General features: G+C 36.1%; 1 pseudogene; it reads left to right on the top strand.

The window, feature by feature from the left end:
- Positions 1–58,222: 58,222 nt before the first annotated feature.
- On the top strand, positions 58,223–63,443 carry LOC123836071 (heterogeneous nuclear ribonucleoprotein A1-like; annotated as a pseudogene).
- The last annotated feature ends 8,646 nt before the right edge of the window (positions 63,444–72,089 follow it).

Genomic DNA, 72,089 nt, shown 5'->3' with positions numbered 1-72,089 from the left:
AATCACTGGAAGCCCTAAACTCCAGTGTGACTGTATTTGCAGATAGGGCTTTTAAGGAGATAATAATGGTTAAATGAGGTCATAAGGGTGAGGCCCTAATCTGATAGGACTTGTACCCTTCAAGAAGGGAGACCAAAGCTTGCACTCATACCCCCCTACTCCCATCTATGTCTCGCTCTCTCTCCTCTGCACACACAGAGGAAAGGCCATGTGGAAAAACAGCAAGAAGTTGGCCATTGAAAAGACAAGAAGAGACACATCACCAGGAACCAATCCTGACGGCATTTAGATCTCTTTGACTTCCAGCCTCTAAAACTGAAAAGATTTCTCTTGTTTAAGTCACCCAGTTTGTGGTACTTTATTATTGCAGCCCCAGCATATTAATGCAACTGCTAGCATACCACTGGAACAGGGATCTTCAAACTTTTTTCTACAAAATGATAAATAGTAAATATTTTCAGCTTTGTGAATAAGAAAATGTGTCAACTATTCAAGTCTGCCATTATATTGTGAAAGCAGCCATATATAGTATGTAAATAACCAGGTAGAGTTGTGTTTCAATAAAACTTTATTTAGAAAAAAACGTGAGGGGTCCCTGGGTGGTTCAGTCGGTTAAGCATCTGACTCTTGATTTCACTCAGGTCATGATCTCAGGGTCCTGGGATTGAGCCGCATGCTAGGCTCTGGACCTTCTCTCTCTTCCTCTCCCTCTGCCCTTCCCACCCTACAGTTTGCCAAACCCTGCTCAAAAAAAAAAAAAAAAAAGAAAAAGAAAAAAAATCTTTTAGTAACAATACCTTGAATCAATAAATCCCAAGCATTTGCTTCTGGGAGACACGTGAAATCCCATTACCAGTATTACCAAGGGAACTTGAGTATTTTCTTTCCAGTGAAGTATGTAAAACACTGAGGGACTGAGAACGTTTTTACTCTGGTCCTCCTGTGTTCTTATTTGCACCATGTTTTCTTCATACCTGCTTTTCCTCATGTCTTTAACCTCTAATTGTTCTCTACCCCAACAATGGCTGCTTATCAGCAAGTATAATTTCTCTCCGTCTTGAGAAACATCCTTGGCCAGCTATATGCAAAACAAACTAAATTTTGCCTGAATCCCTACTTCTATTGCTCTATAAAATATTTTGCTTGCCTTCCAAGTTAGAATGCTCCTTCAGAGGCTTCTCATGCCCAGAATTCTCAAAAAAGGTTTAGGCTGACTATCTTCTGATAACAGGGACCCATAGGTGTTTTTGCAGTAATGTTAGGCCCAAACATCTTCAAGTACATTTTTTAAGTTGACTTAATTTTCTTTAAAATAATTTCTTCTCAAAGACTTCTCATTTCCGGTGTCAAAAACCTAATCTTCTTTCAACACCCTCAAATTCCTGTACCTATAACCTGAGCTAGGACAGAGCGGCAGAGGCAGACTGGTAGAAAAATCTGGGATTGAGAGATAGTAAATTTGTGTTTTCTATAGGTTAATTATGCTTATCATACATACCAATCCACCAGATTTCCTCAACATAAATCAGCCTGAACCACACCAAGCCCTCAATAAATATTTACTGAATGAATGAACTGGAGACACAATTTCATGTTTTAAATGATGGAAGATCTGTAGTCCAGGAAAGATCACTTTGCGCTTTGAAATAACTCAAGCACAATTGCTGCTGGAAAGAGGCATTCTTAACACAGACAGCATTACTGTCAACCATGCATTCTTCTGAGAGACAGGATAGATATATAGAGAGGGAGAGACTGTCAGATACCTTTCCACAAATGTTTACAAATCAATGCTTTTATTATTACTAACAATGCTGCCATGAATAACCTTGTATATATTTCTTATCATCAATGGGCAGGCAGGCATAATCTCCAATGCTTTGCTTTCTCCCCATAATAGGATTAGACACCCAGACCTTTACCCACGTGACTTTGTAGTGCTTCCCTGGTGGGTAGAGTATATTTCACTGCCCTGATGACTTTTGTCTTAGTCGTATGACTTCTTCATGGGCAGGAGTAACTGTGCTAATGTCAAGAAAAGACTTTTTTTTAAAAAAAGATTTTATTTATCTATTTGACAGAGAGAGAGACAGCGAGAGAGGGAACACAAGCAAGGGGAGTGTGAGAGGCAGAAGCAGGCTTCCCGCGGAGCAGGGAGCCAGATGCGGGGCTCGATCCCAGGACCCTGGGATCATGACCAGAGCCGAAGGCAGACACTTAACGACTGAGCCACCCAGACACCCCAAGAAAAGACCTTAAGAAGTCTGCATTTCCACTACGCCCCTTTAGTTTTGCGTAGCAGTAAGAACAAAATGTGCCAGAGAGTGGGAGCTCTTTCAGCCTGGTCCAGGAATGAGAATCCACCAGACAGAACAGAAGCTGACCTGCGGCCTCAGTGTAATATAGGCAATAAACATATGTTTTTGTTGTAAGCTACTGAGACTTCCGAGTTGTTTATTGCTGCTACGAAAACTGACTTGGCGGAGTTAGGCTAATTCCCAGAACTGAGATTTCTGGGTCAAAGGGTAAATGCAATTTTTATTTTGATAAATATTGCCAAATTTCATTTCATAGAAATAGTACCATTTTACAGTCCAGGAACATAGTATGTCTATTTCCCACCACCCTATGTAACCACTAATGTTAAATTTTTGGATTTTTGCCAATCTGCTAAGTGAGAAATTATACTTTAGTCTCATTTATATTTGCATTTCTCCAGTTAAGAGTGAGATTATTCTTCCTCGTATTTTGAGGCCCCTACACTTCAGAGAATTCTCTTTTAATAACTTTGCCCATTTTTCTGTTGGCTTAATAGTATTTTCTTCTCAATTTCTAGATGCTTTGTGTGTAGTAAGATTAGTACTTTGCAGTATGTATGATTTACATGTTTTCTTTATTTGTCTCTTGTCATTTGACTTAGCTTAGAGGTTTTTTTTTTTAGCTTAAAGGTTTATATATATACATATATATGTATATATTCAACTATGTCTTATTTTACTTTAAATACCTAAATCTGTGTTATCTTCTTATGGATCAAAGGAGCAGAAGTCAGTTGGATCTATCCAAGATGTCACCAAGTGGTAGAGGAAGCAAATGCAGTAAAGTATATCTTATAGAACTATTTGCTGGGTATATTCTACTAAGGCTAGCCCATTTTATATATGAGTTACATATTTCACAATATAGCAATATTGGGGTTTGGTAAGTCCTAATTGACTATTATGATCAAGATTCTCTGTCTCAGGATAGTCAAACCTAGGTTAAAAGCAAAAAACATTGAACACATTTCTTATAGAGTGCTAAAAAAAACATGGTCCTAGTCGATTCTAAAAAGAATTAAGTGGAATAAGAGTCATTTTATAGGGAGAAACAAGAACAAAAATAGCCAACAAGTCACAAAAAATGCTCCAAGTAACACAGTGTAACTGAATAATCTGATTAATAGATATGTACACCTAATTGTTTGCTATTGGTTCATCATAGAAGAATGAGAAGAATATTAATTTCCCTGTACCTCTTTCCTGCTCCACATTTGCATTTATAGATAATAATCCAGTTTCTGTTTTCCAGAATAGTGGTTTTGCAAAATTTTTGCTAGTTTGTACTTTAAAAAATTGCACTGTGTGTCTTCTTTAAGTTGGAATCTAAACTTATTCATCATCAGTTTAAATAGTTGTAATATATTTTTAGTTTTTAATAAACAAATAGTTTAAATAACCTTGTACAGAGAGTTTTATGGACAAGTTTAAATTATGTTGGACATAATTTGTAGAAACTTCTACTTTATCCATAAATGATTTATTACTTTGCAGTCATCCTGTTTTCATTTCTTAAGACTATGCAAAAAAAAAAAAAAAACCCTCACAAACAAAAACTTTACTGAGACTTACCAAATGCCTCTTAATTATATGTTAATCTTTAACACTGACACTCCTCAGCCCAATATACTCAGAAATATTTGGGAAGATTGAAATATTATTCATTTTAATATGTCTTTGCCAATAAATGTTTTGGATAAAATGTTTTAATCTTATCACACTCTTTATTATACATGTTTGTCAAAACCTGGACCTACAGATTTACCTTATTCAATGTGGAAAATATCAGCCATATAACCTAATTGGCAAAGCCAGTCAATATTTTCAAACTAATCAGCCAGATCAGAATTCTTTCTCTCAGAAAAACTGACTCTATTTTTCAATTCAAATAAACATATTAATATGCGTTTCTATGACAACCACCTAATTTCTGAATTTAGGTCTAAGATAGATAAGACAGTCTCTCCATGAATATCTTGGATGGATGAAACATCGTGCTACCGTCTTCAGTATTTTTTACTGAAGCTCCCTTGCTTTTCTTCATGGGATTCTCCCAGGAGCAACTAATTTTTTCACAATAGCTGGTGAATGGAAGAGGCAAGTTTTCCAAATTAAAATTGTCATTGTTTCTCCATGGTCCTGCTCTAAAATATATACAAATCCAACAAAATACTCTGTTCCGAAGGCCACTTTAGACACAGAGATGTACAGAAGACAGGGAAAAAAAAAATCATGCCTTAATTAAAGGAATCTTCCTGAAAAATAATTCCTATTTCAAACTATTGCTTTGTTTTACATTCTAGCAAATCCTTTCTTTTTTCAAGTAGGAAGAGAGAAAGGAAATCAGCATTACATCTCTTTGGGTGGTACAATCTCAGGCTGATGAATTTTAGGAAAGAAAAGGTAGGGAATTTGAATTTCTGGAATGTGATTTACTTAAAATACTCTTTTCTCTAGACCCCTTGGAATGTTTTTGTGTGCTACAAAATGGTACTTCAAAAATCAGAGCCCTAGTTTGCAGTCTATTATCCCAAAGGGTGATATTTCCTTTACTCTAGCAGAAATATAGCAGAACTTTTTTGAAAACTAACCTTTTCAGACAAACAAGATCATCCAAGAAGGGGAAAATTTCCCATCTTGAGCAGACAGAGACTGGGCAGCGCAAACCTACAGAGTAGTTGGATTTCCTGTATACTGGTTTGAATAGTGCCTCTTCAAAATTCATGTCTATGCAGATCGTATGAATGTGACCAGTGTGAGTTGGAAATGGGGTCATTTCAGATCATATCGGGTTAAAATGAGGTTACATTGGAGTAGGGTGGGCTCTAAATCCAGTATAACTGTTTTCGTTATAAGAAGAGGGAATTTTGGGCGCCAAGACACAGGCGCCCAGGAGAAGGTGGCCATGTGAAGATGCAGGCAGAGACTGAAGCCTGCTGCTACAAACCAGGGAATGCCAGCAACCACAAGAGCTAGAAAAGGCAAGGATGCTTTCACTAGACCCTTGAGACAGCGCAGCCAGGCCCACACCTCGATTTCAGATTTCTGGTCTCCAGAGGTGTGAGACAGTAAATTTCCATCAATTTAAGTCATCCAGTTTTGGGAACTTTTATTATTATAGCCCTAGATAACTAGTGCAAATGAAGATTAGGATCTCTTATAAGTTATTAAATTTTAAAACGCGTGGATATGTACACATTTCAAGTGGCAGGATTTCTGATAAGCTTGTTGGCCTTGAAAAGCAGCAAATATCCAGTGATTGGACAACAAGCACGCAATGTGTATTCTGATCAATATAGTTTGGTTTTAAATAGACCTTGAGGATGTAGACAATAAATGCTTTAATGGCAATCACAGTTGACCTAAAACCAAAGGCCGATTCTCAAAATTGGGGGAATATTTAATGCTGTAGGAATAATAGAAAAGTAGAGCCCCCACTTTTATGACTGAATTTAAGTCTCCTCCCATCCCCACCAGGTGAACTTCCCAGTCACAAAGGTTGATAGTGAATCAAGTTATTTGTTTTAGAAAATAAATAAGGAAATATTTCTTACCCATTTGTTTTGTGGAGGAGATCTATAGTATTTACATTAAGGGAGGGGAATTTTTGTCCTAGATTGTGGACAATCCCTGAAGAGGAAGTATCTGGCATATTTACTAATGCCCAAAACTTAATCCAAGTGAGTTTTTGATATAGTAGATTTAAGGTGCATGGAAATTAAATTCAGGAAAAATACAAAGGTCTCAAAATCTCATGTTTGGAGAAAACAGTGGGCTCAAATAAAACTGAATTTGAAAATACACTAACATATGCTTCAAAAATCTTAGGAAATTCAGAATAATTGGTATGCATTTAAAGACATAAGCAAGGGCTAGTGCAGTCATAGTGAAATTTGCAAAATTAATTTCTCAGGGATTCCTAGAAATTGAGAAATGATAGGAATTGAAAGTGATTCCAAGACCCTTATCTCAGCCTCTGATTTTCTAAAATAAATAAAATTTCTCCTTATAGAGAAAAGTACGCAGTAGCTAATGATATCCAATCTGACTCAGTCTGATTACAGACAGCCTATAATATTGAGTCAAGTTGTGGGAAATGTTGTGTACCTTCCAGAAAATGAAACAATGAATTGCCAGATACAGAAGATGCTTTCCAGAAATTAGATATGCAAGTCAGAGGCTTTTGAGTGCCAGGTAAGACACAATACCAAGAGGCCTTAATATTAATACTGTTTTGATGTTCAGAGGGTTAAAACCTGAAGAAATAGCCAACTGGCCCCTTTAAGGTCCTGTGTTCACTCTAGGTGAATTACATCTCCCTGTGACTGCACATCTGAGACATTTAGAAAAGCTTTTGGGAAGAATTTTTTTCTTTTTCAATCAAAGTGGAAGGTTTACAGATCAGCCTTGGGAATTCCTTTCAGGGGGTTGAATTTATACTCATCCTGGAAAATTGTTACAGAATGTGCTGTTTTGGAGATATTTAAATCCAAGGAGGGTGGATCTAAACTATTAAAGCAGGAATATGGAGAGTAAATGCAGAATGACCCTCTACTCTAAGCCCATCCTGACTACATATGATTCTTTTTTTCACTTTTGCCATCTTCTGAAGCTGGCAAAGACAGAAGAGAAGGAGTGAGTCACAGGAGCCAGCAGCAAGAATGGGTTCAACCCTGGTGCTAAAAGATAAAAGAGATTGGGGATTATCCTAATAGTCAAGACTAGTTTTGACTTTATAGCATTTCCACAGGGTTAGTATAAGCATCTGCCCTTGGGGCATGTGAGAGACACCATACAGGTGAATGAATCCACTTAATAACAATAGCCATATATTAAAGATAATAATAGCAAATGCTTATATGGAGTTTATACTGCACCAGGCACTCTCTAGCAATTTTGCATAAATTACCTCATTTAATCCATACAACAACCCTGTGATGTAGGTGCAAACATGGGCAATGTGGGCATGTTTCTCATCTTCTGACAATGTGATGGCCTCAGGCAAAGGCAGAGAAACTGTAACATGAATTAGATGATTTGCATCTGTTGCAAAATTTGGAATACCTCTGTCAAGTTAATGAGAGGAAAGATTTCAAAAACAATCATGCTCAGTTTAGGGAAGTGCAAGTGCTTTTTCCTCCTCTTTGCTTATGAGGAAAATGCACATCTTATGGCTGCCACTCCAAAGAAAACCTATTATTAGGCAAAAGGAAGGGCTGTTTGGAGCTCTTAATAAAATGGAACAGGATGGAGGCTACCCTGTTTCCATGGGAGCCTAGGCTTAGGAAGAATTTTTAAACCTTTTGTGGGACATGCTGGCTTGGATCTTAGGAGTGAAAGAGAATGATTTCAGAAAGATCATGAGAGTACCTGGAAGAGCCTCTGCTCTGTTGGCCAACCTCAAGGGAACCCTTGCACCACCTGTATGGCTGCTGAGCAGATTCCACCCTATCCTATTTTAAGAGAAAAAGTTCACAAATATGAGCAGGAAAATCCTCTGACCCAAACTGTAGAGCCCAGATAATTAGGAGACAGTGATGACTATCTCGGGCGCCTGGGTGGCTCTGTTGGTTAAGGAGACAGTGATGACTATGGACTGAGAAGTCAGATCACACTAATGTCTAAATTAAACACACATGTTCTTGTATTGAGTCAAATATAGCTGTTCTCCTTCAGGAGTTCTGTCTTGTTCCTCCACGGTTCCCTTTCACATGGCAGAATTCCTGATAGAGTTATTTACTATGTGTGATTAAGCCTTCAGTGTCACAGAATTTGGAGCCTTGGTGATGGTCCTGTTACAGAGTTGAGCTCATATGGACAACTTTGCCTTGGGCAATCAGCACCTCACTGACAAGCAGACTGAGCTAAGGGACAGAGACTAATTTGCTTTTTTTCTAGCCACTTCCACCTCTTCAAGACTCTTTAAGATTCAAAGGCTAATATTATTTTTAATTATTCAGGGGAAATTTATAAAATTTGATCAGATACTAGCCAAGGAAAACAAATTAATTGTAAAAAGTTTAAATTATTCAGATCATAAGCTTTGAGGAAAACGCAAAAAAAAAAGCACACATTAAACTACTGCTAAAGATATTACTGCTGAAAGAAGTTTAACTGCAAACTATCAAAGAACAGTATTTCTCTCTAAAATTCAAATACTGAATTCTCTCAAATTGAACTGATGGAATTTTAAAGTAAATTAATTTAACAGAATCATATTCATATGTGATAAATTAATACCCCAAATCCAGTCAATAAAATCCAGTGGAGCATGCAATTAATACCATTTGAAACTTACAAAAAGGTATTCTGTTAATAATATAGGAGAGTACAAGAGTATTCACATAGTGTTTCACTGAGAATGAAAGAAATAAAACTCTTTTCTTATTACACACACTTCAATATAGGCATCAATATTTCAACAACTATGAATTCTCTTCCCACTATTTTATAGTCAATTTGAGATATAGGGAGTCTCCCCTAAATCACAGAAGAAGACAGTAATAGTCCGAAGGCTAGAATTCTGTTTCTACTCTGTTGATTAAATACTGTATTTCTCCAATTCCCTCACTGGACAATGTCAATTTTAACATGACTAAATAATCAGTAAAGGAATTAAGACAACATTCAATAGAGAGAAAACACAGGAGGATAAAACATTGAGGAGTCTAACATGTGTAAATAAGAGTAGTGGAAAATAAATTGAGGATGGGGGAATATAGGGAATGTCATTTCACTAGTTTAGTGGGTGCTCCCTAGTTTCATAATAATCTTGAAAATAGCTCAAGAATTCCCCAAAGCATTTTAACTTCCTCATAAAAACTGAAGATCCTTGTTTTCTTAGTTCCAGATATCAAAAGTAAAATAAAAAGCAGCAGCATAGGGAAGAAATTGACTACCATATAACAGATGGAATATTGCAAATATTTCATTGAAAGTATTAAGGATACTAGCCCTTTATCTGATATGTCATTTGCAAATATCTTCTCCCATTCTGTCAGTTGTCTTTTGATTTTGTTGACTGTTTCTTTTGCTGTGCAAAGGCTTTTTATCTTGATGAAGTCCCAATAGTTCATTTTTGCCCTTGCTTCCCTTGCCTTTGGCAATGTTTCTAGGAAGAAGTTGCTGCAGCTGAGGTCGAAGAGATTGCTGCCTGTGTTCTCCTGTAGGATTTGGAGGACTCCTGTCTCACATTTAGGTCTTTCAACCATTTGGAGTCTATTTTTGTGTGTGGTGTAAGGAAATGGTCCAGTTTCATTCTTCTGCATGTGGCTAATTTTCCCAACACTATTTGTTGAAGAGACTGTCTTTTTTCCATTGGACATTCTTTCCTGCTTTGTCGAAGATAAGTTGACCAGAGTTGAGGGTCCATTTCTGGGCTCTCTATTCTGTTCCATTGATCCATGTGTCTGTTTTTGTGCCAGTACCATACTGTCTTGATGATGACAGCTTTGTAATAGAGCTGGAAGTCTGGAATTGTGATGCCACTAGCTTTGCTTTTCTTTTTCAACATTCTTCTGGCTATTCGGGGTCTTTTCCAAAGAACAAATGATCCAATCAAGAAATGGGTAGAAGACATGAACGGACATTTTTCCAAAGAAGACATCCAAATGGCCAACAGACACATGAAAAGGTGCTCAACATCGCTCGGCATCAGGGAAATCCAAAGCAAAACCTCAATGAGATACCACCTCACACCAGTCAGAATGGCTAAAATTAACAAGTCAGGAAACGACAGATGTTGGTGGGAATGTGGAGAAAGGGGAACCCTCCTACACTGTTGGTGGGAATGCAAGCTGGTGCAGCCACTCTGGAAAACAGTATGGAGGTTCCTCAAGAAGTTGAAAATAGAGCTACCATACGATCCAGCAATTGCACTACTGGGTATTTACCCCAAAGATACAAATGTAGGGATTCAAAGGGGTACGTGCACCCCAATGTTTATAGCAGCAATGTCCACAATAGCCAAACTATGGAAAGAGCCAAGATGTCCATCGACAGATGAATGGATAAAGAAGTAGTGGTATATATATATACAATGGAATATTATGCAACCATCAAAAGGAATGAAATCTTACCATTTGCAGCAACGTGGATGGAACTGGAGGGTATTATGCTGCGCGAAATAAGTCAATCAGAGAAAGACATGTATCATATGACCTCACTGATATGAGGAATTCTTAATCTCAGGAAACAAACTGAGGGTTGCTGGAGTGGTGGGGGGTGGCTGGGTGATAGACATTGGGGAGGGTATGTGCTATGGTGAGCGCTATGAATTGTGTAAGACTGTTGAATCACAGACCTCTGAAACAAATAATACATTATATGTTTAAAAAAAAAGAAGAAGAAGATAGCAGGAAGGGAAGAATGAAGGGGGGTAAATCAGAGGGGGAGATGAACCATGAGAGACTATGGACTCTGAAAAACTCAGGGTTCTAGAGGGGAGGGGGGATGGGAAGATGGTTAGCCTGGTGATGGGTATTAAAGAGGGCACGTACTGCATGGAGCACTGGGTGTTAAATGCAAACAATTAATCATGGAACACTACATCCAAAACTAATGATGTAATGTATGGTGATTAACATAACATAATAAAAAAAAGAAAGTTAAGGAGGGCACATAATGCAGGGAGCACTGGGTGTTATATGAAAACAATGAATCGTGGATCACTACATCAAAAACTAATGATTTATTGTATGGTGACTAACATAACATTTAAAAAAAAAAAAAGTATACTGATTCTTTCCCACCAAGCATGTTAGTGTGCTATTTTTTTCAAATCTCCGTGAGTTTTCCAAACAAGATTTCCTAATTTGTTTTTAACTGATTCTCGTTTTATTTTTAAACACTTTCCATAGATTCATGACTACAAGTATGAGAACATATGTGTATTTTTTTACTTAACATACATAGAAAAATCAAAATAGTAAAATTAATAAGATTCCATATATTTTTAAAGCACACTAAGTCTTTACTTTCATAGCTTTTTCATTTTAGCATTTTGATCATTGCAATATCTGTCATTGAACAAAATAAAGACTATTGCTGGAGTCAGCCCAGATCATTTGGGGCATGACCATTACTCTCATTTACTCTTTGCAATATTTTAAAGTATTCCATCCATATTTCATATCAATTTAAAAAAAATTTTTTAACTATGCCAGCAATGGCCCATTTGGCCATTTAATGAGACTAGTCGTATCTTTTTGAAACCAGTGAAAAATTGTTATTCTGACTACTATATACTATATCTCTATCCCCACTCCAAAAAATACAGTCAGGTTTAATTGACACCTATGATAGGCAGTCTTTATTCTTAAATAGTAATCATCTGAGGTTGTCCTGAGAGCAACTCATTATGATATATTTCACTAGTAATAGATAGTGTTGAAAAACAAGCCTTTGAATAGTTTACCCTAAACTTTTGATTGTTAATATCTGGCATGGGGAAAACAAACCAGTAAAAATATTGTTCCCTTTGGAATAGATAAAAGGATTGTATGTCTTTATTACTGAATTGAGTATTCAGCATTAAAGAGATACAATTAAAGAGCCTTTATATATGAATATGCATCATGAATCTCCAATATGGAGCTATAATGTGAAAGCATTTTCCAAACTCAAGTTTTTGGGTATTGCTGTTTTTATTTACATCTATATATGCCTTTAAGTGTATATAGTTTTAAGGGACTAATGTTCAAAGAACTATACTTTGGAAAACCTAACCTGAAATTTTAGAACAAGGATTTTGACCTTGATTAATGAACTCCATCCACAGATGGTATTTAAAGGATCGGTAATTCTCCATATTGTGACATTACCATGCAGTTTTTGTTCTTTTCTTTTTCTTGGATATTTGATATAATTACTATAGCTACTGAACCACAAACAACAAGCAGAACGTAAAATGTACATACTGCACCAAAGGAAGATAATAGTTGAAGTATACAAAATTTCTTTGAGTATTCTCCCTATGTCAAAAAATGGTCATGTATTTTTTAACTTCTACTAGAGAAAACAGAAGAATCTCACTCATTTCTTCAGCTGAGATAAGGCACTTATCATCAATTGGAATTAATGAATCAGCCTCAAATAATCGTAATAATGATTGGCATATTATTTTTAACTGGAAGAAGTGATAGATGCAGACAAAACATTTCTTCCCGTTGGTTCTTTCTCAAGATCTTGTCTCAAGGTCTTGGCTGTGGCTATCTTTAATTCCATGACAGCCTTGGATCCTGAAATTTTTGATCACAGAAAACTTATTTTTAATGGCAGACTGGAAGAATTCCAGGTAATATGTGAATGCTGTTTATCAAGGGACAATTGAACTTGGATTAATTTCCTTCTACTAGTGTTTTTAAACTTCCACTTACTGCAATTAAAAGAATACCCAATAATAGAAACAACTCCATATTTGCAAATCCTAAAATCCTTAACAGTGTATGCATAATTTTATTTTAATGTGCTTTTTTTGGCAAGAGGGTAATGATACTCAACAGATAATCAGTCTCAGAGACTCAGGAAAGGCTCAGTGAAGATGAAACAATTAAGAATGAACAGATTATAATTCAAAGAAATACAACAGGTCATTAAGGCAATTAGTTGACGTCAGTTCAGCTGAGCTGTCAGAGAGAGCTGGACTGTCAGGTGTCAGAGTACTCAATTAAAGCAACAGCCAAAAATGAAAGAGTTAAGCCTCTAATCACTTATTGCAATGGTTGTAGGCAAGAGTCTAAAACCAGAGAAGGTGCTAAAGCTTCCAGTTCAGTTTCCCCAATGCACCGGTGCACTGATCTAGGGTCAGGTAGATCAACAAAGACACAGAGGTCATCTTCCTGTTACAGAAGCCCCAGACAAGAGAATCTGGCAGGTTTTGGATCCTGGGGTCAAAGGGAAAGGGCAAGAGGAGGGTGTTAGGAATAGAAAAGTATTGGGAACTGAGTCAGAGTAGGGAAAAGTGTCATCAGAGTTTCCCCTCCTCCTCTCATAAAGAGTTCCTCTGCACAAGACCTCAGATAAAGAGTCCTAAGGATAAAGTCTCAGGGCTGAGAATGCAAATTTGTGACAGAGCATGACCAGGCAGGGATGCCTGAGTCCTTGACTGCAACTCCCTTCAGAAACTGCAGTGCACTGGTGTGCACCACGTGTGGTGTGGGAGTGCAGCTTTCCTGCCATGAGGCCCACCATGTAAAGCTTTTGAAATTGCCTGTGATCAGGCATGAAAAGCCACACATAGGCTTTTAGCCAGGAGCTGGGCTCCTCAGTTGATTTATACATTGGGTAATACTCAGTCACGTGCAAATCTACCATTTATTTTTATTGATATAAAGGCTCCATAGCTTATCTTTAAAATATGCTGAACTGATAGAGACAGACTGATGGTTACCAGAGTGGGGGGGTCATCTGGAGTGATGGGTGAGACAGGTGATGAGGATGAAGAGCACACTTAACATGATGAGCACTGAGTAATGTATAGAATTGTTGAATCACTATATTGTACACCTGAAACTCATACAGCACTGTATGTTAAATATACCGGGATTAAAATAATCTTAATAATTATTTAAATTACATAATAAGCTATTAATGATTTATATGCTATCATTGAAAGAGTAGTTATTTTGACTTGAATTTTTAATGAAGAGTATAAAAATATGCTAATTGTTACTAAAATTCAAGTCTACTATAAATTTTAAGATGTATAACTTTCTAAACTTCATTTCCTTTCTATTTTCATCTATATGTTGTAGAAAATAAAAAAATTATTAAGATCAGTACATGCTTACCTATTACATTGTTTCAAATAAAATATGTCATAAGCCATTTTAAGATGACTTTTTATATAACAACTGTGAGATCTAATTCACATAGTATACAATTCACCTGTTTAAAGTGTACAACTTAATGTTTTTAGTATGTTCACAAAATTGGGCCACCATCACCACAATCTATTTTAGAATAATTTCATCATTCCAAAAGGAAACCATTAATCTACTTTCTCTCTGTATAGATTTGTCTATTCCATAAATTTCATAGATAGAGAATCATACAATATGCACTATCATGTAATCGGCTTCTTTCACTTAAGATAATATTTTCAAGGTTCATCCATATTGTGCCATGTATCAATATTGCACCACTGTTCCAGAGCTGGAGTGGGGAAGAATGGTCTGCTTTTCCAGAGTGACAGCCTCTGGCCTCCTTGATTTGTCTCTCCTAGATTAGAACATCCATCTCATGAGTGAACTAGGGCAAGGGCAATCAGGGCCCCAATATTCTTGGCCTACCATCTCCCCAAAATGATGGTTGGGTGGAGGAAGGGCTCCCCACACCTCTCAGTTGTACTCACTGGATATTTAGCCTCTAAAACATGGAAGTGGGGGAAGAGAAAGAAAAATGTTGGCCACCTAGATATTCTAGGGTGATCCTATAGCCCTTGATGGGATCTTTGGGGAGAGGGAGCTCCATCTCCTCAGTCATACTCAGAGTAGAGCCTTCTGTCATACTGAGATGGGTTGGATGGGAAGGAGTAGGTCATGGTTCAAGCACTATAGTCTCACTATTCTTCTGAGATTTCATAGATTTTCTTGAGTAAATGTTTTGTCATTTGCTATATGCCCCTTGGACAATTTCCACAGACTTTAAATGGTTGATTTTTTAAAATAAATTTCACCAGTAATAATTGTTTGTGAGGAGAGGATCCATGAAGTTTCTCACACTGTTCTGGAAATTGTCAAGTTTACATTTTTAACCACTAACAAAGTGTTCACAATATATATTTTTAAAGATTTTATTTAATTATTCATGAGAGACAGAGAGAGAGAGAGGCAGAGGCAGAGGGAGAAGCAGGCTCCCCGCAGAGCAGGGAGCCTGATGTGGGACTCGATCCCAGGACCCTGGGATCATGACCTGAGCCGAAGGCAGACACTTAACCGACTGAGCCACCCAGGCGTCTCCACAATATTTTTTATGTAAGGCAAAATTGACCACTCTTTGGGCATACTGGAATAATTCATTGAGTGCATTGAGTTTTATTTCATTAATGCCTTATCATTTCTCTCACAATGTCTCACAATACCACTAAACAAAATCAATTGCTTTAGGACAGAAAAAATAAATGTAAAAATAGTTCAAACTTTTGAATTTATAGCTATTATATTTTCCTTGGATTCAAAAGGTAATCATAATAGCCACAAATTGCAAGAATTCCAAATTCATCATTCTATATTAATGTATATATACCCTTTTAGATTAACAGCATTTATCTTTCAGTATAGATTTTTTCCTTAATGAAAATATAGTACTGACATATATAGGATTTTATAGTCCATACCAAAATATAGCAATTCATTATCAATCAGTTTTATTAGAAAATCAACAAGTATCTATTAGTATCTGTCATTACTCAGTAACACGCCATAGGAAAAAAAAAAGTGAGATTTATTAAGTATAAGTCTACTTTCAGGGAGATAAGCTAACAGGAGAAAATATAAATGTGTATTTTAGAAAAATATTGCATTTATTTCTATTATGTTTTTCTGTACAATTCAGTTTTCCCTATTTTCCCTATCTCAAACCTCTGACTATAGTACACCCTTCTCATTTTCAGAAAGAGAACCTGCTTACGGTCTTAGCCTGGGTTTTCCTCAAACAAAGTTGTAGACAAAGTCATGTGGGCACACAGTTCATTTAAAGATAACAGAGAGGGAACAGAAAAATGAGGAAATTAGGAAAAACCAAAACAGGAGTATATTATAAAGTTCAAAGCTGTGGGCAACTGAGACTTGACCAGGTCTATGATCGTCTAGAAATTGTCCACCCTATAATTGAATAGGAAATTTGGTTTTTTGTTTTCTTTCACTTTTTTTTGTTGTTGTTGTTCTTAATACATTGATGAAGAGGTTATTGTTAGGGTTGTTAACTCTTCTGCCTTTCAAGATGGGTCAATGTGCTTGTCCTACAGACTCGAGCCTATGCCCATGGCCATCACAGAGTCCTGGAGGAAAGTAGAGTGCATGTTTGGGACACTGTCAGTGTAATTGAACCCAAGGCCACACATGACTGTGCCAAAGCTATGGCTGTGTTGGAGGTCATGACTACCTGATGACAACTGGGGGCAGCAGAGGCATATGACATGCCTTGTATTTAAAAAATAAAAGTTAAGCCATCAGATAGGAACTCCCTCTACTGAGTTACAGCAAGATTTCCTCCTTTTATTCCCACCTTTTTCCTATTCTCTCCTAAGTAAATATAGGCACTGTTCTTCTGGACTTTGAATGCTTAGCATTCCATCTTCATCATGTTTCCCATTCCCATCCATCCTTACTTAGGCAACTAAGTAAAATTGCTCACACACTGATTACAACAAGTATGACCCCTCTGATTAGTGCCCTAATCCACACCTCTAGTGGCCTTTCAAAATAATGTAACATTATTTCTCTATGTGAATCACCCAGTGTTTCCCCATTTCTATTAGACCAAAATTTTTAACATTGTCTAAATAACCCTACTGAACAAAATCTTGCCTCTCACTCCAGCCTCACCTCAGAATATCATCCTACTCCTTGTATATTGAAGTCACATTGATCACACACGTTGAGTTTCTTTATTCTTCCCTTCTCACCACAGAGACTTGCCCACTGTTCTCTATTCTTCTATATCTCTTTTACTTTCCTCTTCACTTAATTACCTTTTGGCTGTAACTAATCTTTCACATATCAACTAACATTTCCTCAGGGAACATTCCCTAACTCAAAGATGAGGTCAGTTCCATATTAAAGTGCATTTATAGCATTGTACAATCTTTTTGAAAGAAATTATCCACTTATGATTATATATTTATGTGATTATGTTATTAATATATCCCCACTCTACTAAATTATGAGATACAAAAGAGTACTGTCAATTTTTTGTGTGTGTTTATGCCCATCTTTGTATACCAGATCCATATCTAAATGCCTGTCACATAGTGATAACTGGGTAAACATTGGCTAAATGGAAAGAAAACACACAACTATGAAAACTTAGCATTAAACTGCATTCTTCTAAGTATAAATAAACTGAGACTTTAAGAAAGGTATATATCTGTTTTAGTTTGAATAGTAGGCGAAAGCTTAGAGGAGTTACTCTACTTAAATTGGGTATTGATTCTATATTCATATATGCAAACAAATGAAAAAACATTCATGTATGGGATTAAAAGAATAGCAAATATAAAGAATCAGAAATGAATACACCATATATAAAAAATACAAAGTAATAAAACTTGGGCATAAAGATACATACTGATTAATAGTAAGATTGGATAAGGTAGAACCACATCATTAAAAAAAATCTAAAAAGCTGGAAATCCTTAGAATATCTAGCAGTATGAATAAAAACAGATCAAGTATTCTGATCAAGAGAAAGGGATAATTGAAGTATCAGTGGATTAGGATGTTTAATCAAATAATCAAGTAAAATTGAAAGAACCTAGTAAAAGAAAAGCCAGATATCAAAGTCTTATGTTAATGTACATACAGCTGTGATGATGGTGAAGCAAGGTGATTAAAATAGTAGAGGGGTTTAAGAGTTATTTCAAATGGACTTGCCACATTAAATATAGAAAATAAAGGATAAAGATGAATTAAATATGATTTCAAGAATGATTACTCTAGGAGATAAATTAAAAATGTTAATTTTAGGAATTATTAAAATGAAAGAAATTTTGAAAAGAGTAAGAATAAAAATAAGTTGTTACAAAACAGGTTAAGAGCAACTAATGAAATTAATATCAAACATAAACAGGATTTGAATATTCCCTATGAATTCATATCCCTGTGGATATGGAGTTCTGAGTGTAAGATCACCTAATGTAAATGGGACATAGATAGATTAAAAATTGCCACAAATTCTTTAAACCTCCTCTCTTCAATAGAGGGGCTTTGATTTACCCACACTTAAATCTTGACTGGCCTTGTGACTAGTTTTGACTAATTGAGCAAGGTAAAATTGTGCAGTTTCTAAGCCTAAACCTTAAAATGTTTGCAACTTGCACCATTACCATGACTCAGTATTACCATGATGTAGCTCAGCCAACACCCACTGTCACATATGTGAATGAGGCCATCACCGACAACCCAGCCCTGTGGATGAGCTAGATGTCCACACATCCTTTTAGTGAAACAAGGTAAGACTTGCAGGTGGACAAACTATCATGAGCAAAAAATAAAATAGTGCTTATTAAGGCACTAAGTTTGAGCATTAGAAAACTGGCTATATATCCCCAAAGGTGGAAAGACACAATAGAAACCAAAAATGCGTGGCATTGGCTTTGGATCCAAGCAGTTAGAGGTGTGGAAAGTGGCAAACTTCTGGTGGAGGCTGAAAATCAGAAAGGATATTAAAATTGTGGCTTAGATGATTGCTTTGTTCACTTCTGCCTATTTTTCATAGGCATCAAAGAACTGCTAATTTAATAATTAGGGAAAATGGCATTCTTCTAGGGGTTCTTAAAAGAGATCAAACTTTTTTTCCAACTAGCATTGTTCTCTATGTCCTCCAGGCAAAGTGAAAAATGGGGGAATGACTAGGTGGCATGGAGGAAATGTCTTGCATCTGAGAACAAGTTAATTATCACCACAATTTGACCTTCTTTTGAAGCCTGATGATTTCAGAGATTGGAGTTGCCCTTAGTATTTAATTATGAGATGTGCCATAATTAATAAATAGAATTTTTAAATGTCAATATATATGAAGAGAGATATTAGTTTACTTATGAGCCTTTGGTACTTTATTCCATATTTCTCTGGATATAAAGTTCTTGAAATGCTAGCTCACAGCAGAGGTGAAGCTAGGAAACAATTGATCATAATGAAAAAGGTTGTGGCTGCCTCCTGTGATGGTAATTGATTATTCCCACTTGGAAATGATTTTGTATAAAGAGAATTGTTTATAACATGAGGGCTGTGGTTTACCATAGATCTTATCTTATCATTATGGTGGTATTAATATGGCAATAAGGGAAAGGATGATTCTAAAAACAAATTTAGGAGAGAAGAAACTTTTACTGACAACCACAACAACCCCCAATTTGCAAAAACTAAAAGTAAATGTAGCATTTTGGTGACAGCAGATTATCAGTACATCAGACCAACCTCTCTCCTCCTTGCTTTGAGGGCAAATAGAAAAGCTACACAAAATGTAAAATGAATTCATTAAAAAGGTAAACTGATGATGAGGGCTTACCAGCCTAGAATTAGGAAAGGAAAATGACTCAGGTGAGCCCGGAACTAAGGGATTCATTTTTATGAGTGCATTCACTCTCTCCCTCTCTCTCTCACTGTGTGTGTGTGTGTGTGTGTGTGTGTTTTAACCTCATTTTATTGTGGTAAGAACACTCAACATGAGATCTACCCTCTTAAATTTTTTAAGTGTACAATACAACATCATTAACTATAGGCATAATGTTGTACATAAGATCTCTAGAACTTACTCATCTTGTTTGACTGGAACTTTATGCACCTTCATTAGCAACTCCTCATTTCCTTCTCCTTCCAGTACTGGCAATCACCATTCCATTCTCTGACTCTATGAATTTGACTATTTTAGATACAACATCTAAGTTTAATCATGCATTATTTGCCTTTTGTGACTGGATTGTTTCACTTAGTATAATGTCCTCCAGGTTCATCTATGTTGTCATATATTACAGATTTCTTTTAAAGTTGAATAATATTCCAATGCATGTATGTGCCACATTTCCTTCATTTGTTCCCCACTCGATAGACACTGAGGTTGCTTCAATGCCTTAGTTATTGTTCAAGTAATGAAATGGTAGTGTTAATAGCTCTTCAAAATTCTGATTCCAGGGGTGCCTGGGTGGCTCAGCCAGTTAAGCATCTGACTCTTGGTTTCAGCTCAGGTCATGATTTCAGAGTCCTGAGATTGAGCCTCCTCAGGGCTGGGGCTCCCTGCTCACTGGAGAGTCTGTTTCCCTTCTCCCTCCTCCCCTCTCCCTCTCACATACACACACTATGTCTCTCTAAAATAAATAAATAAATAAATAAATCTTCTTTTAAAAATTCTAATTTCAATTCTTTTTCAAAAAATACCCAGAAGTGGGATTGCTGGATCATAGGATAGTCCAATTTTTGTTTTTTTGAGAAACTTTCACACAGTCTTCACCAATTTGCAGCTACACTATTTTGCAACCCCACCAGCAGTCTACAGGGTTCCAATTTTTCCACAACCCCTCAATACTTGCCTCTTGTTTTGTTTTCATAATAGCCATCCTGAGTGGTGTAATGTGATAACTTATCGTGCTTTTAATTCACATTGCTCTATTACTAGTGACATTGAATATCTTTGCATATACTTGGCCATTTGTGTGTGTTCTTTGAGAAATGTTTATTTGCGACTTTAGCCCATTTTTTAATGGGTTATTAGATTTTTGGTTTTGCTTTTATTGCTATGAAATTGTAGGAGTTTCTTATATATTTTGGAAATTAACATCTTATCATGGAATCATGACCTGAGCAGAAGGCAGACCTTTAACCGACTGAGCCACCCAGGTGCCCCGCCCTTAGAATTTTAAAAGCATTACATTGAATTTACAGATTGATTTAGGTAGTATGGATATTTTAACAATATTGTCTTCCAGTCCATGAACACAGGATGCCTTTCCATTTGTTTGTGTCTTAACTTCTTTCATCAATGTATTGTGGTTTTCACTGTAAGTCTTTTGCCTGTTTAGTGAAGTTTATTATTAAGTATTTTATTATTTTTAGTGCTATTATAGATGGTAAAAAAGGTCAATTCACCAGAAAGATATAATTATAATGATATATGCACTCAACATCACAGTAATTGCCCAATATCTAGTAATTTTACTATTACCATAAAATATTGGGTGCCCTGAAACATTTTAGTTAATAAATAGGAAATGTAATAGGATGAGGCATTAAAAAGAGAAGTGAGGTACCTTAATGTTTTTCTCACTTTATGAATTCTAAGCAAAACAATAAACATATGCTTTTATAAGAAATTATTTCTTTTAAAAAATGAGGTGGCAATGCTTTTTTAATATACCATGATCTTCTTTCCTGCCTTGGGTTTTGGATCTGTGTGAAATCATTCCTCTATCTTCTTCAAACCCCAAGGGGTTCAGTTATTATATATTGTTATAAACTTTATGGTGCAAAGTTGTTAGAGACTTGGGAACCCTGGGCTTTAGACAAAGCCATGGATAAGAAGTCCCTTCCAAGGAATAGGTATGGAATTTCCATGTTGAACAGAATGTATTGACTACTTAACCCAGAGGACAAAAAGGCATGAGAAGAGACAGTAAAGAGCTACCTAAAAACATATCTAAGATAAATTAACAACAGGACAGGAGAATGAGAAAAATTGAAAGAGTAATTTAAAAAGCAAGAGGACAAATTTAATGGATTTAAGGATTTAATGAACACCTGTGATTTAGGGGAAAGATGCTACACATGAGAAAGAAAGAACTCTATGAATTATATAACCTAGTTCCCAACACTGCAATCTTTATCCTGAGCTACCTTTAAAGTAATTTTTGCTGTTAGCCCAATTCATCACATGGTAGCCAACATTAAGGCAATTATTTTCAATGTATCACATTTAAACTCTTAAGGCACCAGAAGGTTATTGCACACCTGTGTAATGTAATCATAGAGATAAATTTTAAAGTGCCTCTCAGCCTTTCACACTTCTCTGTTTTATCTATCTGTATGTCTGTCTATCATGTTATCTCATTTCAACCCAGTGAATTATTTTGAGCCTGGAAAGTTAATTAATTTGAGCATATCTGTAATAGTGCAATACTGGAAAGGAAGGGGGAGGTGCATCATACCCTATCAGCTACCAGAGGTTAAAAAAGAAGAGGAAAGAGGGAGGAATAAAGAAATGAGAGACAGAGGGGAAGAAGGACAGAAGGAAGGAAGGAGGAAAAGGAGGGAGAAAACCAAGAGGACATAAAACTAATAGATACTTTAAAAATACAGGTTAAATTTTATTATAGCCATTCCTAAGACTTTGGTTTAAATCTCCAAGTTGTAGACTCTCTGTTGGATTCTATAACATTTGGAGACAAGGTTTTTATCTTTTTCACCTAGGATAACATTTGCAACTATTAAAACATAAATATTTGCTGGCTAATTCATTATGCGCCTCTAGTCCTGCTTGGAATAAATGGTGGCATAACTCTAATTAGTGCTGGTTTATTTTATGTCTGAGTTGGCAGCATTTTAAAAGTAAATTTTATGAAATGACTCAGTGTGGTCTTCCCTGCAGTGGAGCTTAAACTTATAACAAAATCCAGCTTACCCTTTACAACTCGCTGTTGATTTATTTTATTTTATTTTATTTTATTTTATTTTATTTTATTTTATTTTATTTTATTTCTCCTTTAAATTCCTTGACCCAAAGTTTGTTGCCAGAGGCAACTCTCTTGGCTCTGGTTTTCATCACAGGGTTTTTTGTTCATTTGTCGTATCACAAAAACAAAAGATTATTCCCCAGGAAATGGAAAATTTATGAAAGAGGCAAGTTGGGATTGGCTAAGTATCTCCTACCTTTCAGGTAAACTCTCTTCAAAACCTGTCTTGTGGGTACTTTGAGCTCCATTAACAGTCAAAACATACTTTTTTTTTTTTTTTTTTTTTAATTTTTTTATTCTTATGTTAATCCCCTTACATTACAACATTAGTTTTAGATGAAGTGTTCCATGATTCATTGTTTGTGCACAACACCCAGTGCTCCATGCAGAATGTGCCCTCCTAAATACCCACCACCAGGCTAACCCATCCTCCCACCCCCCTCCCCTCTAGAACCCTGTTTGTTTTTCAGAGTCCATCGTCTCTCATGGTTCGTCTACCCCTCCGATTTCCCCCGCTTCATTCTTCCCCTCCTGCTACCTTCTTCTTCTTCTTCTTCTTTTTTTTTTTTCTTAACATATATTGCATTATTTGTTTCAGAGGTACAGATCTGAGATTCAACAGTCTTGCACAATTCACAGCGCTTACCAGAGCACATACACTCCCCAGTGTCTATCACCCAGTCACCCCATCCCTCCCACCCCACCCCCCACTCCAACAACACTCAGTTTGTTTCCTGCGATTAAGAATTCCTCATATCAGTGAGATCATATGATACATGTCTTTCTCTGTTTGACTTATTTCACTCAACATAATACCCTCCAGTTCCATCCACGTTGTTGCAAATGGCAATATCTCATTCCTTTTGATGGCTGCATAATATTCCATTGTATATATATACCACATCTTCTTTATCCATTCATCTGTCGATGGACATCTTGGCTCTTTCCACAGTTTGGCTATTGTGGACATTGCTGCTATAAACATCGGGGTGCACGTACCCCTTCGGATCCCTACTTTTGTATCTTTGGGGTAAATACCCAGTAGTGCAATTGCTGGATCATATGGTAGCTCTATTTTCAACTTTTTGAGGAACCTCCATACAGTTTTCCAGAGTGGCTGCACCAGTTTGCATTCCCACCAACAGTGTAGGAGGGTTCCCCTTTCTCCGCATCCCCGCCAACATCTGTCGTTTCCTGACTTGTTAATTTTAGCCATTCTGACTGGTGTGAGGTGATACCTCATTGAGGTTTTGATTTGGATTTCCCTGATGCCGAGCGATATTGAGCACTTTTTCATGTGTCTGTTGGCCATTTGGATGTCTTCTTTGGAAAAATGTCTGTTCATGTCTTCTGCCCATTTCTTAATTGGATTCTTTGTTCTTTGGGTGTTGAGTTTGATGAGTTCTTTATAGATTTTGGATACTAGCCCTTTATCTGATATGTCATTTGCAAATATCTTCTCCCATTCTGTCGGTTGTCTTTTGGTTTTCTTAACTGTTTCCTTTGCTTTGCAAAAGCTTTTTATCTTGATGAAGTCCCAATAGTTCATTTTTGCCCTTGCTTCCCTTGCCTTTGGCGATGTTTCTAGGAAGAAGTTGCTTCGGCTGAGGTCAAAGAGGTTGTTGCCTGTGTTCTCCTTTAGGATTTTGATGGACTCCTGTCTCACATTGAGGTCTTTCAGCCATTTGGAGTCTATTTTTGTGTGTGGTGTAAGGAAGTGGTCCAGTTTCATTCTTCTGCATGTGTCTATCCAATTTTCCCAACACCATTTGTTGAAGAGACTGTCTTTGTTCCATTGGACATTCTTTCCTGCTTTGTCGAAGATTAGTTGACCATAGAGTTGAGGGTCCATTTCTGGGCTCTCTATTCTGTTCCATTGATCTATGTGTCTGTTTTTGTGCCAGTACCATGCTGTCTTGATGATGACAGCTTTGTAATAGAGCTTGAAGTCCGGAATTGTGATGCCACCGGCTTTGCTTTTCTTTTTCAATATTCCTCTGGCTATGCGGGGTCTTTTCTGGTTCCATACAAATTTTAGGATTATTTGTTCCATTTCTTTGAAAAAAGTGGATGGTATTTTGATGGGGATTGCATTGAATGTGTAGATTGCTCTAGGTAGCATTGACATCTTCACAATATTTGTTCTTCCAATCCATGAGCATGGAACGTTTTTCCATTTCTTTGTGTCTTCCTCAATTTCTTTCATGAGTATTTTATAGTTTTCTGAGTAAAGATCCTTTGTCTCTTTGGTTAGATTTATTCCTAGGTATCTTATGGTTTTGGGTGCAATTGTAAATGGGATCGACTCCTTAATTTCTCTTTCTTCTGTCTTGTTGTTGGTGTATAGGAATGCCACTGACTTCTGTGCATTGATTTTATATCCTGCCACTTTACTGAATTCCTGTATGAGTTCTAGCAGTTTTGGGGTGGAGTCTTTTGGGTTTTCCACATAAAGTATCATATCATCTGCAAAGAGTGAGAGTTTGACTTCTTCTTTGCCAACTTGGATGCCTTTGATTTCTTTTTGTTGTCTGATTGCTGTGGCTAGGACTTCCAATACTATGTTGAATACAAAACATACTTTTATTCTCCATGATACATGGAACCATGACAGTAATTTCTGTTGCTGGGCAATCAGTAGACAAACACTTACCTGCTAGGCCTGAAAGATGTTTGAAGAAATGAGCATATGTGTGTTGCTAAAACTAGAAAAAGGAATTGGCCAAACTCTTTAAGGGTTCATTGCTAAGCACGGCCTACTCTTTCTTCCTACTGTTTTCTGGTAGCTCCTGGGCTGAACTTGATTTTATTTCAAAAACTGTCTATGAGGAATAACTGGAAATGAAATATCATTCCTCAAGGTTGGATTGGTTTACCTAAAATTCTTCTCTTCAATTTCTACCTCCACAAAGAACCACAAGGCAATGTTGAAATCCTTAAGATAAATCTTTCAATCATTACTACTTACAAATAGATAAATGTTGATGATCAGCCTGAGGCAAAATCAAGAAGTAGGTGATCTCGGGGGCTTTTATTTCCCTCTGTAAAGTCAATGCATGGTCTCTGTGGTTGCTGCCAGTGCCTGAGGCAGGGCTCAGATTCTAGCAGTGGAAGCATCCTGTGGTCTCCTCTGAATACAGTGCATATGCCTTCCAATGTAGAGAATATCCTTCCCTTGATTCACTGGGATGCCTCGGAGTCCATAGAATGGGAAGTTGAAAGAGTGGTGCCAAGACTCTGGATTTCTCAATATCCTGAATTCAGCGAGCTAAATTTGTATGGTGGACTTGCACTTTCCCGATCCTACATCACTCACTTCTTACTTAATCTCTCCAAAGAAGATGACCAAACAGAGTGTTCCCCTACAAATCATTTTCCTGCTAGGCAATCTTTGTTGCTTTTTTCATAACTTCCACCAGTGGGGAAAATAGGATAGATTTTAAGAAGCTCTCAAAGGGATATGCTGGACCTCAATTTTTTGTCAAGTCTTACATGCAGTGTTTGAAGCAACTAGCCTGCCACTGACACAGTCTCTGCTCCAGATGTTTTAAGAAAAATGTAAGCACTGTGTTGTAAAATATAAGCTATGTGCTTTGAGAGAAAAACCCTGGTAAGGAAAGTTTTCATGGAGGAGAGAGCATTTGAACTGGGCATCTTAAGATATTTTAGATTTTAATTGACAATGGGTGCTACTGAAGACAGAGAAAATGAGTGGTTTTCAATGAAAGATAATTTTAGATTTTGACATATGATAGGCATGGTTAAGTTTTTCATGTAGAAATAACCACTAAAAAATAAAAGAAGAAGAAGAAAAAAATAGCCATTAAAGCAACTGGAATTATGGAACCATAATGCTACTATGTGGGTCTCATAATTTTGAATTATAATCATTCAATAAAACAAATCAACAAACTATAAAAAGCTGAAATATCAGAATATAGACAAAAAGTCACAGTATAATGAATAATGGATTTCAATGAAAATTAGTTAACTAAGGAATTTAAGAGTCACCGTGAATAAATACTTCTATCTGGGCACAAACACTGCCATAGAATCATAGATTCTGTTCCATTCCTGCCTTCAGAATCTCATGCAATTTCCTCTCATTCTCAGATTTTAACATTAAGGAAAAAGGATACTGAGATGCCCGTTGTCAGATTTCCCTTGAAATTGTCCCTAGCAAGAATATTTCTTCCTAGGGAACTAAGACCTCTAAACCATCAGAGGCCAAAGTTGTATTTTATTATGTGTAATGATAAGAGGGATGACTCCTCTGTTTTTATTTTTTAGAACCTAAACCCATAAATTCTAGCTATAAAAAAATGGAAATGTGTATTAATATAGAAGATTCAGAAATAAACCCTAAAATACAATCTGAGATATTTGCAAAGTGTTCTAAATAAGTCTTCAGAAGCCCATTCCACCATTCTTTTGGGCTACTAGGTCATTCCCACCATTCTATCAGGCAGGGGATGGGTATATGGGAGGAACCATGAATTGCATGGCCATTGGTCTTTTGTTATACTTTATTCGCTCTAAAAGTAGTTTCTGGTTCACAAGAAATGCTGTGGAGAATTTCTTGACAGTGATGTAAAGCAACCTCCAAAATCATGAAAGGTAGTTTTGGCAGGGTAACTATTGGCAGTGAAGGCAAATCTATCTCCAGAATGTGTCTATTCCAAAAAGAACAAATTGCTTTCCCTTCTGTGATGGAAGTAATTGAATATAATCAAATTGTCACCAGGTGGCTGGCTTGCTCATTGGGAAAATCACCATATTGTTGACTCAGTGTCACTTTCCGTTGTTGACACGTTGTGTACTCACCAATAGTTACAGCCACATCATCTGTAGTGAGTACATGCCATGTTGTTCAGTCCATGCATGACTGCCATGCCTGCTTCCATGGCCAATTGGTTCATCAACCCTTTTAGCAATGATTGGAATGGCTGAGCAAAGAGATTTACTGACATCCACATAAGGGGCCATCTTGTTCACATGATTATTGGGAGCCTTGTCTGCTGTGTTTGCTGTTTGGTGGACATTTACACAAGACAAAAATATCCTCACACTTTGGGCCCATTCCATGAAGTCTGCTCAAGTTGCTTTATCACCAAATTTCCAATATTTTTCTAAGTTCATAACCACTCAGCTAAATCATTAGCCACTGCTCAAAAAAATCATTGTGAATCTGGTATTTCTCTAACCTCTTTTTCCAGAAAAAGTAAACAACCAGGTACACTCCTCTAAGTTCTGCTCTCTAGAAAATTTCCCTTCACTTATGTTCTTATGTACCCACTTTTAAAATGTTCCTAGTATATCCTATGGAACCATCTATAAACTAAATATAAATTTTTCTTCATCAGACAACTTGTCATAGTTGTTGACATGAAAACTCATAAAACCACACATGTGGGTTCATAGGAAGGAGGTAGTGCTTTCAAAGTAGATGCATGAAAGTCTAAGCCTCTTGCTCATGTAACTTAATTGTACCTTCAGAATCTGTTCAAGCCCAATATAATCTATATTTCTTCCACTTAATGATGGAAGGCTACTGAAAATGTCAAATTTTGTGGCTTCTGTGGTAAAAAAAAAAAAAAACATCCAGGTTATGATAGGCAGCTCAGGTGGAAGATACCTTAGGGGCCCTGGTCAAATTTTCCTTATTTAGTAGGACCTAATATTAAGCCATCAGTTATTTTGCTACTTTTGTTATTTTCAAACAAAGAATCATCTTCAAAATATGGAGTGGCTTTGCTTCAAAATTATGAGTATGTGCTATAGTTTCCTAAAGAGTGCTTGTTTCTATAAAATAACCTAACTGCCACAGACACTGTAAGTGCACCTAAATATCCTGGTTTGTATTGCTTACTGCTGGTGCAAATTTTTTCAGAATTTAAGAACCTTCTATTGTTCTGATCCCAGTCAAAACAGTAAGTTTTAGGGTTATTTGGTAAATGTATTGCAGCAGCATGCTATTATATATTTGTATTATATGTTGCCTTTAAAATACAAAAGGCATTATGCTATTTTCTTGGTGGCAGGAGATTCCAGCTAAGTCTCTTGCCATTTGCTTATTGTAGATATCTTTTCATGGTTCAGATCAAGGAAAACCCTGAAACTTAATCAAAGGGTCAGAGCCTGAATTTTCATGGGAGTTTTATTTTGCATCCTTATGCAGGCATGTATCTTACCAAGGCTTCTGGGGCATTCAATGCAGCAGAATGGTATCCTTAATAGAATGGGCCATCATGACGTCTTGTGAAATGGTAAAATCATAGAACTCCCTATATGCTACATTTTAAGAAAGAGATGGAGAGTTGATCCCTAAAGAAAGTGAACACAACTTTTTTTTTTTTTTCCTTTCTAAGTGAAATCAAATAGGTCTGGTTGTCTATATTTACAGGAAAAGAGTTACAAGCATTCATTGGACCATTAGTTGCCTGCCAGGTACCAGGGGCTATCTATATCCTCTAGAAAAGTGACTGTTTATGGGACAATGACTGATTAGAGTCTCCAGCTGTATACATTTATGATAATACATGGTTATTTCAAAATCCATCTGTTACTTTATCCTTAGACTAGGTTAGTTCCTGCCTCTTAGTCTGTGATATCGTCACTTTGTATTCCTGTCATATCATTTACTCCATCTTATTGTCTCTCTCACCAGACCATGAACTCCTTGACACAAGAACATATGTCTTATCTGCATTTTCCATGTTCCCAAAACATAGTAAGCATTTAAAATCATTGGTGGATTTTAGGTTAATTAAAAGCTTGTCAAATGCATTTTACTAGTAAAAATGTCTGTTTTAAATTTTTTCCTTTACCTGAAATATTTAAATATATAAAATGTTTTCTAAAATATTTCCAATATGTCAGAATCTTTAACTATATTATGGCCTTTAAACATTCTATGATTTTATAGTATGAGTATACATAAGATTGAAACACATGTTTCCTTGCTTGCTTTGGGTTTTCCAAATAACTGCTTAACTATAAAAAATCATGATGTGTTAAGATACAGGTCTATTAGACAGATTCCATAAACTAATGTAACACATTTTTAAACAAATTTGAAAACTGAGAAAAGAAATGTTTAGGTCTTTAGAAAGCTCTCAAGCTTCTAAGAGTCAAGTGATGCATTACTATTCCTGCAATTTTAATTCTATTTTAGATATATTCAGGTAATAATGCCCATATCAAAGCATCTAATTTTTATCTAGGTAGTATTTTTGTATTAGTAGCTTCCGGCCCACTAATTTTTATGACTTCAACCATGAATATAATGTCCTAAACATTAGTATAGGAAAAGGAACTATATCTCAAAATATTCAAATTATGATATTCACCAAAAATACCCAAAATTTTTGTGACATTTTGATATATATTCAAAGCTATTTGAATGGTCCTTATGCTTCTCCCAATTTTTTTTAGAAAATGATGAATATGGCTTTGATTCATAGAAATCTACCTTCTAAACATTAATACAAAATCTACTTTTAATATCAAGATTGAAACTTAGTAAGAATGTTGACATAAACTTTGGTTTGTGTTAATTTACTTGAATTATATACAAATATAATGTTAGATTTTAAAAGTATATTATATATAAGTATATATGTATTCTGTTTATCCATCTAGTACTTTTCAATCTCTCTACTACACAAAAGATAACCCTTTTTGAAGCATAATAAGTGAGACATTGTTAAATTGAAAATAACAGTAAATAGTTCTCAGTGAGCCAATGCTGACTCTTCCCTGTCAGGTGCTATACACGGAGTGACCTCATGGAAGTCATAAACATTATGGCAGTTTTTTAAAGTATAGCATGCACAATTAATCATTTATTAAATATTTTTAACAACTTTTATACCACTGCATTTAAACTAACATGTACAATCTTGGGCTCTGTCATTACTAACATTTGTCAATAATAGTTGTTATAATGTTATAACAATTTAGATATATATAAATATCTAACTTATATTTTAGAATAAATTGTTATATGTAACCCTCATGGTAACCACAAAGCAAAAACCTACAGTAAATACACAAAAGATAAAAACAAAGGAATATAAGCATACTACTAAAGAAAGTCATCAAACCACAAAGGAAGAGAGCTAGATAAGAACAAAAGAACCACAAAAACACCCAGAAAACAATTAACAAAATGGCAATAAGTACATATCTATCAATAATTATTTTAAATGTAAATGAGCTAAATTCTTCAATCAAAAGATGTGGATTGGCTAAGTGGATAAAAAAACAAGACCCAGCTAAATGTTGCCTATAAGAAATGTAAGGACCTTTAAATGCAAGGACACATACAGACTGAAAGAGAAGGGTTGGAAAAATATATTCCATGCAAAATGGAAACAAAAAGAAATTTGGAGGAGCTGCCCTCCAAGTACCCTCCAAACCTCAAAGGTTTAGAGTTCGGGTAATTGTCTTTTTTGGGAGGGTAAGTCACTGGGATCTCTTTCGGAATGATTTGTGTCCTTATTTTTTACCATGCAAAGTGGTGATGATTACATACACTCCTTCCTTACAAGGGTGTTACACGCCAGAGGCGACAGTGTATGCGTGTGTGGTTTTAACTCCTGAAGCATTGTGCAAATGATAGCAACAATTGCCATTGGAAACAAAATTTTGATGATTTTTAAAAATGTTGTGAACAGAGCTTCTTGTCACAAGGTGCTAGGAACCATTAAAGTGAGAAGACTACTCAGCACAGAGATTATGGGTGGTAAGTTTCTTGACATTGTCTTAGCAATGATTTTTTTTTTTTATTTGACACCAAGGTTAAAGCAACAAAAGCAAAAATAAACTAGTGGGGCTACATCAAACTAAAAAGCTTCTGCACAGCAAAGAAAACCATGAACAGGTACATGAAAAGATGCTCAACATCACTGATCATCAGGCAAACACAAAACTGCAGTGAGTTATTACCTCACACCTGTTATCAAAAAGACAAGAAATAAGAAATAGCAAGTGCTGGCGAGGATGTGGGGAAAAGGAGACCCTTATCCACTGTTGGCAGGAATACAAAATGATACACCCACTATGGAAAACAGTATGGAGTTTCCTCAAAAATTAAAAACAGAACTACTTTATAATCTAGCAATTCTACTTCTGAGTATTTACCTGAAGAAAACAAAAACACTAACTCAAAAAGATAAATGCACCTCCATGTTTATTGCAGCACTATTCACAATAGCCAAAATATGGAAACAACCTAACTGTTCACAGTGACTGACAGATAAATGGATAAAAAAATTGTGGTATACACATACAATAGAATATTATTTGAAATATTGTTTCAGCCATAACACAGAAGACAATCCTCCCATTTGCAGCAACATGGATGGAACTTGAGGACATTATGTTAAGTGAAATAAGCCAGACAGAAAAAGAATATATTGCATGGTATCATTTACATGAGGAATGTGAAAAAAGTCAGACTCATTGAAACAAAGTAGAAAAGTGGCTTCCAGGGGCTGGTGAATGGGCAAAATAGGGAGAGGTTAGTAAAAGGGTATAAACTTCCAGCTATTAAAAAAAAGGTCAGTAATAGTTATATATACAAACTTCTAATTATATACATAGCATCTCAAAAACCTTGTGTCACTTTTAAGCATATAGATTCTAGACACTTGGAAAAGATGGCAGAGGAGTAGGGGACCCTATTTCAACTGGTCCCTGGAATTGAGCTGGATATCTACCAGACCACTCTGAGCACCCACGAAACCAGCCTGAGATGTAAGAAGATCTGGATCTCTACAAACAGAATATCGCACGCAGTTAGTTTTGAGGTACAAAGCGGAGAGCTGTGATTCTGCGGGCAGATATCGGAGGATAAACGGCAGTGGGAAGGTGTCTGGCCGTGGGGATCCTACACCGCCGGTGAGTGACAGTCTTGCGTGCTGTGGATGGGCACAGACTCGCGGACCGGTAGTGGCGGGGAAAGGACTTTAGGGCAGCCCCCGGGGTGGAAACCTGGAGCAGTGGGGTCGTGCCTGTGAACTGCAGCCCCCTGGGATGGAAACCTGGAGCGGCGGGGTCGAGCACGCGTGCGCGAACTGGGAGCGGCTGGGGGTTTTAAAAGCACAAAGGGCAGGGCGCCTGGGTGGCTCAGATGGTTAAGCGTCTGCCTTCGGCTCAGGTCATGATCTCAGGGTCCGGGGATCGAGTCCCGCATTGGGCTCCCTGCTCCTTGGGAGCCTGCTTCTCCCTCTGCCTCTCTCTCTCTCTGTCTCTCATGAATAAATAAATAAAATCTTAAAAAAACCAAAAACAACAAAAAAATAAAAGCACAAAGGGCAGAGACGTGCCCCAACTTGGAGGCAGGACTGGGGGAGCTGCGGAGGGGCGCACAACCCAGGACACTGCAGTTTACAGCAGCATGGACAGAAACGGAGACAGTGTGGCTTGGAGAGCTCACTGAAGAACAGACTGCAATCTCTCTGCTCTGAGGCAAAGGGTTGGAAATGGTCTCTTCTGCTCTGACTCACTGAAGAGACGCGGAAAGCCACCAGGGAAAGCCGCCAGAGAACAAAAGCCCCCCAAACTGATTCCCACTGAGCCCATCCCCTGCCATAGGGGTGCAGGGCAACTCCGCCCAAACAGGGTTGCCTGAGTAACAGTGCGGCAGGCCCCTCCCGCAGAAGACAGGCTGGGAAAACAAGAGGCCAGCAACCCTCAGGTCCCAAGAACACAGGTGCATCTTGCTTGGGTTCTGGTCAATAATTTGGACTCTATACATTCCCCCAAACACCCATCAACAGAATGACTAGGAGGAGGAGCCCCCAAAATAGAAAAGACTCAGAGATTATGACTTATGCTGCAGATTTACAAATGGATGCAGATATAACCAAGATGTCGGAGATGGAATTCAGGCTAGCAATTGTGAAGACAATGGCTAGAATGGAGAAATCAATTAATGGCAACATAGAGTCTCTAAGGGCAGAAATGAAAGCTGAACTGGCAGAACTTAAAAATGCTATCAATGAGATCCAATCCAATCTAGATAATCTAACAGCTAGGGTAACTGAGGCAGAAGAGAGAATAAGCGACCTGGAAGACAATATAATAGATAAAAAGGGAAAAGAGGAGGCCAGGAAAAAACAACTCAGAATCCATGAAAATAGAATCAGAGAAATAAGTGACACCATGAAGCGTTCCAATGTCAGAATAATTGGAATCCCGGAGGGAGTGGAGAGAGAGAGAGGACTAGAAGATATATTTGAGCAAATCGTAGCTGCGAACTTCCCTAATCTGGGGAATGAAACAAACATTCACATCCTAGAGGCAGAGAGGACCCCTCCCAAGATCGAGGAAAACAGGCCAACACCCCGGCATGTAATAGTAAAACTTGCAAATCTTAGAACCAAGGAAACCATCTTAAGGGCAGTTAGAGGGAAGAGATTCCTTACATACAAAGGGAGGAACATCAGAATAACGTCAGACCTATCCACAGAGACCTGGCAAGCCAGAAAGGCCTGGCAAGACCTATTCAGGGTACTAAATGAGAAGAACATGCAGCCAAGAATACTTTATCCGACAAGGCTGTCATTTAGAATGGATGGAGAGATGCAGAGCTTCCACAACTGGCAGAAACTGAAAGAATATGTGACCACTAAGCCGGCCCTGAAAGAAATATTAAGGGGGGTTCTATAAAAGGAGAAAGACCCCAAGAGTCATATACAACAGAAAGTTACAGGGACAATCTATAAAAACAACGTCTTCACAGGCAACATGATAACAATTAATTCATATCTTTCAATAATCACTCTCAATGTGAATGGCCTAAATGCTCCCATAAAACGGCACAGGGTTGCAGATTGGATAAAAAGACAGGACCCATCCATAGGCTGCCTACAAGAGACTCATTTTGAACCTAAAGATACATCCAGACCGAAAGTGAATGGATGGAGATCCATCTTCCATGCCAGCGGACCTCAAAAGAAAGCTGGGGTAGCAATTCTTATATCAGACAAATTAGATTTTAAACTAAAGTCTGTAATTAGAGACACAGAAGGACACTATATCATTCTTAAAGGGTCTATCCAACAAGAAGATCCCTAACAATTGTAAATATCTATGCCCCCAACATGGGACCAACCATCTACATAAGCCAACTGTTAACCAAAATAAAGAGTCATATTAATAACAATACGTTAATTGTAGGAGACCTCAATACTCCACTCTCAGCAATGGACAGATCATCTAAGCAGAAAATCAACAAGGAAACAAGAGCTTTGAATGATACACTGGACCAGATGGACCTCATAGACATTTACAGAATATTCCACCCTAAAACAACAGAATACTCATTCTTCTCGAGCGCACATGGAACTTTCTCCAGAATAGACCACATACTGGGTCACAAATCAGGTCTCAACCGATACCAAAAGATTGAGATTATTCCCTGCATATTCTCATACCACAATGCTTTAAAACTGGAACTTAATCACAAGAAAAAATTTGGCAGAAATTCAAACACTTGGAAGCTAAAGACCACTCGGCTCAAGAATGTTTGGGTCAACCAGGAAATCAAGGAAGAACTTAAACAATTCATGGAAATCAATGAGAATGAAAACACATCTGTCCAAAACCTATGGGATACTGCAAAGGCGGTCCTAAGGGGGAAATACATAGCCATCCAAGCCTCACTCAAAAAATAGAAAAATCCTGAATTCACCAACTAACTCTACACATTAAAGAACTAGAGAAAAAGCAACAAATGATGCCTAAGCCACGCATTAGAGGAGAAATAATTAAAATTAGAGCAGAAATCAATGAATTAGAAACCAGAAACACAGTAGATCAGATCAACGAAACTAGAAGTCAGTTCTTTGAAAGAATTAATAAAATCAATAAACCACTGGCTAGATTTATCCAAAAGAAAAGAGAAAGGACCCAAATTAATAAAATTATGAATGAAAGGGGAGAGATCACGACTAACACCAAGGAAATAGAAACAATTATTAAAAATTATTATCAACAACTATATGCCAATAAACTGAGCAATCTGGATGAAATGGAGGCCTTCCTGGAAACCTATAAACCGCCAAGACTGAAACAGGAAGAGATTGACAACCTGAATAGGCCAATAACCAGTAACGAGATTGAAGCAGTGATCAAAAACCTCCCCAAAAACAAGAGTCCAGGGCCTGATGGATTCCCTGGGGAATTCTACCAAACATTCAAAGAAGAAATAATACCTATTCTCCTGAACCTGTTTCAAAAAATAGAAACAGAAGGAAAACTTCCAAACTCATTCTATGGGGCCAGCATTACCTTAATCCACAAACCAGGCAAAGACCCCATCAAAAAGGAGAATTTCAGACCGATATCCCTGATGAATATGGATTCCAAAATCCTCAACAAAATCCTAGCTAATAGGATCCAAAATTACATTAAAAGGATCATCCACCATGACCAAGTGGTTTATTTATCCCCGGGATGCAAGGGTGGTTCAACATTCTCAAATCAATCAATGTGATAGAACACATTAATAAGAGGAGGGAGAAGAACCAATGCGTCCTCTCAATTGATGCAGAAAAAGCATTCAACAAAATACAACATCCTTTCCTGATTAAAACTCTTCAGAGTATAGGGATAAAGGGAATATTCCTCAAGTTCATAAAATCCATCTATGAAAAACCCACAGCGAATATCATACTCAATGGGGAAAAGCTGAGAGCCTTTCCCTTAAGATCAGGAACACATCAAGGAGGCTCACTCTTGCCACTATTGTTCAACATAGTACTAGAAGTCCTAGCAACAGCAATCAGACAACAAAAAGAAATAAAAGGTATTCAAATTGGCAAAGAAGTCAAACTCTCTCTTTTTGCAGACGACATGATACTTTATGTGGAAAACCCAAAAGACTCCACCCCCAAATTACTAGAACTCATACAGCAATTCAGTAATGTGGCAGGATACAAAATCAATGCACAGAAATCAGGTGCTTTCTTATACACTAACAATGAAACTGTAGAAAGAGAAATTAGAGAAACAATTCCATTTACAATAGCACCAAAAACCATAAGATACCTCGGAATAAACCTAACCAAAGAGGTAAAGGATCTATATTCTAGGAACTACAGAACACTCATGAAAGAAATTGAAGAAGACACAAAAAGATGGAAAAACATTCCATGCTCATGGATCAGAAGAATAAACATTGTTAAAATGTCTATGCTACCCAGAGCTATCTATACCTTCAACGCCATCCCGATCAAAATTCCAATGACATTTTTCAAAGTGTTGGAACAAACAATCCTAAAATTTGTATGGAATCAGAAAAGACTCTGAATCGCCAAGGAAATGTTGAAAAAGAAAAACAAAGCTGGAGGCATCACGTTGCCCGATTTCAAGCTATATTACAAAGCTGTGATCACCAAGACAGCCTGGTACTGGCACAAAAACAGACATATAGACCAATGGAAAAGAATAGAGAACGCAGATATGGACCCTCAACTCTATGGTCAAATAATCTTTGACAAAGCAGGAAAAAGCATGCAATGGAAAAAAGACAGTCTCTTCAATAAATGGTGCTGGGAAAATTGGACAGCCACATGCAGAAGAATGAAACTCGACCATTCTCTAACACCATTCACAAAGATAAACTCAAAATGGATGAAAGACCTCAATGTGAGACAGGAATCCATCAAAATCCTAGAGGAGAACATAGGCAGTAACCTCTTTGACATCGCCCACAGCAACTTCTTTCAAGTTACATGTCCAAAAGCTAGTGAAACAAAAGCAAAAATGAACTTTTGGGACTTCATCAAGATAAAAAGCTTCTGCACAGCAAAGGAAACAGTCAAAACAAAGAGGCAACCCACAGAATGGGAGAAGATATTTGCAAATGACACTACAGATAAAGGGCTGGTATCCAAGATCTATAAAGAACTTCTCAAACTCAACACCCTAAAAACAAATAATCAAGTCAAAAAGTGGGCAGAAGATATGAAAAGACACTTCTCTGAAGAAGACATACAAATGGCTAACAGACACATGAAAAAATGTTCATCATCATTAGCCATCAGGGAAATTCAAATCAAAACCACATTGAGATACCACCTTACACCAGTTAGAATGGCAAAAATGGACAGGGAAAGAAACAACAAATGTTGGAGAGGTTGTGGAGAAAGGGGAACCCTCTTACACTGTTGGTGGGAATGCAAGTTGGTACAGCCACTTGGGAAAACAGTGTGGAGGTTCCTCAAAAATTTAAAAATAGAGCTACCCTATGACCCAGCAATTGCACTTCTAGGTATTTACCCCGAAGACACAGATGTAGTGAAAAGAGGGCCATATGCACCTAATGTTCATAGCAGCAATCCGCAATAGCCAAACCGTGGAAAGAGCCAAGATGCCCTTCAACAGATGAATGGATAAAGAAGATGTGGTCCATATATACAATGAAATATTACTCAGCCATCAGAAAGGATGAATACCCAACTTTTACATCAACATGGATGGGACTGGAGGAGATTATGCTAAGTGAAATGAGTCAAGCAGAGAAAGTCAATTATCATATGGTTTCACTTATTTGTGGAACATAAGGAATAGCATGGAGGACATTAGGAGAAGGAAGGGAAAAATGAAGGGGGGCGGAATTGGAGGGAGAGATGAACCATGAGAGAATATGGACTCTGAGAGACAAACAGGGTTCTAGCGGGGGAGGGGGGACTGGTTAGCCCGGTGATGGGTATTAAGGAGGGCATGTACTGCATGGAGCACCGGGTGTTATATGAAAACAATGGATCGTGGATCACCACATCAAAAACTAATGATGTATTGTATGGTGACTAACATAATAAATTTTTTAAAAAATAAAATAAAATAAACATATAGATTCTAATTAAGTTAGTTAAATTCAGAGATTATGACCTAAATCGTTTTATTCATTTATCAGCTATATTATTTTATTAATGGAAACTAGCATTTTAAAATCAAAATTCAAATTTAAATATTTTGAATAGCATATCCAAGCAACATAGGGAGCTGTTAGCAGCATATGAATAAATTGTTGATGATTATCCCAATTTTTTTAGAATTTTTTTGCATATTTGGGTTCCCATAGTCTCATAAAGATCATATTTACTGTTGGTTCTAAAGGTTTCTGAATGACCTACTGGTCAAACAAAACAAATTTGGAATTTGGGTTTAGACAAATCTGAGCATAAAGTCTGACTTTATTTAAAAGTGATGTGACTCTGGACAGCATATTCGATTTCTATGGACCTCATATTATATTTGTTAAAATGAAGATAAATATTATGTTGCTCCAAATTGGATCAAGTAGAGTTACACATGTAAAGCACTTAGCACAGTATTCACATGATAAATGCTTAATAAATTTAGCTTTTATTATATCCTTTATGAGGCACTGCTTTAGGCACATTCACATACTTACAAAATACCTCAGCATTATTAATATCAAAAGAAATAAAATCCATATTAATGTAACATCCATATTTCAAGCATATTATACTTACATGAGGTCAAATAAACCTCAGGAGAAAAAAAAAAAACCTAAATCAGTTACATGTAATCTGGAGGTGGGGGTGACCCATTGCAAGGAATGAAGTATTAATAGAAGGGAAGAGGGTCCATCTCAATCCCATGGCTTGGTGGTAATTGAGAGACATATAGGCTGGTCCTCTTATTAGCACCAGGGTAAACCAACTGCTCTTTTCCCATGAGAAGTCTCTGTGGTACATGTCAACTAGCTGACTCTTAGAATTCCCCTGTGAGTTGAAAGATTCAAGACTTGCATTAAGTACCCAATTTGTACCATATAAAGTAGACTACTTCCCCCTGAATGGTATCCATGATATATTGTTTCAGGCAGCCAACCACTTTACCAAGGAAGTTCCCATTGTGCATGCAAATTTGGGTAATTACTCTTTCTGTTGTATACACTTGTTATTGTGTTATGCTTATTTAAAGGATATAGGTTCTATATAGAAATACATATCTCTAGCATTTAATTAAGGGCAGGTAATATTATCCTCAGTCTATAGAGTAGATACGTGAGTTTTAGAACCATTAAAGGCCTTTTAGAAAAAATAAGTAATGTATCTAGACCAATGCTGGTACAAAAATGCCTTTAATATGATCTACTTTAAATAGGGTGCAATTGAACTACTTTTATTGTAGAGCACTTTTAAGAACCAATGCATAAATGATACAAATATATCTTTTTAATCACTGTTTGTTCTAATAATACAAAAACTTAAAAGCTTAAATTTTGTTCAATTCTCTGCTTAATACTTCTTGGTGACATAAATTGTTACACACTTATATGACTTTAGTAATCTTTTTATTTTCAGACCAGAAATGGATCTAGACATAAAGCCAAAAATATATCCTGTCTTATGATCTTATTGTGAAAAAATGTAAGATTCTTGTCTTGATTCTGTTTTTTCCAGACCAGGGTCCAGCCTTATCTTTTAAACTGTTCTTGTAAACTTATTTTAGTTCATAATCATTGTCCATTAACTACCAGGATTGACCTTTGCTAATTTGATAAGAAAGCAGAGGACCCAAAGTAGTCTTTCCTAAAGGGAATTTTTTTTCCCAATGTATCAAACACACACACACTTTAGAGTTAAATAAGTTTGAGAAACTTTCGATTAAATTAAGTTCAGTAAATTTTGCCTACATCAAAAAAATGAAGTTCCTCTATTATAACTATGTAAGTTCCCATATTCCTTCTAGATTATTTGTTGTTTTGCCTCTCACATTTAGATGTACCATTGACCTGAAATTGTGTATAGTAGTTTTACATATGGTACAAATACCATTTTCCCCCAAAACTTTTCCCACAACTGTACGGGACTACAATTATTATAAATCATGTGTCCATATGTGCTAGATTCTAGTTGTAGGCCCTCTATTATGTTCTTTTTGTTTTTCCTTGTACTACTGCCTTATTATCTTAATTACTGTAACTTCATTATAGTTAGAGCAAGGCCTCCCACCTTTAAGATACTTGGTTATCATTGGCCATTGACAATTACACTTAAAATTTAGAATAAGCTTATCAATTTCCACTAATATTCAAATCCTCAAATAGACTTACATTACTGGGGAAATAGTGATTGGGGGGGCGCCTGGGGGGCTCAGTTGGTTAAGCGACTGCCTTCGGCTCAGGTTATGATCCTGGAGTCCCGGGATCGAGTCCCGCATGGGGCTCCCTGCTCGGCAGGGAGTCTGCTTCTCTCTCTGACCCTCCCCCCTCTCATGTGCTCTCTCTCTCTCTCTCATTCTCTCTCTCAAATAAAATTTAAAAAAAAAAGAAATAGTGATTGGATTTGAATTGAATTTATTAATCAGTTTAGGAAGAATTGCTATCTTTAAAATATTATCTTCTAATCTCTTGGACATATTTTCCATTTATTTAGTTCCTTAAATTTGTTTTACAATTTTCTGTAAAGAGATATTTAACAATTTTAGGATCAGTCCGTATTTAATAACGCTATGGTTATATTAACTTTCATAATCTTTTGACTTGAAGGTGGTATACAGAAATTTTGTGGTTATTTCTGTGTTTTGTTTTGTTTTCCAGTAGGTTCCATGCCCAACTTGGAGCCTGAACTCACAACCCTGAGATTAAGAGTCATCACATGCTCTACTGACTGAGCCAGGCAGGCACACCTAACTGATTATTTTTATATCTTCGTTTTATACGGTAGCTTTGCAAAATATCAATCATTAATTCCTCTATTTAATTAGATATCTTTTTGATATTTTTCAAACACAGCCATATAATTTGTTTTATAAATAGATTTATATTAGATTTACTTTATCTGGATCACATCTCTTTCTTAATATTTTTATTTTGCTTTTATGCATAATTATTACAATTAAAAAGTCCATGGGAAATAATATATCATGTTATATATTATATATATATGAAATTTATATATATATGAAATTCATATATATATGAAAATTGGTGATATATATCACAAATAATATAGGTAATATTTCCACATTCACTGAATATCCAAAAGCATAATTTTTCTCCCTTCATCTTTTCCATATTTTGTGTAGACTTCCAAATTGAAGTCTACACAGAATGCTCCTCAAAACTCTAAAATTTCAACTGACTGATGGTGTTTTTCAATAAAAGAGCTCTGGATAAGTATTGAATTGACTTTTACAAGGAACATGGGTTCTTAAGGAATCCAAAGGAACTTAAATTTCAACAGCTCCTCTATGAGATACTAAGTTAAAGAAATCTGTTAGGCAAAACCAGAATGCTTTTAATTAAGGCTGATCAGGAAAAAAAGAAAACTAAGTGTACAGAATGGAAACTCAACCCACAGAGAATGGAGAAATCTGGGTTTGTAGCCTGGGATTCAGCCATGGAGTTTAAAAATCCATGGAAGAGACCAGGACCTGACAGAGCATTGTGTTCACTCTGAAAGACCTTCCAGAAATGGCAGCCCTAACAGAGTTCTACTTTAAGAAAAAGAGCAGAATGTATGAGACTCAAAGAGCTGTTACTCTCTCAAAAAACAAAGTTGATGAAGGACATTGTTACAGTGTTGAAGACATCACTTCAATGAGTTAGGACTTCATGGAATGATATTTTTTCCTTAAATAGAGTCAATACAAGCACACTTTAGGGGAATAGCACTTTTTTAGTGTACTGCATTTCAAGTAATTGTATTAAGACTTCTACCAATATGTAAGTGAGACCACATACACAGTAACACATTTTTTAACATCACATGATAAATTCCTGCTTGAGTTTAGTCCCATGCAAAAGGTTATCAATCTTTGTTCTTGTCTTACTTTCTATTTACTGTTGAACCTAACTCTGATCATGGTATTAAAAATCATTGCATCTCACATTTTTGTTAATATCAATCTTCCCTTCCTCTATAAGACGTTTTGTGTTTTTTTTTCATTTATTATGGCTAGCCATATTTTCATTTTATTTAGCCTGTTATACTCCCTCAAATTCTTATGTTAACAAATAAAATTTAAATCTAAATGAGTAAGTGTAAATGTAATCAAGTAAAGTTATAAAAAAAATATGATAAAGTAGAAACAACTGAAAATTATTCCAAGAATATTGAGTATACCTATAAAATAAGTTGTATGGCTTAAAATTATATGTGTCATATTTTATTGAGATAATCTCTCATTGTTAGTTTTTTCTAATTTTAACATTTATAATAACCCTCCATTGATCATCTTTGTAACTATATATCTGGACAAAAAGTTAATCTATAGTATAAATTACTGACATAAAATTACAAATTCAAAAGGCATTTATGGTTTTAATTATCTTGCTAAATAACTTTCAAGTTCTCCTTTTGTACCAATTTATAATGGAAATAACATACTTTATAGTTTCTGAGAAATATGGCAGACCAAGCAAATATATTAGTCTAACCTTCATCCTCAAAAGTCCCTACAAGAATTATAAATGATTAAAATGAGGATAAACCCATAACTGAAAAAAGAACAAAGTGGATCAGGGCTAATATATTGGAGAGGCTCTATGCTTTTTGTGAAAGTAAAAGCAGACAGAATCATATCATATTGGTAAACTTGAAGAAGTATGTAACTCAAATTCCAGATTATGGTAGATGAGAAATGCAAAAAATAAGGGTGACTGAAATGCACAGCTGAAACCCGGAAAGTCTTTCTACTTGGGCTTAGTAGGTATAATAATAAAACTGAAAAATTTGGTGAAATACAAGGTGAAGCCAATTATGTTTACTTTACATACACAGATACACACAGACACACACACACACTGAATTGTCAATCTATCTCCAAAAAACCCTAAGTGAACACCTTAGAAAGAATTAACTTGTTAGATTGTACATTACTTTCCTAGAATAAAGTGCTCTGATTCTGAATCTGTGGCACCTCCCATTTTAAAGATAGTTTTCCACCATTTCAGTATGAAGGGAAGTTTACCAATCCACTCAGTACCTATGTATTATATATTCTATTTAAGAAAGAATGTTAGTGAAAAATTTTAGTCTGCATACCCAAAAGTTGAGGAGACAAGATATGTAGAACTAACCTACCTAATATTTTGTTCCTTAATTGGAATGAAAAAACAGGATTAATCGATATATAAAGAAAATCAGCAGCATGAAAGGAAAAAACTAAGTCAAACACACAAAAATGTGACCAAAAGAGGAAACAGATATTATTCATGACAGAAGAGAATTTTTAAAAATTCAGTATCTTCAGAAGAGTTCTAGATAATGTTTCCATGAAACAAGAGTCATGAATAGAACTGAGTGAAAACTCTCAAAAAAATGGAGAAAATTTGGCAATTAAAAATATCAACAAATTAAAAATTAAAAGGAGAATTAGAAGATAAATGAGTTATTCTTCCAGAACATATATATGAAAACAAAGAGCCTATAAAAGAAAATAAATTGGTCAAAACCATCAACCTAGGTAGCTCAAGATCTGATAAACAGAAGTTTCAAAAGGAGAGCATAAATGAAAAAAATGAGAAAAAATGTTAAATAAGAAAATCTCCCAGAACAAAAGAGATACCTGTCTCTAGATTTAACAGCATCCACTGATTGCTCGTGTCAGTAAATGAATAATGATTCAAAGGCACAACATTGAGAAATTTCAGAAGACTAAGTATAAAAAGATACCAATGCCAAATGCACCCAGAGAAAATGAGGAAAAGTATTATTATGAAGCAATTAATGTCATAATTAATTCATACTTTTCAATTACCAATTTTGGATAATGAAGAAAATGGTAATAATTATTTCAAAATTCTGAGGCAATAATATTTTGAACTTAGAATTGTATGCCCAGCCGAACTACGAATCAAACAGAAATGACAAAATCAAGCCACTTGAGAAACTCAAGAACTCAGAAAATGTACCTTCTATATGCTATTTTGGAGAAGGTTATGTAAGGATATATTTACACACAACAATAATGGCAATCACAGAAGATAAATGAGGGATAAAACAAAATAGTGGATTTAAGGAAAGGGCCTAAAGTAAATGAATCCTTCCTAGGCTGGTAATAATCAAGACAAAATGTGGAAAAAAAAAAAAAAGACAAAATGTGAATAAAAAATTCCTGGGCTGGAAGGAAAATACTTTGAATATAAAGAATGGGATGGATTCTATTTAATGGACAAAATGTTTCATGAGCTAGAATTTACTGAAGAAGGCATATATTTCTTCTTTCTGTAATGAAGATAAAGGAAATTAGATACTATGGAAACAAATCTTTTCCAGAAAGTAATATATAGATACAAGGCAAATTGAAATGTGCTGTGTTCTGAAGTTACTGATAATGTTTAACAAAGAGGATCTATTTGATATAAAGAATTTACTCTTCTTCCCTGAGTTGCATAGAGATTGTAACACTATACTAGGTGGAAGGACTGTACTACCCACATACTACTCAGCTTCTCAGTGAAAAATATCTGCATGATTACAACAATGTAAACAGTAGTGTTCAGCTTTTACAATCAGTCCGTAAACAAACACCACAGAATGTAGTTTTAAGATACAAATAAAAAGTAAATGTATCCAATTTTGAAATATCATTTTAATTTTAGTTAGAAGATGTTAAAATAGAGGTGCCTTGGTGGCTCACTTGGTTAAGCATCTGCCTTCGGCTCAGGTCATGATCCCAGGGTCTTGGGATAGAGCCCTGCATCTGGCTCCCCACTCAGCCAGGAGCTTGCTTCTCCCTCTGTCCCTTCTCCCCCACTCATGCATGCTTCTCTCTCTCTGTCTGAAATAAGTAAACAAAATCTTTAAAAAAAGATGTTAAAATATAGAAGGTCAGAGTGAGTTCAGAGTAGGTATGGATTTTTATTTCTTCATTTAGATAATAGGAATTCAACATATTTAGAAGAGAACAAGAAGTAAGTGTTACTATCTTATTTAAAGATCTTATCTGTTATCTTATTTAAAGTTTTAAGTAGGCACTCTAAGCATGTAAATAAACATGAAGTTTAAGAGGGGACAGAATGGAGAAGAAAGATTAGTGAGACCGTATCTATTGAATAATGCTAGCTGAAAGCAGTGATATGTTAAAATGGATGAAAGCACAACATTTAAGAGCAATGAATAAATCAATATGAAAACAATAGTTGGAGATGCAGTTATAGAACTAAAATTAGACCTATAGAAATTAAGTGCTTTCTCCCTTTAGACTCAAATATTACTGTGTGAGAAGTGAAAATCTTTGATTTCCTCAAAAGCATGTTTCCTACCCAAGGAAACAAATTGAAATTAAACTCTTATATTAACCCTTCATTTAAAACGTATTTTGGGGGGGCACCAAGGTGGCTCAGTCTGTTCAGAGTCTGACTCATGTTTTCAGCTCAGGTCATGATATCAGTTCCCTGATACTGAGCCCATGTTGAGCTCTGCATTCAGTGAGGAATCTGCTTGACATTCTCTCTCTCACTCTCTCTTTGTCCCTCCCCCCGCTTGCTCTCTTTCTCTCTCAATAAATAAACAAATAAATAAATAAAATCTTTAAAAAAAAAAGAAACTTTCTCTAGTCTCCTATGTTGACTTTTTTTTTTCATTTTACGTCTATCAGGGTTCTTCTTCATTCAGTTGGCTTACACTTTTTTATTAAGAGGAAATTCATTTCCCACATAAAATAAATAAAATCTCTAAAATAAGTAAAATCATTAAAAATATTTTTTAAATATTTTTATATTTTAAATATATTAAATATATTATATTAAATTATATTATTAATTATATTATATTAAATTATATATTATTAAATTATATTATATTAAATTATATTAAATATATATGCATTAAAATATATTTTATGAGTCACCCAGGTGCCCTGAGAAAGTTTCTTTATTTCTAGACAAAGCACAGAATTTAGAAACTCGGGCGCCTGGGTGGCTCAGTCAGTTAAGCGACTGCCTCCGGGTCAGGTCATGATCCCAGGGTCCTGGGATCGAGTCCCACATCTGGAGCCAACTTCTCCTTCTCCCTCTGCCTGCTTGTGTTCTCTCTCTCTCTCTCTCTGTCAAAATAAATAAATAAAATCTTTTTAAAAAAAGAAATTCAGTGATTAAGGAAGGAGTTGAACAGTGTTGATAACTAAAATCAAAAAAGTGATGGAATGTAGAGACAGTGAGACAAAGATTCTGTGATTAGCCACAGCCACAAATCCACTATTTGGAATTGAATAGAAATTCAAGGTCAGACAAAGTTTCAACTATTAATATAACTTGTCTTCAGTCATTCTGTGTACCTTATGTGATGCAGAAGCAAAAATCATAAAGGTTTTTGCCCTCAATTAATTATTTGGGTAGACTATTTCAGTTCAACAGACAGGATTTCTAAAACGATAACTTGGGGCTCCTGGGTGGCTCAATTGGTTAAGCAGTCAGCTCTTGGTTTCGGCTCAGGTCATAATCTCAGGGGTTGTGGGATCGAGCCCCATGTCAGGCTCCATGCTGAGTGTGGAGCCTGTTTCAGATTCTTTCTTCCTCTCCCTCCCCCTCCACGCCTTCCCACTCATGTACTCTCTCTGAAATAAATAAATAATCTTTTTTAGAAAGTAAATAACGGGCAACTGGGTGGCTCAGCTGGTTAAGCATCTGCCTTTGGCTCAGGTCACAATCCTGGGGTTCTGGGATGGAGCCCTGCATCAGGCCATCTTCTCAGCGGGTAGCCTGCTTCTCCCTCTGCACCCCCCAACTCCCAGCTCATGCTCTCTCGCCCTCTCTCTCAAATAAAAAATAGAACCTTATAAATACATAAATAAATAAAAATAAAACAACAACTTGATCAAATTCTGCATGGGAAATGCTACTTATTTTAATTTATGATTATTTTGAATGATATTTGATGGTAAATATACATTAAACATAAATGTAGATGGCCAAGATAACATTACTGGAGAAATATTCAATTTTCAAGTTCCTTATTTTTATGTGACTAATACTGCAACCTCAATAAAGCCATAATGTGCTTTTATACTATTAGAGTGAAACTGATTTTGATAACTAATTAAATGGTCTCAATCAAATCTTAAGTATCTAAAAAATGGCCTGTGTACATTATTCCACTTAATGTTGACTTGATTAACTGCAGATATTGAAAGTATTTTCTGCCCTATCTTTGTGTGACATGGGAAATACCATAATCTCTTTTGCTTTTTCCTATTTGAATTGAAAAATAACACTATTTTATTTTTTTTAATGTTTTATTTATTTATTCATGAGAGTCAGAGAGAGAGAGAGAGAGAGGCAGAGGCAGAGGGAGAAGCAGGCTCCCCACCCAGCAGGGAGCCCGATGCGGGACTCGATCCCAGGACCCCGGGATCATGACCTGAGCCGAAGGCAGACGCCCAACCATCTGAGCCACCCAGGCATCCCATAAGTTTTTTCTTTCTTATTTGTCCAAGAATTAGTGTTGTGCTTATGTTATTTTTAGATAAGCCCTACACACTTATTTACCAAATTCCTAAATAATATCTTTCATTATAGCTCCTAATTTATCAATAATATACATATAAATGTAATTTATTGTATCATACAATCTAACCAAATTATTTATTCTATAGAGTAGCTTTAGATATTTTGTTGCATTTTCCAGGTATATGATCTTATCCTCCACAAATAAAGAAGAATATTTTACTTTTTCTCTTCTAAATTTTTAGAATTTTGTTTTTATTAATATCACTATTTTTTCCTCTTCGATAATGTTGCCTTGTACTTATTCTAAAAATTTTAATAGTTATATCATGGGAACATACATTTTTTTGTTTTTGTTTGTTTTTGCCTTTGTTGTTAAAATTATTGTTTCTCTTTTAAATATAATGCTGGTTTTTGGTATAACATGCCAAGGAAGTTTTTATCAATTCTATAGTATTGGTTTATCTTGAATTGTTGTTTTGCTAAATGCCTTTTCAGCATACATGTAGTCATATGACTTTTTAAAATATTATTTTTTTTATTTAAATTCAATTCATCATTAGTTTCAGATGTAGAGTTCAGTGATGCATCATTTGCATATAACACCCAGTGCTCATCACATCTCATGCCCTCTTTAATGCCCATCATCCAATTCCCCCATCCCCCCCCCCCCACCTCCCCTCCGGCAACCCTCTGTTTCCCAGAGTCAAGAGTCTCTCATGGTTTGTCTCCCTCTCTGATTTCTTCACATTCAGTTTTCCCTCCCTTCCCCTATGGTCCTCTGTGCTATTTCTTATATTCCACATATGAGTGAAACCATATGATAATTGTCTTTCTCTGATTGACTTATTTCACTTAGCGTAATACCCTCCAGTTCCATCCATGTTGATGTAAATGGTAGGTATTCATCCTCTCTGATGGTTGAGTAATATTCCATTGTATATATGGACCACATCTTCAGGGCATCTCTTCTCCTTCCACAGTGTGGCTATTGTGGACATTGTTGCTTGAACATTGGGGTGCAGGTGCCCCTTTGTTTCACTACATCTGTATCTTTGGGGTAAATACCTAGTAGTGCAATTGCTGGGTCATAGGGCAGCTCTATTTTTAACTTCTTAAGGAACCTCCATACTGTTTTCCAGAGCGCCTGTATCAGCTTGCATTCCCTAGCCTCAGCAATCAAGAACAAAAAGAAATAAAAGGCATTCAAATTGGCAAAGAAGAAGTCAAACTCTCTCTCTTTGCAGGTGACATGATACTTTATGCGGAAAACTCAAAAGACTCGTCCCCAAAATTGCTAGAACTCATACAGCAATTCAACAATGTGGCAGGATACAAAATCAATGCACAGAAATCAGTTGCATTTCTATATACTAACAATGTGACTGAAGAAAGAGAAATTAAGGAATCAATTCCATTTACAGTTGCACCAAAAACCATAAGATACCTATGAATAAACCTAACCAAAGAGGTAAAGGGTCTGTACTCTAGAAACTACAGAGCACTTATGAAAGAAATTGAGGAAGACATAAAGAGATGGAAAAAACATTCCATGCTCATGGATTGGAAGAATAAATATTGTTAAAATGTCTATGCTACCTAGAACAATGTACACATTCAATGCAATCCCTATCAAAATAACATTGACATTTTTCACAGAGCTGGAACAAACAATCCTAAAATTTGTATGGAACCAGAAAATACCCCAAATAGGGGAATGTTGAAAAAGAAAACCAAAGCTGGGGGCATCACAATGCCTGACTTCAAGCTCTGTTACGAAGTTGTAAGCATCAAGACAGTATGGTACTGGCACCAAACAGAATAGAGAGCCCAGAACTGGACCCTCAATTCTATAGTCATACGACTTTTAAAATTTAATTATATTAAGGATTTTCCTAAATACTGAACTATCCTTTCATTGCTACAATTAACCCTATTTGGTAATAAGTCAAAGTTATTTAAAACTTTTCCTAGACTATATCTGCTAATACTTTATTTAGTTATGTTGCTTTCATGCTCATGTGAGTATTTGTCTGGTTCTATTTCCGAACAATATTTTCAAGATCTGGTATCATTGTTATGCTTGCTTAATGTAAAAGTATCAGAAAATTATCTTTCCTAGTTTATGTTTTTAAGTGGCTAAATAGAATTTCTCATTATTATGAAAAATTTCAAATTTATGGAAAAGTTGAAAAATGTAAAGTGAATCAATGTATTATAACCACATAAATTCTACATTATGCTAGATTTTCTTTACACACTCACACATGTACAGATACACATCTGTTATTCCTCGGATGTCTTTTAAAGTAAATCTTAGATTTCATTATACTAAACAGTACTATTTATAATTGTTAGATATCAATACATCTTAAAATATGTCTGCATACAAAACACATACAAGATGGAAGGGAACTGATAAACTGGCTGATAATATTTACAATTCATATCACATAGTGAAAATTCCAATTTTCATGAATACTAGTGAGAAAAAAAGAGAAACAGCCTAATTAAAAACTGGGTAAGAGGTATAAAAATGGCTCTTAACTATGTTAAATGATTTTTAAATAAGATAAAAGTAAATTCAAGCTGTACTTAGACACAATTTTCACCAATCACACTGGCAAAAACATAAAATTTGATCACACATTACATTAGAAAAATAGTTCAAAAAGAAACTTATACATTAATGGAGATAGTGTAAATTGTTCAACCCTTATGTCAATATTTCTCAAAATTGTAAATGAATATATATTTCATTCCAGGTATTTCACTTCTAGGAATTTGTCCCACAGATATCATTATGCATATGAAAAATGTTCTATGTACAAGATTATTCAATTAAGAACTTTTGTAAGAGCAAAAGTTTGGAAACGACCTCAGTGTATGCCAACAACAAATTGTTTATAAATGTTAGGCATATTTATAATATGGAATGCTATTCATATCAAAATGAAGATCAACTCTGAATAAATTGCTTTGGAATTAGCATCACCTTAAGTGTAACATCAAAGAGAAAATGTATTTTAAGAGGGTTTCTTTTCTTTTTTACTTTTTTATTTAAATTCAATTTGGTTAACAAATAGTGTATTATTAGTTTCAGGGGTAGAATTAGTGATTCATCAGTTGCATATAACACCCAGTGCTCCTTACATCAGGTGCCCTCCTTGCTGGCCATCACCCGTTACCCCATCCCCCTGCTCACCTCCCCTCCAGCAATCTCTATCTGTTTTAAAAAAGGGAAAATAATACAAAGCTGTATTGGCATAAAAATATCTGGGAGGCTAAGTAGTAACAATACTTACCTATAAGGAATTACACAAATTAAGTAGATGAGTAGGAAAGCAGTGAGGGCATCTCTCTCTACACTTATTTTAATGTTTGGGTCATGTAAATTAAAAAAAATCAAAACATAAAAATAAACATAAAACATGTTCAACTAAATCCTCAAAATATCCAGTGATGAGAACCTCTATTTACAACTCTAATGTGGGAGAAGTTTAGAAAGCATTATCCCCTTCTTACACAGAAAAGCTGAGCATAGGGACAATGAATGACTGTTCTTGGATAAATCAGAGAACTGAGATCACAAGGCAAACTGGCACCAAAATTTGGAAAGACAGATGAATCATGAGAGTCCCAACCGAGATCTGCTTCCCTGGAGCAGAAGCCACTGGAGCTATAAACTGGTAGGAACACATACATGGCAATTTTGATGAATAGCTGGAGTCTTGAGTGTGGACCAGCACAAAAGTGAGAAACTCCTAGAATTGCAGTCTTAGGGGCCCCCCAAAATTTCCTGGGTTATAGCTATAGGACCCCCACGGTTTCTCATGATGAAGAACCAAGAAGGACTTCCTGTGGCTTGGGCAAAGAGAGTGGCAAAATAATCATTTTGAAATATTCCCGGAACATTCTCCATAACAAACTTTTATGCTTGGAAGAAAAGAATTTACCAGAACCTTATCCCATTTGGGGGAAGAACCTTCTTCCTCTTTTCCTCTTTGTCTCATTCTAGCCTCATTTAGCCTTCTTGTGTTAAAGGGATGGACAGCACCCCCCATCTCCCAAAAGAAGACTGGAAAAGTACCTCCCAAAAAAACACAAACCCAATGAAATACTAAGGTTTAATTGAAAAAATAAACTATAGCATGTTCCTGCTCTCCCACACCCTACCACCATACCAGTACAGCAATAATGTTTTATAGCTGAAAGAGTGGAAAGATGCAGACCCTCTGAGGAGTACTTAGGGAGACCCAGAGCAATAATATTTAAAAAAGGGGGTACTATAGGAATTTGGAATTTCTGGCACCCACAGCTACAACAAGCATTAGACAGCCCAATTGCTAGCCAGACTCATATAAAATCTCACACTGAAGCCCAATTTACCTCAGTTTCTATTACCTAATACATAATGTCCAGATTTTGACAACATATGCAAGCCACACCAAAGGCAAGATAAAGTGCAATCTCAAGAGAAAAAAATAAGCATTAGAACCAGACTCAAGATATGACACAGATGTTGGAATTATCAGACAGAATTTAAAATAACTAGGATCCATTTGAAGAGCTCTAAATGGAAAAAGAGACAATATGCAAGAATACATGGGTAATACAAGGACAGAGGTGGGAACACTAATAAAGAATCAAAGGGAACTATTAAAAATCAAAACCATCAGTAGATTTGATATGGCCAAGGAAAGAATCGGTGAGAAAAACTCCCCACTCCTTAAATGTGGTTTTGTACGGTGATTTCCTTCCCAAGAATATAGCATGGAAAGGGAGTAGAAAGAATGGCTTTACAGTGGGGGAACCCAAAAGTCACTGCCTCAGCTAGGTGATCAAAATCAACACCACATCGTAAATCATGTTAATAGTTTGTACTTTTAACAGGATGTGATGAAAACAACACTTTACTTCTGCGACCTCCCTTTTTCACACACACAACCCTGTCCTAATCATGAGAAAACATCGGACATTCCAACTGAGGGACATTCTACAAAATAACCAATGACTACTTAAAACTGTCATGATTATCAGAACAAGGGAAGTCTGAGAAACTATTACAGCCAAGAGGAGTGTAAAGAGACATGACAAGCTACACTTAATGCAGTATCTTGCCTGGGATTTTGAGAAGGAAAAGGACATTAGGTAACAACTAAAAGAATCTGAGTAAAGTGTGGAGTCAATTAATTATGTTTCAATCTTGGTTTGTTAATTGTAACACATATGTAGTACTAATACAAGATGTTAAAAAAGAGAAAATTCTTGGTACTATCTTCATAATTTTTCTGTAATTCTGAAACTGCCCTAAAATTAAGTTTATATAAGAAAGTCTCCAGTGATAAAATTGGAAGGGTAGGAAGGACTAAAAGGAAAAAAATAGGGAAACAAACTCAGAACCTGGAAAAGAGCCATAATTTTTTTAAAATGTAATTTAAGAGACATGGAAAAAGACTAAAAATTTCTTATTTATTTATTTTTAATTATTTATTTGAGAGAGAGAGAGAATGCACAAGCAGGGGGAGCAGCAAAGGGAGAGGGAGAAACAGGCTTCCCGTTGAGCAGCGAGCCCAAAGTGGGGCTCAATGACAGGACCCTGGGATCATGACCTGAGCCAAAGGCAGATGCTTAGCTGACTGAACCACCCAGGTGCCCCAAAAAAGACAAAAAATTTCAACTGCTAAGTTCTCAATATAGATAAGAGGTTCTGCAGAAAGGTAATAAGGAACAGCTTAGCTTATTAAAATAATTTTTTAAAAAGCTAAGAATTTTCCTATTCAAGGGAAGTAATAAGATCTCAAAATGTCTCAAGACAGATCTTAATGAAATGGTGTAACTTCAAGGAGAAAGTAAATACCTTAGTAGCTACATTAAGGGACAATCTTACAAGGGAATAATAATGATGTTGGCAACCCACTTCTCAGCAACAATAACAGATGGAAGAAGAAGATGAACTGGTATCTTTAATTTTTTTAAAGATTTTATTTATTCATTTGAGAAAGTGAGCGAGAGCGAGTGAGCAAGCAGGCACAGGGGGAGCAGCAGAGGGAGAAGCAGACTCACCACTGAGCAGGGAGCCTGACATGGGCTGGATCCCAGGACCCCGGGATCATGACCTGAGCTGAAGGCAGACACATAACTGACTAAACCACCAGGTGCCCCATGAACTGGCGTCTTTAAGACGCTATAAGTAAATAGCTGTCAAACTGGACTGATAGAGCCACAAACATTATTTGTCCACAATAAGAATGAAGTTACATTTTTATTTAAAAGTGCTAAAAACATTTACCACCCAAAGACCTTCTGCGAACTATTAGTAAAGGATATACCTCAGAAAGAAGAAAATTAAACCCAAAGGAACTGGCAAAATATACTGTTGAATTAACTACAGATTGTTAAAAAAAATACTTACATTTTCATGATGAAAAATTAGGAACAAAATATCAACACAGGTAATGTAGGAAATGTGAGGGAGCACGGGTAATAACAAGCACCTTAGTGGCAAGTTCTTACCCTATTCAGGGATAAAAGAAATTTAATAACATTAAAATTTGTTAGATTTTTAAAAAATTATATTCATGGGTTAAATTCAAATTGTACCTCCAGTGTAAGAATGGAGGCTCCTGGGTAGTGCAGTCAGTTGAGCATCCAACTCTTGGTGTTGGCTCAGGTGGTGATCTCAGGGTCGAGACTGGGCCCCCTTTAAGCCCATATTGAGCCCGCATTGGGCTCTGTGCTCTGCAGGGAGTCTACTGGAGATTCTCTCTCCTTATCTCTTCTCCCACCCCTTGGTAGTGGACTCATGCTCTCTCTCTCAAAAGAAATAAATAAATCTTAAAGGAAAAAAATAAGAAGGTAGGGTGGAGAAAGAATAAGAAAAACAACAACTAAGTGGGATCCATTAAAAAAACAGCCATAGAAGGAGAAAAGAAGGACAAGAAAATAAAAGTTAATTGAAACACAAAATAAAACAAAGTAATAATTGCTAATAATACATCAAAATGCAAATATTTAAATTGTATTTTTGGAAATTTAGCTCATGCTATTTAAAAAGAATATATTTAAAACAAAATGACATAGAAAAGTATAACTAAAAACATAAAGAAAAGACAGACATCATCTCAACAACTGAAAGCTGATGTAGCAATATGAATAAGAAACAAAAATATTATAAGGTATAAAGCATAAATAAGTATTAAGAATGTTCCTACATGAGGATTAAAGAAATAATCCACTAGAAGATGTTATAATCATGAATGCATATGCACCTAGAAATATAGTGTCCTAACATTTAAAGAAAAATTGATAGAAACATGAAGAAAAAATGTTTTAAAAAATCAAAGCAGACACACATGAATATAGTCAACTGATTCTGACAAAGGTGCAAAGGCAATACAATGGGGCAAAGATAGTCTTTTCAACAAAATAACTGGAACTGGACATCCACAAGCAAAAAAAAAAAAAAAAAAAAGAATCAAGCCAGATATTATACCCTTCACAAAAATTAACTCAAAATGGACCACAGATCTAAATGTAAATCGTAAAACTATAAAATTCATAGGAGACAACAGAGGAGAAAACCTAGATAGCCTAAGGTATAGAAATGCCCTTTAAGATACAATACCAAAGTCATAATCCATAAGATAAACAATTAATAAGCTAGAATTTATGAAAATTAGCTCCATGAAAACCATTATCAAGAAAATCAGAAGACAAGGGCGCCTGGGTGGCTCAGTTGGTTGAGCGACTGCCTTCGGCTCAGGTCATGATCCTGGAGTCCCGGGATCGAGTCCTGCATCAGGCTCCCCCTGCTCGGCGGGGAGTCTGCTTCTCCCTCTGACCCTCCTCCCTCTCATGCTCTCTGTCTCTCATTCTCTCTGTCTCAAATAAATAAATAAAATCTTTTTAAAAAAAAAAGAAAGAAAATCAGAAGACAAGACACAGGATGGGAGAAAATATTTGCAAAAGACACATCTGATAAAGATTGTTACCCAAAATATACAAAGAACTCAGAAAACAATATGAAGGCAAATAACACAACTTAAAAATGGGTCAAAACCCTTGACACCTTACCAAAGAAGATAAACACATGACAAATAAACATATGAAAAGATGCTCCACGATATGTCATCCAGGAAATGTAAGTTAAAATAGCAATGGAATACCACTAAACACCTATTAAATTGGCCAAAATCCAGAAGACTGCCAATAGCAAATGTTGCTAAGATGTGGAACAACGGGAAGTCCCATACATTGTTGGTGGAAATGTTACTTCTATAGCCACTTTGAAAGACAGCTTGGCAGCTTCCTACAAAACTAAACCTAGTCTTACCATACAATCCACTAATTGGTCTACTTGGTATTTACCCAAAGGAGTTGAAACTTCTGTACATACAACAACCTGCACATAGATGTTTATAGCTGCTTATTTATAATTTCCAAACCTTGGAAGCAACCAAGATGCCCTTCCATAGATGAATGGATAAATTATGGTACATTCAGGTAATGGAACATGACTCAGTACTAAAAAGAAATGAGCTATCAAGCCACAATAAGACATGCAAGAACCATAAACGCATATTACTAAGCAAGAGAAGTCAGTCTGAAAAGCCTAAATACTCTTATTCCAATCATATGACATTCTGAAAAGGATAAAACTATGAAGATAGCATAGAGAGCAAGATGGAGTCATTCATGTCAAGCAGTGGCCTGTGTCAAGCAAGGACCAAGCAGCTAAGGGCATTGCAGCCAAGACCAGAACCAGCTGACAACACACTCAGAACCAGAGGAGGTCTGCAAAGGCTCAAGTTTGTTACATGACTTGTCTTGTGCTTTGCTTTGTGTGATGTGAAAGAAGCCAAGTTAAACACATGGTGAAATGCAATTGAGTTTGGAAATCTTAATCTGCTTTATCATTATGTTAACCTTGTTTTATGACTGAATAAAACTGATCTTGTAGAAAGACACAACTCACGTGTGCGCCTTCAGAGTATGCTCATGACACAGTAAAAAGATCAGTGATTGCCAACGTTTGGTGGGGGAAGAGATGAATAGGTAAAGCACAGAGGATTTTAGATTTTAGGGCAATGAAAATACTCCATGTAATACCATAATGATGGATACACTTATTATACATTTGTCCAAACCCATAGAATGTACACCAGAAAGAGTAAACCATAAAGTAAACTATGGATTTGGATGATTATGATGTATCAGTGTGGGTTCATCAACTGTAACAGTCATACCATTCTGTTGAGGGAGTTGATAATAAGAGAGTTGTATGCATGTGTGAGGGCAGAGGCTATATAGGAAATCTGAAATTCCCATCAATTTTGCTATGAACCTAAAACTGTACTAAAAATTTTTTTTTAAAATCATAATGGGAGATTTTAACATGTTTTTCTCACAAATGTCTGACTAGACACAAAAAATAGAAAATAGCAGATTGGAAGCAAACAAACCAAAAAAAAAAAAAAAACAATTAACGAACTTTACTAACATATAAATAGAGTCAGAGGGAAAACCCTGGTACCCAACCAAGTTTGGACTGTTCTATTTCTAAAAATTGACAATTCTAGAGGTCACCAAAAAAAGTTAGTTACAACTTTAAAATAATGATTTGTCTGCCGAATTTATTTTTTCTTCACAGTCAACTTTGGTTAGAGATCAAGAAGTAAAATGGTAGCAAAAATATCTAAAAATACAATCCATAGACTAAATGGGAAATCTTATAAAGTTTTTAAGACGACGAGATGCAGTCAAGATGGTACATTAAAGGCAATGCATCTGTCCCCACCTCCCCCCAGAAAGCAAACAAACCAAAAAACAGATTAGAAAATAATTTCAAGGTGGGGGTCAGGGAATGAACAAGCAGTACACAGGATTTTTAAGAAAGTAAAAACACTCTGTATGCATTATAGTGATGAATATATGTATGTCATTATACTTGTGTCCAAATTCATAGAATATACAACACCTAAAATGAACCCTAAGTTTATCTATGGACCTGGGTGACTATGGTGTGTCAATGTACTTTCATGCTTGGTAAAAACTGGATCATTCTGGTGAGTAATGTTGATAATGGCGGAGGTTACATGTAGCAGCAAAAGGTACGTGAGAAATCTCTGTACCTTCCTCTCAGTTTTGTTGTAAACCAGAACTGTTTTTTTTTTAATCATCTTTTTGAGGCACCTGGGTGGCCCAGTTGGTTAAGCGTCTGCCTTTGGCTCAAGTCATAATCCTGGGGTCTTAGGATCGAGCCCTGCATCAGGATCCCTGCTCAGTGGGGAGCCTGTTTCTCCCTCTCCCTGCCCCCACTTGTGCTCTCTCTCATTATCTCTCTCTCTCTCAAATAAATAAAATCTTTAAGAAAAGAAACAAGAGGGCGCCTGGGTGGCTCAGTTGGTTAAGCGACTGCCTTCGGCTCAGGTCATGATCCTGGAGTGCCGGGATCGAGTCCCGCATCGGGCTCCCTGCTCGGCAGGGAGTCTGCTTCTCCCTCTGACCCTCCTCCCTCTCATGCTCTCTGTCTCAAATAAATAAATAAAATCTTTAAAAAAAAGAAAAGAAACAAGAAACTACTTTCTTTAAAAAAAATCATCTTTTTTTTACAAAGAAATTCGAGCATAAAACTAAAAACATTTAAGAGCAAAAAGTAATAAACCTGTGAGCAGAATTCATATTTTTGGAGGTAATTTTGATAGTTCATTTGGAAAAATGAAAATTTTAATAACCTGTATAAAATACTTAAAATAAATCTTAATGCATCCAAATTCTGAAAGGATAAAAAGGAATTAACCAGTTAAAATCCATGAGAAAACCAGAATCCAGAGAAATACAAGGAGCATTAAAACCCACTTTTACCTTGAACCAGGCACAATTAAACTTCAGTTTTGATGGATTTATGAGGCAAGCAGGACAGAAATTAAAACAAAGAATCCTTTCCTGAAGATGGAGTTTTTTCAAGATCAAAAGATGAGTCCTTCATAGTTTGGTTGAACCAGAAGTAAACGTTCCTCAGGCAATTACAAAGAACCCTGAGTTTTTACTGAAGGAGAAAAACAGTTGTTCCCCGAGACATCGTGATTATAAGTAGCTCTTCCAAATCAGCTTCTTGAGGCCAAGCCTAAATTCCCAACACCTGAGTGGTCTAAACAGCCTCAACATATATCCCAAAGAGCTAAAAGAACCACAATCATAGCCAAATAGTAGCATAGAGATAGTAATACTAATAGATAGTTATATATCTCTGAGAAAATCACAGAATAAACAAAAATTAGAAAAACATTTAGACGGGTTGGTGAACAAACTTAATTCACTAAATTTCTTCTCAGGAGGATAGCATCTTCATCTGTGTCTCAGAGAAGCCAATTGGATAACTTAGACAATGAACGGTCCACAGGAAAACGATTACAGACGCAGGAGGGGTACTGAATAAACAGCTGAAACTACAGAGGAGCTACAAAGACTTTTGACCAAGATTGTAAATCAATAATGCTCACTATTAAAAAAAAATTAAAGTCAAGTTTGAAAATGTGTTCAGGGAACATGAAACTGTAACAAGTAACCTAAGGGTTGAAAAAAGCATGGAAGAGAACATGTAGAAAGTCAGTCTTTACAACTTGAAAGATATTTTCTTTCTCTCTTTTTTTTTTTCCTTTTAATTTTCAGTAGTTGTTCTAAATGTCTGTCTGGGTATAGTTTCTCTTGGAATTATTCTGACTGAAGATGGATGAAGTTCCTTGAACTGGCAAACTGTTTTTCACCAGTTTTGGAAATTGTCGGTCTTCATGTCTTCAAAAATTGCATCTTCACCAATTTTTGTCTACTACTTAAAGACTCCAGTAACATGCAATTTAGATTTTAAACCATATTCCATGTATCTATTATTCTTTTTAAAATTTATATCTTGGGCGCCTGGGTGGCTCAGTTGGTTAAGCGACTGCCTTCAGCTCAGGTCATGATCCTGGAGTCCCTGGATCGAGTCCCGCATCGGGCTCCCTGCTCGGCAGGGAGTCTGCTTCGTCCTCTGACCCTATCCCCTCTCAGGTGTTCTCTCTCTCGCAAATAAATAAATAAAAAATTAAAAAAATAAAATTTTTATCTTTTTTATGCTTTAATATGGGTATTTTCTTCTAATCTTTTTTTTTTTAAAGATTTTATTTATTTATTTGCGAGAGAGAGAATGAGAGACAGAGAGCACGAGAGGTAGGAGGGTCAGAGGGAGAAGCAGACTTCCTGCTGAGCAGGGAGCCCGATGCGGGACTCGATCCCAGGACTCCAGGATCATGACCTGAGCTGAAGGCAGTCGCTTAACCGACTGAGCCACCCAGGCGCCCCTAATCTTTTTTTCTAATTTACTCATTTTTTCTCTTCAATTGTGCCTAACCTGCTGTTGAAACCATCATTGAGCTATTAATTTTATTTCCCATTATAGAAATAATATCTGATATTTCATAGTTTCATTTCTCTGGTGAAATTCTCCATTCATGCCACTTAATACCTTGGATGTATATTAAATATAGTGGTTTTAATTTTTTAAATTTTATTTATTTTTGAGAGATTGAGAGAGCATGCACACACACACAAGAGGGGAAGTGGGGGGCAGAGGGAGAGGGAAAAGGAATCTCAAGCAGACCCTGAGCTGAGCACAGAGCAGTGTCTCGGCTCCACACTGAGATCATGACCTCAGCCGAAACCAAGAGTCTGACGCTAAACCAACTGAGCCACCCAGGAGCCCCTTAAATATAGTGGTCTCAATTACTGGTAACGCCAGTGTAAGGGTCTTCTACATTTCTATTTTGCTATGTATTTTTTCTTCTGTATTTCTATTTCATTTTAGTGGCTGCTAGGTTTAACTGAGGGATACCCCCTTTTATGAGAAAATAAATAAATAGAGCTCCTTTGAGGCTCTGGATGATGTTATTGTCCCCCAGATGGGATGTAATTTTGTTTTTGCAGATGCTCTTGCTATGAACAGGTAAACTTAATTCAGAAATTAAGCTGATAAGAAACAAGGCTTAGGTTCTTAGAATGTGGGTTTGTTTCTAGTGCACCCTATGATATAGCCCTTCGGGGTCATGACTGGAAACACAGATTTTTTTTCTTATGAGGCTTTAAGTTTCTTCTTATCAGATTTCTTCTTATCAAGCTATAAACTCCTACTGTTGTTACCTTTTCCCTGTAAAATTACCAAGTTCGGTTTATTATCACATCCTCTCCCTGCTGCTCTCAGTTAGTTTTTCAGACATGATGCTTTTAAATGGAAAAATACGTAGAGGGGAAAATTTGGCATCAAATGTAAGGTTCACGTCTCTGGAGTTGTCTTTTATCTGTACTCCAATGCCTTTTTTTTTTTAATTTAAATCCAATTAGCCAACATATAGTACATCATTAGTTTCAGATGACCAGCTGCATATAAATATATACTCTTTATGTATATCTTATCCAGCTATTTTAATTTCTCACATTGAGGGGCGCCTGGGTGGCTCAGTCGGTTTAGCATCTGCCTTTGGCTCAGGTCATCATCCCAGGGTCCTGGGACTGAGCCCCGCTTCTCCTTCTGCCTGCCTCTCTGCCTACTTGTGCTCTCTCTCTATCAAATAAATTAAAATCTTTAAAAAATAATAATAATTTTTCACATTGAGCAGGTTTGTTCTAAATTGGCTAGTCCCCCATTGCTGGAAGTGCAACTCTTCAAGAGATTTCCTTTAGGCATTGGATGCAAAAGTTTTATGCATATACTTCACCTGTAGTTTCACTGATTAGAAGTTTTATGCATATACTTCACCTGTAGTTTCACTGATTAGAAGTTTTATGCATATACTTCACTTGTAGTTCACGGGCCCATATTGCTGCCTTTGAAGCTGGAAAATATAGACTATAACCGACAGATATGTTCTCAGCCAATGAAATTAATATTGAGGGACAATTAGGCACTAGCACATGTATGATACAATTTTCTTATCCATTTTATTCATTTTCTTTTGCCCTATTAGAATGTAATCTCTGGGAAGGAGTATTTTTATTTTATTTTATTTTGTTTATGCTTGTGTTGTATTTTAATAAAACATTGTATCCTATGTGCCTAGAGTATCCTGGTCCAGTGTAGGTAGGCACTCAACAAATATTTGTGATGCATGAAAGGCCTTTCTAAGCATATTGCTAAATGTCAAAAATTACACATCTTCAGTTTTTTGTTTGTTTGTTTTTGGATAGCAATCTTCCACAATTTTAATAATATTACAGTATAATTGTATCATTAAGATATAATAAAATACTTTCTGCCCAGGGACACCGCCGAGTAAGCATTGTTAAAGTCTCCCCTCCCACCGCCGTCATTTCTAAGTCAGAGTCTGCCAAAGAGCCTGAACAGCTGCGGAAGTTCTTCATCGGAGGTTTGAGCTTTGAAACAACCGATGAGAGTCTGAGGAGCCATTTTGAGCAATGGGGAACACTTACGGACTGGGTGGTAATGAGAGATCCAAACACCAAGCACTCCAGAGGCTTTGGGTTTGTCACGTATGCCACTGTGGAGGAGGTGGATGCAGCCATGAATGCAAGGCCACACAAGGTGGATGGAAGTGTTGTGGAACCAAAGAGGGCTGTCTCAGGAGAAGATTCTCAAAGACCTGGTGCCCACTTAACTGTGAAAAAGATTTTTGTTGGTGGCATTAAAGAAGACACTGAAGATCATCTAAGAGATTATTTTGAATAGTATGGGAAAATTGAAGTGATCGAGATCATGACCGACCAAGGTAGTGGCAAAAAGAGAGGTTTTGCTTTTGTAACATTTGATGACCATGACTCTGTAGACGAGATTGTCATTCAGAAATACCATACTGTGAATGGCCACGACTGTGAAGTAAGGAGAGCCCTATCTAAGCAAGAGATGGCTAGCGCTTCATCCAGCCAAAGAGGTCGAAGTGGTTCTGGAAACTTTGGTGGTGGTCATGGAGGTGGTTTTGGTGGGAATGACAACTTTGGTCATGGAGGGAACTTCAGTGGTCAAGGTGGCTTTGGTGGTAGTTGAGGTGGCGGTGGATATGGTGGCATCGGGGATGGCTATAACGGATTTGGTAATGGTGGAAGCTATAATGCTTTTGGCAATTACAACAATCAATCCTCAAATTTTGGACCCATGAAAGGAGGAAATCTTGGACCCATGAAAGGAGGAAATTTTGGAGGCAGAAGCTCTGGCCCCTATGGTGGTGGCGGCCAATACTTTGCCAAACCATGAAACCAAGGTGGCTATGGTGGTTCCAGCAGCAGCAGCAGCTACGGCAGCAGCAGAAGGTTTTAATTATTGCCAGGAAACAAAGCTTAGCAGGAGAGGAGAGCCAGAGGAGGGACAGGGAAGCTACAGGTTACAACAGATTTGTGAACTCAGCCAAGCACAGTGGTGGCTGAGCCTAGCTGCTACAAAGAAGACATGTTTTAGACAATACTCATGAGTATGGGCAAAAAACTCGAGGACTGTATTTGTGACTAACTGTGTAACAGGTTATTTTAGTTTCTGTTCTGTGGAAAGTGTAAAGCATTCCAACAAAGGGTTTTAATGTAGATTTTTTTTTTTTTGGACCCATGCTGTTGATTGCTAAATGTAATAGTCTGATCATGATGCTGAATAAATGTGTCTTTAAAAGAAAAGATATAATAAAATACTTTCATAATAGAAGCATCAACATTCAATAACAAAGCCAATGAAATATAGAAAAGTAACATGTCACTTACCATTTTTTCTAGACAAGGCACCTCTGATTTCATCAAACCTTTTTAAAAGTGTAATTGCCAGACTTACTAATTATATTGTCCGTTCTCCTTTGGATATACTTAAGTGTGTTACTCTTTCCTAAATGTAATATTCCAAAATAAAAACAATACAAAACAAATGGTCTGATCAGCGTTCAGGTTTAATGAAAGAAAGAGTCCCATTAGCTCATTCATTCATCATATTCTTGACGATGCTGCTATAGAAAAAATTGAACCACTGAGGTAGCAAAAATTTCTTCTGAGGATATAAACTCAAGTAAACAAATATTTAACTATTAACTAATAATCTCCTGAGATTCAGGATAGGGGATCATGAGCAGTACAAAATGTTATAAATTTATTTTATAGGATGAAAAAATGAGCTATCCAAAAATAAAATTGAAGCCAAATCTATACCTTCAAATATTCAGTAAGATAGTATTGTGAGCAAGCATCCTTGGGAATTTATATCAGAGAATAACAGGTTTTCAGGCAGGCTTTTTCGGGTGGTTATACCAAAGCTGCATCATTAAGAAATATTTTCCAAGATCCACTTGTACACGACAGTTGAACTTTTACTCTGAAACAAAAAAAATGACACATAAGCTTTCTTCACCTTCACTAGCTGTCATAGTTCTAGAAATTATTAACTATAAATATTATTTCCTTTAAGTTATAAAAATTAGAAGTAATTATTGCACAGTTGATAAAATTGCAATAAAATTTTTTGACCACAGCTCATATAACCAGTATCCGTACCAAAACCTTCTTTAGGTATCTGTTGCATTTGTGGTTCCTTATCAATTTATTATGAGAATTACAAGCCAGATTAACATAACATAATAAAAATAAATAAATAAAAAGTACAAATCGTGACCATTATTATTATCGTTGTTGTTATTATTACTATTATTATTATCCCAACGTTTTGTGGTCAGTAACTGGATTGACTATTACTGCTGTTGATACTGGGAATTACCAAATGTAGAAGGTTAAAAATGGTCCCTCAAAAATGTCCATATCCCAATCCTGGGAACTGCGAATGTGTTATGTTGCAAAGCAAAAGGCAGTGAAAGTTGCAGGTGGAATGAATTTAAAATATGGAAATTATCCAGGTGGGCCCAATGTAATCACATGAGCTCTTAAAAGCAGAAGCAGGTGTTGGGTGGAAGAAAGAGACACCTTGATACAGACTCCATCACTTTGTCCGGTTTTGAGGGTGAAGAGAGGTGACCCTGAGCCGAGGAATGTGGTGGCTTCTAGAAGCGGGGAATGGTCCTAGCTGATAACTAACAAGAAAACAGGGACCTTTGTTCTGTCGCCACAAGGAACAAAATTCTACTAACAAATAAGCACATAAGCTAATTCGTCCTTAGAACTTTATGAAAGGAATGCTGTGGGCATTCCATCTTAGGCTTGGGAGAGGCATACCAAACTTCTGACCACCAGAACTGTAAGATAGCAAATTTGCATTGTTTAAATTGTTCAGTTTGTTGCAATTGGCTACAGTAGCAATGGGAAACTAAGCCAAAGCTTATGGACCCTATCTCAGGCAACAGTAAAAAAATACCTATTTCAAATAAGTGGTTGTAAATGTGCTGAAAACACACATGTGCAAACATCCACTGAGGCACACTCAAAATCCTCGTGATGACTAGTCCACTTCATCTTAACTTTAATGTCCCTCATGAAAACCCTGGGAGTAAAAGTAATTTAAATGTAGAATAGAAAATACCTCTGGGGCTTTATATTTATTGAAATATAGTAAACACTAATATTCCCTCATTTCAATTTAATAGCAGTTTTCAAGTGATTGCCTTATTAGTTTAACCTTTATTAGGTCATTTTCAAAGGTCTTGGGAAATGTATGTTTTTATAGAATTCAAATTCTTGCTAACTTCTATTTATTGTACTTAAATGAAACCACTATTAGATTTTAAGGGTTTTAATCTTTAAAATAAAGCAATCTGTTACAGTAGGTTTTATATGGTATGCTTTAATGTTTTCTGCATTGCTCCTGTCCTAGTTTTTAGGTCAAAGACAAAATTATCACTACCTGAAGGCTAGAAAGATTATAGTTGACACAAGACCCAAGAATAACTTACTGTGATCATAAAATCACCCAGTGCAGATATCATTGGGAAAAAAGGAAACTAGGTCTATGGTAAAATGATCCTATTATAAACTAAAATAATTTACATGAAAATGAAGTTAATGCCTTTTTTTTTTTTTTTTAGTATGTGTGAATTTTTGTCCTTCCATTGTTCTTGAACAAGCTGTAACTCTCTTAAGAGTGAAGAACCTCTGAGAGGGTGTGTGAGGCAGATGGGATAAAGCAGTACTCTGAGCATAGCACCAACCTGGCACCTTATGATTTGTGTACAGGAAGTCACACATATAATGGGGATGTACATTTCTTTTTTTTTTTTTTTAAGATTTTATTTATTTATTTGAGACAGAGAGCATGAGAGGGAGGAGGGTCAGAGGGAGAAGCAGACTCCCTGCCCAGCAGGGAGCCCGATGCGGGACTCGATGCGGGACTCGATCCCGGGACTCCAGGATCATGACCTGAGCCGAAGGCAGTCGCTTAACCAACTGAGCCACCCAGGCGCCCGGGATGTACATTTCTTGAAAAATTCCTTTCACAGCCATTTTCTGAATGGTAATATAACAAAATGTGCTATGTCTAATTTTTGTTATAGTATACATAATTGTTCATAGAGCTTACGATGTTTTAGTTTTATGGTGTACAAGAATCCATTGTTGATGATGAGAAACAACCACTTAAAAAAGTGTCTTCACTGAGAAGTCAAGGTCTATTTAACAGACTGGACTCTATATTTATTAAGATATAATAAATACTAATACCCCATCATATGTATTTTGGAGGAAGCCCCACAAGTAAGTCTTAGTCTGCTAACTCTAAAGTTGGCAGACAATGGCCTAGAGGCAAATCCAGCTGGCTGCCTGTTTTGTAAATAAAGTTTAACCTGAACACAGTTGTGTGTGTTCATTTACATATTATTTATGGCTGTTTATGTTTATTGTTAGGGGCATATTATTTTACATTATTGTGAAAGTTGAGAGGTTGTGACAGGAACTGCCCCACAAAGTCTGAACTATTTACTACCTGGCCTTTTACAGAAAAATATTTGCTGACCACTGATCTAACTGAAGGTAACTTTCACAGGCAAAGAAATAATATCAACAAAACATTAAAATTATATATTTCCACCATATAAAATATGAAGGAAAAGGGGTGTCAAGCTTTACCTATGGGTCAGGGGATTTTGCCTAAAGGAGCTGATATTTCAATTGAGTCTTAAAGTTAAGCTGGAGTCTGACAGGTGGACAAGAGGAGATAGGGCAGTTCAAGCAGAGTGCACCACACATGAAAATGCATAGAGATTATGGTATATATAAAAAATGGAGCAGTATTCAGCCTTAAAAAAAAAAGGATGGAGATCCTGCCATTTGCAGCGACTGGATGAAACCGGAGGACATTATGCTAAGTGAAATAAGCCAGACACAGAAAGAACATAATCTCACTTACACGTAGAATTTAAAAAATGTCAAATAATGAGAAGTGAAGAGTAGAATAGTAGTTACCAAGGGAGGGAAAAATGGGGAGGTGTTGGTCAAAGGGAACAAAGTGGCAGTTATGTAGGATGAATAAGTCTAGGGATCTAATGAACAGGTTACTATAGTTAATACACCATACCAAATACTGGAAATTTATTTTTTTTTAAGATTTCATTTACTTATTTATTTTAGAGAGAGAGAGAGAAAGCGAGAACATGTCATGAAGAAGGAGAGAGACAAGCAGACTCTGCGTTCGACAAGGAGCCTGATGTGGGGCTGGATTTCACAAACCCGAGATCATGACGTGTGCCGAAATCAAGATTAAGATGTTTAACGGACTGAGCCACCCAGGCACCCCTCAAATACTGGAAATTTCTTAAGAGAGTAGATTTCAGGTGCTACCATCACACATACACAAATGGTAACGATGTAAGGAGATAGTATGTTAATTAGCTTGACTGTACTAATTATTTCACAGTGCATATGTATATCCAAGCACCATGTTGTACGCCTTAATATTTTAAAAATAATAAAATATTTCTCTGATGATGAGTGATGTTGAGCATCTTTTCATGTGTCTGTTAGCCATCTGTATGTATTTTTTGGAAAAATGTTTATTCATGTCTTCTGCCCATTTTTTAACTGGATTATTTGTTTCTTGGGTGTTGAATTTGATATGTTCTTTATAGATTCTGGATACTAACCCTTTATTAGATATGTGCTTTGCAAATATCTACTCCATTCCAAAGGTTGCCTTTTAGTTTTGTTGGTTGTTTCCTTCACTGTGCAGAAGCTTTTTATCTGATGAGGTCCCAATAGTAATAAACATTTTTAAAAGACAGCATCCCTGTATTCATTGCAGCATTATTCACATAACTAAGACATGGAAACAACTTAATTGTCCATTGAAGGATGAATAGATTAACAAACAAGTCATGAAACAAATAGTATATGTAACAATGTTATTCAGCCCCCAAAAGAAGGAAATCCTTGCCTTTTGTAAGAACACTGATGGACCTTGAGGGCATTATACTAAATGAAATAAGTCAGACAGAGAAAGACAAATATTTTATGATCTCACTTATAGGTGGAATCTAACAAATTTTTAAAAACACAGCAAAACTATAGAAAAAAATCATATTTGTAATTACCAGAGGTGAGGGTGGGAGGGGGTGGGGCGTTGGGGGGGGTAGAGGAGTTGGATGACGGGGTCAAAAGGTATAAACTTCCAGTCCTATGATAAGGACTAAGGATATAATGCACAACATGATGACTATAGTCAACACTACTGTCTGGTATATTTGAAGGCTGTTAAGAGCAAATCCTGAGAGTTCTCCTCACGAGGAAAAAAACATTTCTTTTTATTTTTTATATATTTATATGAGATAATGGATGTTAACTAAACTTATTGTAGTGATCATTTCAAAATACATATAAGTCAAACCATTTTCTGTACCTTAAACATATACAGTGCTATATGTTAATTGTATCTCAATAAAACTGCAAAAAGAAGGAATTCTACCAAAGTTAAAGAAGAAAACATAGCAATGTGGAAAATAATGATTTATACAAATAAATGTAAGTATTCTACAAAATGCATTAGGAGGAATGATGGAAGGTGAGATGGAGAGACAGACTACAGTAAGAAGATAAGAGGTCATTCATGTCATGATCTGATAAATATTAGTTTAGGTTGTATTTTATATGATTTCTCCGTGGAATCAATTTCAACATGGATGGGAGATGACTATAACTGGAATTGGGAACACAACTGAGGAGCATAACTCAATAATATACATGAAAGATGGTAAATTCTTGAACTAAGTCAGTGATAGGGAGAGTAGAGAGGAGAAGCTAGTTTCAAATCCTTAGGAGGAAACGTTTCTGGCATTTAGTGACTGACTAGAAAGAGGGAGGTGTTGAAGATCGAGGAGAAAATGATGCTTTCTAGGATCTAGTTCAGACTAATTGATACTACTAATCATGACCTGAGATGAGAACAAAAGGGGAAGAAGAGGAGCATGTAAATGGAAAAAAATGTAAATTGGTCTGAGTTTGTAGAAGTTTTTAGAGAATTTTTGGTTTTAAGTCATTCTGAAATAATAGGTTATAGTTTTGTTCTGTTTGTAAACATGTCTTCTACTTTCAGTATTTATTCTCTAAGCAAGGCAGATCATTTGGCTTTTCATTCTCATTTAACTCATAATCACTTTATCAGGGAGTTAAGTACAATTTATGTGACTTCTATAATGTCCGTGACTTTTCTTTCCCTGAACTTTTAGAAGGACCTTTTATTCAGGTAGCTTTTCTAATTTGATATAGCCTCCTTTTTTATTTGTGTAGTGACTATACATATAGCATATATATAATATAATATATGTATATATTATATTATATATATATACACACACACACACACACACATAGTGGTTTGTTTTCTGAGATCACTCTCTGCTCTGTTATCTTAACGTTAATAAAATATTTTCTTCCTTTCTATTATCTCTCTGCATTTTATTTTATTTTTTAAGATTTTATTTATTTATTTGAGAGAGAGAGAGCAAGCGTGAGTAGGGGAGAGGGGCAGAGGGAGAGGGAGAAGCAGACTCCCCACTGAGCAGGGAGCCCCACTCGGGGCTCGATCTCAGGACCCCAGGATCATGACCGGAGCTGAAGGCAGATGCTTAACTGACTGGGCCACCCAGCTGCCCCTCTGTGCTTTTTAATTTTTGGCCATGCTCAACACTTTCTCCTCAATGTCCTTCCCTTGGAAATTAGCCCTGGCTGATTAGCTTTGCAGAAGCATAACCACACTTGGACTGGCTAATTCAGCCGCTACCTCAGATCCTTCACACTCATCAGCCAAGGGATCAGGCAAAACTTTTCCCACTTGTGGCTTTGGTTTCTCAGTGAATAATTATTGAGTATTTTGAATGTTCCCTCTTTCCAGATTTTTCATATTCCTCCTTTTTCCTTTCTGCTTCCTTCTACATAAAACTGATTCCACACAAGTCATAAATGTTGAAGGTTTTCAGTGCATGTCTGTATTTTAGGGTTCATCAGGATACCTTGTCAACAGTTTTGTTGTAAATATCTGCAATGTCTTTGAGTTATTGTTTTTGCTAATTGTCTGCTTAACAAGAGAACCCTAGGACATTCTAAACTCTACCATTGCTGTCATCTTCCCAGAATCCTCCACATATTGTTTTTTAATTTTTTAATTTTAATGCCTCTAGAGATGAAATGAGAGCTATACTACATTCACTGATCATTTGGGTTTCAGAAGAATTTCTCCATGTCTTCTAAGTAACACAAAGTAATGTAGGGAATAATTTAAGAGATGGGTAATTGAGTCTAGATGCTTATACAACTTGAACGTAATGGCACAAACTCTGAAATTATGGAGTGCTGAATTTAAAGATTCTGATTTTGCAAATCAGCTCAGAAGTCTATATATGACTTAAAAGTGTATATGTAGATCCATTTATTGCATTTATTACAGCTGTTATTCTGCAGCATAGTTTAGCTTGTCTTTCCTTTGTAAGTGCACATATTACAACCAAATCTATGCTTTCCGACATGTATTATTTCAGCAGTGCAATCAATATTAATAATCAGCTTTGGGCTTCTGTTTAATCAAGTGTATAGTAGGAGCTTTACCAAGTCTCTTCTTCTATGCCTACATTAACTTCATCAGAGATAATTAAGTTTTATCATTAATTGAAGAGGCAGAAACTAGAAAGGTAGGAAAATAGCAATTTATGCTGTCTGTTTTAGCAGGTCATGGCTTTTAACTACAGAGTAAATGATGGGAAATACATGGAAATTGAAAGCATAGAAAAAGGCATTTTTTCCAGCAAAATATTCAATAATGTAGAACTGTTTTTTATTTACTATCATTTTAAATGCATAAAATTGGCTTTCAGATTAAATATTGGATTGTTATACGTATATAATATTATACATAATATATATAAAGTAACTTTCCTCTCTCTTGACTCTAGATTTCAATGTAAGAAAAAAATTAAATATATGTAGTATCAGAAAAAAGAGTAAAACAGAAATGTCAACAGATTTATGAAATATAAAGTAAATAAAGCAGAATTTGCTAAGAGAGAAAGTAGAAGATGAATCCAACCTATTTTGCTTAAGCCAGGAGCAGCTTTGAACACAAAAATAGAAGGTGAGAAAAAAGCAGGCATCTGAATGAAGTGGGAATTATAACACCAATGAAATGATCAGTAGTTTTTCTTCTAGAAAAAGTTTGTAAATGATCAAATGATATATAGAGAAAATGAATGGTAAAACCTCAGAGTAATGTCCTCTTAACTCAAGCATTGAGAGTTCCCCTAAAAATGCCTCAATTCCCAGATTTTCTCTAAACTAAATCTTACCAGGCAACAAGCCCTCCCACATACACAGACCTTCTCAATCGGCCTTAAAAGGATCACCCTGCATTTGAGGAAAGCATGAAATATGAAAAAGTAGGAGAAAGATTGAATGGAAAAGCTTACCAGAAAGAAAAGTCCTCTCATAAGTGTTATGAGAGATATTTGAAGCTATATCATTTCCATGAGACAAAATTAGAAAAGAACGGAGACAGAATGGAGAGGACTTC

Source organism: Mirounga angustirostris, unplaced genomic scaffold (assembly GCF_029215605.1).
Source record: "Mirounga angustirostris isolate CCGP_5_RB_7025 unplaced genomic scaffold, mMirAng1.0.hap1 SCAF_12, whole genome shotgun sequence".
Taxonomy (NCBI): Eukaryota; Metazoa; Chordata; class Mammalia; order Carnivora; family Phocidae; genus Mirounga; species Mirounga angustirostris.
The sequence above is the reverse complement of the archived record's forward strand: the minus strand, read 5'-3'. Positions and strand labels throughout refer to the sequence as shown.